Source organism: Phragmites australis, chromosome 8, assembly GCF_958298935.1.
Source record: "Phragmites australis chromosome 8, lpPhrAust1.1, whole genome shotgun sequence".
Lineage (NCBI taxonomy): Eukaryota > Viridiplantae > Streptophyta > Magnoliopsida > Poales > Poaceae > Phragmites > Phragmites australis.
The window spans coordinates 479,554-549,197 of NC_084928.1; the positions used below are offsets into that span (position 1 = coordinate 479,554).

The window sequence follows — 69,644 nt, forward strand, 5'->3', positions numbered from 1 at the left end:
CAAATGAGGAGACACCTGTTGGGGGCTACCGGCCTCCTAACATGTGCTTTTGCCACTCTTTCACCGTGTATTTAATGTAAACATCATCATAAATAAAATAAAAGAATTATTTTCTCTAATCTCTTTATATCTCGACACTTTTCCACTGTAATACTGACTAAACGTGACACATGCAGGTCCATCGTGGGACCCATGCATTCACGCTTGCTGCCGGCCACCAAAAAATTATCTAGTCGGCTGTTGGCCCAACATGCTCGGTGCACCGTAGCCGGCCCATGCTGACATTTCTCTTTCCCTTTATTCATTGCATGCTCCGTAATGCTGTCAACAGGTCGAGCTCGAACAAGCCCGTTTTCTCAAGTTTGAGTTTGATAGGAACTCGACGTGAATTAAAAGTCTGGCCAAACATACAACTAGATTTAAGCTTGACAGATTAAGGTCTCGAACCGATTTCGAATTGAGTTTAGATCAGATCTAGTTTGAGTAGTTTGCGAGCCTCAAGTTTTTTTTTTTTTTTTTATCTATGAGCTACATGTATATATAATCACGTGGTTTTAAAGTTAGACGATTGGACTTTGAGTTAAACGGTGATGTGTTAAAAAATATAAACTTGGCTAAAGTGAATATGGACACCAACTTTGCCTCAACTGACAGCAGTTGGAGTTAGCCGAGCTATTCGAGCTCGAACTCAACATGCTCGCGAGCTTGTGGCTAGGTTTGAGCTTGGCTTGTCAGGGCTTTGAGCTAAGCTCAAATCGAGCCTATAGTGAGTCAAGTTTGAGCAGCTCGTGAGCCTCGAGCTTTTTTTATAGGCTTAATGCTTTATGAGATATACTTCAGATCATATGCCTCATGACACGATCATTCACACCATAGTCCATAGCATATATATCTTCTATGTATGTAGTCAGTTTTACATGCACCGTTCTCTAGTCCGAATGTTTCATGTGACCTCATGACCAGCTCGACCTTGATTCCTCCTTAAACGTGTCACCGACCACATTCATCCTCAGGGCATACCTACACATCACATAAATAAAACAAACAACCAATTCTAAGTACAAGTTTCTTCAATCTTAACTCTCATCAATCCATGCAACATGGTAGCAACTAACACACAAAAACTTAATGTCTAAACCACTTTGTTTTTACCAATTTCATAAACTAAATAATTTTTCATCACTCATAATTTCACATAACTCAATTTTGCAGCAGAAGCAACTGGTCCACTTGTTGCTGTTACTCTTGAAAGTGACGATTGGGCAGGTGCTCACTGCATAATGTGCTACTACGTGCTTCAGAGTTCAATCTGTATATGCTACTTCAAATTGGATATGCAAAAATCAGGCATCATGTTTGTAGACACAAGTGGTCAACTTGCAGTAACCTTACTAATACTACTGAAAATGACCATTGGGCAGGTGCTCACGACACAAGGTGCTACCTACATGTCCGCAATCGCTGAAATGTGAAATAACTTTTGCAGCAGTACTAAATCAGTGTGGATCTACTAGCACTTGTCGGGGATGAACAGCCCCAATTCCATCCTGCCGCTGGCCACTTTCTGCTTCAAGAGCAAATGCAGTTGCAGCCAAGTGCAGTGCATGCATGCCACCAGCGGCGGATCTTCAGGCTGCCATTCCCCTAGAGCAACCCCCGATCAGCCCCCCCTCCATGACTTAGTTGCGTCTGCCACTGCATGCCGCATCAGGACAACCGCCTCCGCAATTCCTCTTTGCAATTGGAAGTTGCTGCTCGTCTCTCGATTTCATCTTTATGTACGACGACTCGACGAGGTGCCGTATCCGATCAAAGTATTTTCAATCATGTTATGAGCCAATCCCATCCCTCACTAGCATTTTGCCAGTAGCCAGTGATGCTGATACTGATGCACCACCAATGCAACAAGAGTGAGGAGTATATACAGATGAGGGTGAGGTGATCATCAAAGGTGGTGGATGAGGCAGAGAGCTTTCATATATACGAGGTGATCACCCCACTAATTCTCCTACTTTCCTTTGGATTGGATAGTAACGGCTTTTCCCGCTACTGAATAGTACCGCATGCTCATCAGTGATTCGTAAGGCGTCAAATTTGTAGGCCAGGCAGGACTTTCCAACACTAACTAAACTGTGCAAACAACTGGGCTAGCTCCTTTTGGTGCTTCCATAAGCTTCATTTCAGTAGTGCTGAGTGCTCCTTACTTTTTCTAAATTTCTTAATCTTTCCCCATTGTCGTTCACCTCCACCCTCAATTTCGCGACAAAGGAGACATTTGTGCCCGTCAAAATATCTAGGCAATGATGTTGTACATGGAATCTCAGTAACTTTCATGGTACCGATCGAAGAGAAAATAATGTCAACATGGACTGTTTAAGGATTCTTTATTTTCACATTTACGCACTAATTTGATTCTGGATGTCTCGTATGTGCCCTTTCCAATTGAATATAAATGTGTTATCAGTATCACCTTTTTTACTTTTTGGGTAAAGATTAATTAGTCGCGCATATTCTGTCACATCACTCTTTTCAGAAGCACTACTAAGTAAAGAGAGGACTATAAATAGTTCATACAAGAGCATTGTTATGGCAAAGGTGAAAGGGGTCAAAGATTTAGCGTCCGAGACAGCAATGTGGGGGATGGCGCGCATCGATGAGTGGAAACCGGTGATCGCAATGCTAGTCTTTGATCTGATCTCTGCTGTGACAACAGCCTTGATCAAGAAAGCGCTCGAGGAGGGTCTCGACCGGCTAGTACTCATCACACTGCGGCAACTGGTGGCCACAGTCTTCCTTGCTCCGATTGCATATTTCAAAGAACGGTACAAAAACGTGACTTTCAGCAAATGACCACAGTTCACCTAGGCCATAATTTGGTGCTACTGCTGAATTTTCCACACTTTTCAGGAGCACAAGGCCTAAGCTCACACTGGAGATCCTCGTGTACCTCTTCTTCAGTGCAGCGTTTGGGTACAGTCACAGATCACATGGCATCACAATCACTTGCTCCTATTAGTATGACTTGGACGACCATTTCCATACGAATTATTCTGCTTGATTCATTTCTTTCTTTTCTCATGTCTAGCGCCGCGCTATCTCAATACACCTTCTTCTACGGTCTGCAGTACACGACCGCAACATTTGCCATAACTTTCACCAACATGACTCCTGTGCTCACTTTCCTCATTGCGGTCTTGCTAAGGTGCTCCAGTATTCTAATCTGCTCCTTTCCTTCACCTGGTTTTCCTGTGTTGTCTGAAACCCTGGAATACCATTACTCCTTCATTCAGGATTGAGTCACTGAACATGAAGAGCAAGGCATGTGCTGCAAAGATCGTCGGAACGCTCATGTCGTTCGCCGGTGTCATGCTTCTTACACTCTACAAGGGTGTGGCCTTGACACACCAAGTTGAGCCTTCAGTGAGCCCGGATCACCATGCTGCAGCAACACCAGAGTCCGGCAAGAAGACCTGGACCCTGGGCACTGTAGCATTGCTGGCAAACTGCCTGTGCTTCTCCTTCTGGCTTCTACTCCAGTCCAAGCTCACCAAGAAGTATCCAGCACTGTACTCTAGTACTTCTTACATGTTCTTGATCAGTTCCCTGCAAGGCGGGGGGCTGACGGCGGCGATACAAAGGCGAGCTTCAGTGTGGGCTCTGACAAGGCCAGTGGAGATCATTACGGTTTTATATACAGTAAGATGGCCTTATTTTTCTTGTCATTTTCTCTTGGTATGTTTACAGTGCTTCTGTTCCTATTCTTAAAAGCTCTTTTAGGATCCTTTCATACTGTTCTCGTTAAAAAGAATAAAAGCTCTTTTGCCCTGATAGAAATGGCAATAACCCTACTCTGATAAATCGCAAACTAGCTTTTCAGATAAAGCTGATCTGGTAAAGATGTGGCCCGAAGTCGTTAAACAATGGAAGTAAGCCACCATTTTTGGTATAAACAGGAAGAATCCTGAAGCCAATCCTGCAAAACACCTGTAGCACTCGACCAACAAAAAGTTAGAACACTCAGGAGACAATTCTTGGAAAGGCAATAGTACAAGTAGTAAGTACACTTGTTCTCTTAAAAAAACTCTATCAACCTGCGAGGAAGTAGGTGATATTATAAATAAGAAAAAATAAATATTTAAATTCACGTTGAAGAGGACTCAAAACTGGATGGTCTAGACGTACATCCACACCTAGCTCAGTTCCTACATGTTTTCTTAAGAAAGCATAACAAACCGAATTCTCATTCTTAAATTTATGTGATCACGTTTCTTAAAAAAAAGAAAAGATTTATGCGATCACAACTTAAAGCAAATCAAGATTTTATCAGGACTTGCCATATCATCGTTTGCAGAGTATTTATAAGAAAATTTTAATACATATTTCTTTTCGTTATTGAATCAAACATTCAAATACATGTTTATATTCCAGGGAATTATGGGGTCTGGAGTGGGCTACGTACTGATGACATGGTGCGTTGAGAAGAGAGGGCCAGTGTTCACTTCAGCCTTCATTCCCATCATTCAGATCATGGTTGCCATGATTGATTTCTTCTTTCTCCATGAGAATATCTACCTTGGAAGGTAACCTTTGCCTTAATCTGCCTTAATAAGCAGATCAAGAACCTGTTGTTTGTCAAAATTGTCATAAAAAAAAAGCGGCATCCATCAAGCTTGCAAAGATACATATATACGTCACGTTCAAGTCATGAATGTGTCTTTGCAGTGCTGGAGTTGCAATGGATGGCCCAAATGGCATCACTTTTGTATTTTGTTTTTATCCTTGCAGTGTGCTGGGATCCATACTGATGATTCTGGGCCTCTATATTCTGCTGTGGGGAAAGAACAGGGATGCTTCGGTAGCATCTGCGAAAGAAGAGGAAGAAGACAAGGAGAAGCAAGTCAAATCATGAGGACCAAAATACACAATGCTTGGATTGTGAAACATGCATATTTTCCTGGTTACTCTCCTAATCCTAGATGGAGATACTAAGAGGGTGGTATAATGCCACTGCTAGTATTTGTTTTTATTTTTTTGTTTTGTTTTCTGAGGCAAACTAGTACAGTATTTATGTTCTAGCATGCCTTTTTGCTTATGAAATATGATAATATTTGGCCCTAACCTAATTTGCATGGTTGTGCCTAACCATGGAAAGTTATATATCTTTATACTCACCAAAGTTTAGTCAGTAGTCTTAAGATGTTGGAGCTGTTACTCGTAGCTCAACACGTCAGAAGTCAGAACATCTTTATCTGCCATATTGAACATGAAATTGGAAATGTTCTTCGCACAACGATTGTACCCCGTGCTCCTGTGAGGGCGGCGAATCAATGCTTTGGGATTTGATTTGGACTTAAAGTAATATTTGACGATCAAAGCAGAGACAGTGGGCATTAGATTTTGGTGCTTAAAGTAATATCATGGAAATATTTTTCTTACATGTTCCTAAATAGGCCTTAAATCGGTCTCATGCTAATATTTCAGTGCTAAAACAGCATCCAATGCTCTACAGTAGAAGTGATTGATGCAAGATCACAAGTCACATCTGCTTGCCAAAACTGATTAAAAAAGAAGACCTTTAAAATGTTCCATTGCACTATCTAAAGAGGAGAGAGCTATTCAGTTCACTTGGTTGCGCAATTTGCTAAAACATGCATACCTTCCAGATTGCAAATATTCTGAAGGCGGAAAATAAGCATCAGCCAATGCTTGTCCTCCCCCCAAACCCTTGTCATAACTCTTCGTCACGTGTTATGAAAACGAAACGAAATCGGAAATATGCTTGCAGATGCCATCAGCACCTCACCACCCCTATAAAACCATGACACAACCAATACAAATTGCTCAAACAAAGCCATCAGATCAGAGTTAGTTCAGGGATAGACAGCCCTCTCTGGCCTGGCTGCTTGAGATGTGGAGTGCAGGATGCACGGAGCAGTGGATGCCGACGGCGGCAATGGTCGCCACCAACGTTGTGATCGCCATCATGACCGCGCTGATCAAGCAGGCACTGAACCAGGGCATGAACAGGCTGGTCCTCATCACTTTCCGGCAAATGGTGGCCACCGTGTTCCTTGGCCCCATTGCCTTCTTCAAGGAAAGGTAGCATCAAAGGCAAAGAAAATTAAACACTTAAGCAACTGCTAGTCGTGGTATTTCACTATTGCTGATCACTGCCTTTTCTGGAGAATAATCACTGATTTTTTTCAGGAAGACAAGACCAAAGTTCACAGCTGAAATCTTTGTTTACATGTTCCTAAGTGGAATTCTTGGGTAAACACACTGTTATTCAGCTTGATTTCATCTGTAGTCCTAGATTAGATTGTTTCTTTAACTTGCATTCTACAGGCCTGTGCTGCTTCAGTACACACTGTTTGTTGGATTGGATTACACAACAGCAACATTTGCTGCAACTTTCTCCAATATGCTTCCAGTGGTTACTTTCCTGATATCACTCGCTTTCAGGTATATAAAAACAACTTCTTTCAGCATCCTTAAACTCTTTTTCTCTGCTGCAAAATCCCTATTGTAAGTTTGTAGTCTCTATCCGGATTATAAAACCGGATGACTGCAAGTTGGCTTGCCAAGTAGGGTGCTATGTATGCTACTATGAACAGTATGTTTGAATTGATTCTGTGAAATAATTTATTCCTTTTCTTATAACTAACAAGCACTTGATATAAACTACTAAACTAGTAGTAGAGCGCGCATGCCACAAAGCAGTCACACGGTCACAGCGCGAAAAGACAAGAAAACAAAGGGATCTAGTGCGATAGCATCTTAAAATGAACTAGATCCTAAAGCACCTAAGAGAAAACTTCAACTTTGTTCCACTAAAATGGGTCCCAAAGCACATGCTAGAGCTGATGGTCTCCTGCAGATTAGCTCAACTCATCACTTGCTTTAGGATCTTGTGTGTTTTTTTATTACAAATGATTTAAGCGCTTTCCATAAATTAGTCCCACTTATAGGATCAAAACAACAAAACCTTCAGGTTTGAAGCACTTGAAGTGAGGAGCAAGTCAGGGAGTGCCAAGATCTCAGGGACACTCATCTCTCTCGGTGGTGCAATGATGCTCACCTTCTACAAGGGCTCAGTACTGACTCACAACCCATCATCCGGCAGTCCTGCTTCCAGCAGTGGCCACGGGCAAGCCGGAGAGCACGGCACGGTCCGGTGGGTGCTCGGCTCCGTCTCGATGCTCGCAAATGTTGTCGGCTTCGCGTTGTGGCTGCTGCTGCAGAGGAAGTTCACCAGGAAGTATCCGGCTGTGTACTCGGCGACAGCGTTCATGTCACTGTTCAGCTTCATCCAGGCAGGGGCCCTCGCCTTGTCGATACAAAGGAGCAGCATTTCAGTGTGGGCTCTCAAGGGGACAATAGAGATCGTCACAGTCGTGTATTGTGTAAGATCTCATGCATATTTTAACACATTAATTTATACTGCTGTTGTTAGTATATATGATTAATATCCTTCGGGCCATTTTCAGGGTGTTGTGGCATCCGGTATTGGGTACCTGCTGCTCACATACTGTGTGGAGAAGAGAGGCCCTGTGTTCACTGCCGCCTTCAGCCCTCTCTCTCAAATCTTCGTCGCCGGCATCGATCTGTTCATCCTCCATGAGCCGCTCTACCTTGGAAGGTAGCATTGCTGCTCTGCTCCCTAAATGCAGCACTTTTACTGCTGTCAGCTGAAGGCAATGCTTAATTCCACTGTTGCATGTTGACGATGTTGCAGCGTGCTAGGGTCAGTGCTGGTGATTCTGGGACTCTACCTTGTGCTATGGGGCAAGAAAGAGGAATCCGCCAGCGCTGTCGCTTCGGCGAAGCCGGCTCTGGCAGAGGTAGAACAGCAAGAGAGAGTGTGATTTCGTTCGCTGCACCTGGAGCTATCATCAGTATACCCGAGACCATAACTAGAAGCGATTGCCTGTGATATAGCTAAGGCATATGATTGATCTCCATGCTCTCATGGTTGTATATTAGTTTTTATATATACCGAGAAATCAAATTGAAATAGGTCTTGGTTTATATGTGATGAGTGATTAACAAGATTATCGATTTGTTTTGAGTTTGATTTGAACATTTTGATTATGAACTAACTAGAGTTGGAGTTAGAGAAATGTGTTTGCTTGTCTCATGATGTGCAGATAACGAATGCAACTTGACGATCGATGACGGGTGATCGAGGCTAAGCGGGTGTTTGGTGCTGGACGATCAAGGAGGTCGGACGGAGTCAAAGGTGATCCTAATTGTATACATAGAGGTCAAGCAAAGTATGAAATAGAGGATGAAAATGATGTGTTGATAAAGTCAAGTAAAAGGGATACCGGTGTAAGTTACAAGGTGCCCCGATGGATCGGGAGCAGGAGAGATTTGCTGGTGGTCAGGATCGTAAGACGAAGTACACGTGTCAATATCATAGTGCTTGCTTAAGGTATAAGCAAATGATGACGTGCTTTGAGAAGTGTGCAGATGGTTTCACTGTTGAGCCTCAAAACCGTGGGAGGATTGGACGAGTATGTGGCATCATCGCGAAGCTTGCGTCGAGACGAAGTTAAGTCGTGAAGGTGTCACAGCTGTTCGATGGACGGAGCAAAAAATGAACCAAAATACCATCGATGGTAGATATAAGTGTACTACAAGATATTGGTATTTCGCAAGAAATTTGTAAGACATCTATTCATCCCCCTCTAGTCGTCTATCTCGATCCTAAATTAGTATCAGAGCCAGTTCGATCACTTGTTGACTCTAACTGGCTTTGTGATTTATAGGTGTAGGAACGAGATTGACGACTAGAGTGGGGTGAATAGGTGCCTCAACAAATTTCTTACAAAATAGATGACCTTCTCCTATTTGGATCACCCAACGTACCTCAAAACTCAAGCGGAAGCAAAAATAGAGATAAGTTTTAACAAAAGAAAATCGAGACAACATGACTCCACGGATGATATATAAACCATATGTTCCATTTAATATCAATCCATGTGTCTTAGCACTCGAAAGATCACAACTTGCAAAGAAATAAGAAATGATGAGCACCGAGCAACGAAACTCTCCAAGTTGATTGTTTAGAGGCAAGGGAATTCAAGATCCTATCACACAAAGCGTGTGTATGTGAATTTTATGTCTCTAGCAATAAAAAGAATTACCTCACAAGGTGTTAAAATTTCAGCCCAAAAACCAAAACAAAAATCAAAACTGGAAACCGAAAAACTTACAAACTTGCAAGCGAACCAATAAAGGGAAACTAGAAGGAGGGGAATTCGAGCATATACAAAAACATAACCTTCATTACTCAAAGAGGTCATTACTATTTTAGATGGATTACAAGGATTTATCTCTCAAAACTCTCACCTTCTCTCAAAACTCTCACCTATTATATAGGCTAAGCACTCATTCTTCTCTTCTCTAAAACTCTAACTCTAAACTCTCAAATGGGAGATACAAGGGGGCTCAAGTGGCTGGTTCAAACTCTCTTATAGCCCTACCCCTCTATTTATAGGCTAGAAAACTTGACCCCTAAGTTTCCTAACTTTTTTCAAAATACCTCTCTCTTGTAGTACACTCCTACCTACCATCGAGGGTATTTTGGTCTATTTTCTTCTCCATTTATCGGACGGTCGCAATACTTTCATGACTTAGCTTCACCTTGACGCAAGCTTCGTGATAGTGATACGTACTCCTGTAATCCTCCAACGGTTTTGAGGTCAAACCGTGAAACCGTCTGCACGCTTCTCAAAGTGTGACTCGCCGCCTTGCTTACACCTTAAGCAAGCACTTCGATGTCGACACGTGTATTCCATCATGCGATTTTGACCACCGGTAAGTCTCTCCCGCTCCTGTTCCCTTGGGTCGCTTTGTCACTTTCACCGGCATCCCATTCGCTTGACTTTGTCAACACACCGTCCCCATCCGTCTTCCATGCTCTGCATGACCTCCACGTGTTCATCTAGAATCACCCTTGACTCCACATGATCTCCTTGATCATCCGACACCAAGCACTCCGCTTGGCCCCGATCATCCCGCAATCAACCGTCAAGTTGTATCCATCACCTGCACACCATAAGACAAACAAACACATATCTCCAACTGTAATTCCAGTTAGTCCATAATCAACGTGCTCAAATAAAATCCCAAATCAATTTAAATCACATCAACGCTCATGCAAAACTGAATATTATCAAACCAAATAAATACAAATGTCAATCACTCATCACAAGTAAACCAAGGCACATTTTAACTTGGTTTCTCAATCTACCACTTGATGAATGCAATGACAACCCTCAAAGCAAAAAGATTTTGATTTGAAGAAATTAAAATAAGATAAGCTCATATAAGTGAACAAAAACTCGAGAAAGAACAAAATATGTCACTTGGCATAAGAAATGTTGCAAAAGCCCTAAGACGGGCAAAGACGAGCCAAAAACCTCAAAAGAGCAAGAAAAACTCAAAACCCCAAAACACATGCTCCTCCTTGATGATTGCACATATTCTATTTTTTTTCTTTCATTTCTAGATAAATACAATTTTCTCCCCCTTTGTTGAATATCTGTGCATAATATCTTTAGGCATATTTTCTCCCCCTTTGGCAATGCAAACATCAAGGATACAAGACTATATAAAAGATGTGAAAATAAAATGCAAGTCTACAAAGCTTTACATATAGATCACAAGCACTTGCAAGGACTAGAGGGGGGGGGGTGAATAGGTGCCTCAATAAATTTCTTGTGAAATCGATGGTCTTCTTCAAGAAGAACCGCGATAAAATGGCCAAGAAGACAGCCAAGGCGGCTTCTAGGGCATTCGTGGCAGCTCTTAGTGATATCGACACCTCTTCAAGCGAGGAGGAGAGCTCAGAGGAAGAGGAACCGCAAGTGAAGAATAAGAAAAAAAGATAAGACTTCACCGGCCTCTACTTCATGGCGAATGACAACAACAACAGTGACCCCGAGCTTGATCCCTCCGAAATACTACCTTCTTACGACCAACTTTTCATCCATGTCGATAAGGTGGCCAAGAGGGCGCCTATAAGAGAGCCTAGAGTGATTAGTAGTCGAGTTCCTAAGAGACGCTACCGCTGCACCTACTATCAGAGCAAATATCACATTGTTGGGTTTTGCTTTCGCCGTAGGAGAGATGAGAGGTGTGAGTGGGAGTGGAGCATCCGGGATATGTACTACCCCTCTATTGGTATACATGAGTCTCTTCTCGCCCTCTCCCATGAGGACTAGATGCTCTTTAGTCTATTTCTAGGGGTGTTGCCTGGTGTGGATTTTACCTTAACTCATAAGGTTTTGGTCAACGTGTAAGAGGTTTTGAGTTCTAGCACTTATGTGAACCACGTTTTCCTTATCATGGTACTCACCCCTAGTGTGTTGGTGTTAAGTTGAATGCACCTACTGTTTCTACTTCAGGACAGATGACCCAGTACTGGATTCCTAGGAAATTTTTGACTAACCCTAGTATTGAGCCATCCACATTCTATTATTCTCATATGTAGGTGGCAGGTGGAGGCCTGGAGAATAAGTGGCTCGTCGACTTCGGTTGTTTACGCCACATGACCGTAGATTCATCATGGTTCTACAGTCTCACCCTAATGAAGCATCACGAGTACATCACATTCGGGGATGATCGGAAAGGTAGAGTGAAGGTCAAAGGGATTGTAAGGGTAAATTAGAGTTTCACTCTTAAAGATATGACTTTGGTTGAGTATCTGGGATACAACCTACTTTTTATATCTCAGTTGTTAGATAAGGACTTGGAAGTGCGCTTTAAGCGTGATACTTCTCGAATTATTGATTCTTCTGGCGCTTTGATTTGCAAGATTTATTGAGTTAGGAGAGTTTTTAGAGCAATTTTTTCTGAGTTTTCTTGTTCTTCTCGGTGTTTACTTGCTCAACCTTCTTCTGAGCTTTGGATGTGGCATAGGAGACTAGGCACATAATCTTTGATTTGCTTACTCGTTTGAGTGCCCTAGGCTTGATCTGAGGATTGCCCAAGCTAAAGTTTGAGAAGAACTTTGTTTGTGTTCCTTGTTGGCATGGCAAGATGGTTGCCACTCCTCACCCACCAGTTAATCTGGTGATGACTGAATGACCGGAAGAACTTCTCCATATGGATACAGTTGGTCCTTCCCGAGTTCGCTCGGTGGGTGGAAAGTTGTATGTACTTGTTATTGTTAATGATTACTTTTGCTACTCTTAGATCTTATCTCTTGTAACTAAAGATGAAGTGTTCTCACATTTTTAGACCTAGTGATAATGGTACCGAGTTCAAAAACTATCTCTTTGATGCTTTCTGCCTTCAATATAATATTGACCATCAATTTTTTGCCCCACGCGTTCCTCAGCAGAATAGCGTGGTTGAAAGAAAGAATAGGATTTTGGTGGAGATGGCTAAGACGATGCTCGAATATGACTCTAGGAAGTTTTGGGTTGAGGCTATTAGCACAACATGCTACATTTCAAATTGGATTTTCTTGCGTCGGTTTTGGATTTAACTTCTTATGAGTTACGCTTTGGGAGGAAGTCAAATATTTCGCATTTGAGAGTTTTCGATTATCGGTGCTTCATCCTAAAGCGTCGCAACCTTGACAAGCTCGAGTTGCACTTTCCTGATAGCATTTTCTTGAGGTATTCTCTTCAAAGTCATACTTACAGGGTTTACAATCTTGATACTAACGCTATTACAGAATCATATGATGTGACTTTTGATGAATCAACTTTCTATGCTAGTTCTATCTTTGAGTGTACAGGTGATCAGGAGATAAGCGAGATCATCTTTGTAGATAGCGACCTTTCAGCTTTTGGTGATGACAAGGATGATCCGCTACTTTCCTCGACCACACCTGCTCCAGAGCTAGCTCCTGCTTCTTCTACTCCAACAGAGAGTCTTGCAGCCTCTACTTCCACTTCAGCTGCTCTCGAGTCTGCACCAACTGTGTTTGAGGGGGAGGTTCTCTCAAGGCGTGATGCTCCTCAACACATCTAGCAATGACACCCTCCACACATGACAATCGGCGATCTCGATGAGAGGGTAACTAGGTCCAAGTTCATTCACCATGCTCATTTTACTGACTCTACATTCGTTGCTTCTATTTAGCCTCATGATATTGGACATGCTTTATCTGATTCAAGTTAGGTCAATACCATGTATGAAGAGCTTGAAAAATTTGAGAGACCTTATAGAGCCACCCCTAATGTTCACACCATATGCACAAAATGGGTTTTCAAAAATAAACAGAGGGAGGATGAGTTTGTAGTGAGAAACAAGGCTAGACTAGTAGCTCAGGGTTTCACTCAAATAGAGGAGATAGACTTTGGAGAGACCTTTGCACCGGTAGTTAGGCCAGAAGCCATTAGAATCCTTCTTACTTTTGCGACATCTTATGGTTTCAAGCTGTATCAAATAGATGTCAATAGCGCGTTCCTAAATGGTTTCATATAGGAAGAGGTCTATGTCAATCAATCCCTAAGCTTTGAACACACCAAATACCCACATAAAGTATACAAGCTTCAAAAAGTTTTGTATGGGCTTACGCAAGCACCTAGCGCTTGGTATGGTAGGCTCATGTATTTCTTGTTAGAACATGAGTATGTCATGGGGTCGGTTGATAAAACTTTATTAACTATCAGGTATGGTAAATATTTTCTACCTGTTCAGATTTACGTGGATGATATCATTTTTTTTTGCCTCTTCTCATGCACTTGTGACCAAGTTTGCAGAAACTATGAGCAGGGAGTTTGAGATGTCGATGATGGGCGAGCTCAACTTCTTCCTTAGACTTCAAATCATGCAATGAAAGCAGGATACATTCGTTCACCAGACGAAGTACACCAAGGAGTTGCTAAAGAAGTTCGACATGAGCGACGCGAAGCCCTTGGCGACACCGATGGCTACCTCTGTTGTGCTTGATTCGGATGAAGATGGCGAAGCAGTGGACTAGCGGGAGTTTAGGAGCATGATTGGCTCCCTCCTGTACCTAATGGTGACAAGACTAGACATCCACTTCATCGTCTGCCTCTGCGCGCGCTTCCAAACTTCACCGAGAACGTCTCACTGCCAAGCGGTGAAATGCATTATGATGTACCTCAAGCACACTCTCAAGTGTGGACTTTAATTTTCTGCTTCTTTTTCGCTTTCTCTTAGAGGTTTTTCGGATGCAGATTTTGCTAGTTGTAGAATTGATAGAAAGAGTACCTCTGGTGTTTATTATTTCTTGGGTATTTCTCTTGTCTGTTGGTCTTCTCGTAAATAGTTGCACAGTCTACTACTGAAGCTGAATATGTAGCTGTTGCTCACAGATTTTGTTGCAGATTTTGTTGATGGTTGCTACCTTGAGGAACTTTAGGTTAGATTTCAGCAATGTGCCACTTTGTGTTACAACACCAGTGCCATAAGCTTAGCCAATAATCCAGTCCAACACTTCATAACTAAATACATATATGTGATATTCTACTTTCTGAGAGACCATAATGAGAAGAGAGATATATACTTGAAATACATTGATACCCACCACTAGGTAGCCTACATCTTCACCAAGCCTCTAGATGGTACTAGATTTGCCTATTTAAGGTGAGAGCTTGATGTGTGTTATCCCTATAGCATTGTGTGAGGGAGAGTTACCTTTGTGTATACTCTATCTTATTTTTATTGTATTTCATTGCATCATATCATGTAAGATAATTATAGTAGTTGAGCTTTGACTTGTTTATTTTAGCATTTTCGATTGCTAGACTTGAATTTGGATTAAGTTGAGTAGTTGTGCGGATCAAACTTTTAATCTTAGGCTCCTTTTGATGCTTTGACATAAAATATTACAAGCAAACTAGTTTTTCTAAAGATGAAATTTGGCAATTTTATGAATCATGTAGTCTATGAAAATGCTATATTCTTGATCACCATATTTATAATTGCTTTAGCTTAGCCATTGTTTGTATTAAGACTAGTTTGATAAATATCTTGCTCTAGGCTTCTTGATTCAAGTCAACGGATTGGAGAATATTACACTATATTTTTTATCTTTGTCAAATATTTATTTCATGATAGAACCTTGAGGGAACATATATTCCTTGTGTCGTAAAGATACTACTTGACTTGATCATGTGAAAACTCGATTCTTTGTGAAAATGTGAATAATCTTGTGAAATCAAGTATCTTGTGCTAAAATATGATCCAATACAGTTGTCTTGATCCCTCGAGATGTTTGTTGTACTCAGTCGCACGACACTTTGCTTAGATAAGAGGCAACTTGAGGATAAAAATGAAAGAAATGTGCCTAATTGCTCAATTTTGTTTTAAATCACTTGATCTAAGTAAGTCTTGGTTTTATATATGAGCATTTGCAAGCCTATTACCATGAGTGCTTGTTTGCCTAGTTTGATATTGAAATTGGCTAGTTCTTAATGCTTGTATTGCCTCGACATGAGTGGATGCTTATGTGGTGGTCGTTTTGAACATGATTCGGCTATGTGAAATTAAATGCGCCAACTAATTCTTCAGGTTTAGCTTGTACAACTTCATATTCTTATGTCACTATTTCTTTTTGAGCCTTTGTGCATTTGTAAGCTTCATCTTCTACTTTCCATAGCCCTTTGACGTTTCTAGCTTTTACAAATGCTTTATAGTATATTTGTGAAAGCTCATTATGATTGTATATTCATGCATTGCATAATATTTTGTCCTTAATGTTTACATTGCCAAAGAGGAGAGATGAATGAAAAAAGGGAGAAATGAAAATTTTGCACCAAATCAAAGAAAAATCTTGCATAAATGAAAAATATTCATTCATCAAGGGGAGCATTTGATTTTGTGGTTGTGAGTTGTTATTGCTCTTTTGAGGTTTTTGGATTGTCTTTGCTTCTCTTATGTCTTATGCAACTTTCTTATGCCAAGTGACAAGTTTTTGCTCTTTCTTAAGTTTTTGTCACTTGGATGAACATATCTTCTTCATACCAAATTTTTTGAAATATTGTCAATGCACCCATTAAGGGGGAGATTGAGAAACCAGTTGAAATGTGCCTTAGTTTATATGTGATGAGTGATTAACAAGGTTGCTAATTTAGTTTGTTGAGTTTTGGATTGCTTGAGCTTGTTTTGAGCATTTTTATTATGGGCTAACTAGAGTTAGAGTTGGAGAAATGTGTTTTTTTGTCGTATAGTATATAGATGACAAATGCAACTTGATGGTTGACGACGGGTGATCAGAGCTAAGCAGGTGCTTGGTGCTAGACGATCATGTAGGCAAGGCAGAGTCAAGGGTGATCCTAGCTGTATACGTGGAGGTCAAGCAAAGCATGAAACGGAGGATAGAGATGACGCATTGACAAAGTCAAGCGAAAGGGATACCAATATAAGTGACAATGTGGCCCGAGGGATCGGGAGCGGGAGAGACTTGCCGGCTGTCAGGATTGCAAGACAGAGTACATGTGTCGACATCAGAGCGATTGCTTAAAGTGTAAGCAAGTGATTTGCAGAGGATTTTCACGGTTGGGCCCCAAAACCGTAAGGGGGGGGGGGATTGGAGGAGTATATGGCACCATCGCAAAGCTTGCATAGTGGCAAAGCTAAGTCGTGAAGGCGGCGCGGCCGTTCGATGGACAGAGTAAGAAATAGATAAATACCTTCGATGTTAGGTAGGAGTGTACTACAAGATATGAGTATTTTGGTAACAAACTAGAGAACTTAGAGGTCAAATTTCTTATACCTATAAATAGAGGGGTAGAGCTATGGGAAAGTGAGAATCAGCTACTTAAGCCCCTTGTGCCACCTATTTGAGAGCCTAGTGCTAAAGTTTTAGATGAGAGGAAGATAAGTGCTTAGCCTATATAATAAGTGAGAGTTTATTAGAGAAAAATCCCTGTAATATGCCTAAAATATAGCTGACCTCTTTAAATAATAAAGTTTATATTTTTACATATATTTAAATTCCGCTCCTTCTAGTCTCTCTCTATTGGTTTCTTTGCAAGTTTGCAAATTTTCTTTTTTCGGTTGTGATTTTCTTATTAGTTTTTATTTTTGCTTTTGAGCTGCGATTTTTCAATATCAGGAAGTTGTTTTTCTTATTGCTAGAGGTATAAACTTTTATATACTCATGTATTTGAGAGGATCTTGAATCCACATGCTTCTAAGCTATTAATTTGGAGAGTTGTTTCTTTCGGTGACTATTTTTTGCTTTGTTATTCATTTAAGTTTCAAGCTTTTGTGTATAAAGACACATGAAATAATTTTGAATAGAGTATATTGTTCATATTCTATTTGTAGAGTTATGTTACTTTGAAATATTCTTTCTCATTTTGTCTCTCTAAAATTATGCTTTCGTTTGTGTGTTTTTTTATTAGTCTTAGATGAATAAGACGTAGATTATTTATTTCGCAAAAAATTTATAAGACGTCTATTTATCTTCTCTAATTATCTATCTCACCTACATATACTGATGAGGAAGCATAAATGGAGGAAAAGATATGCTGAAATGCTGTAAAATTATGTTCAACTGTTGAAAAACAATACGTTTCATCTTGTTCTTCCTTGCCAAAGTTCAGACTTCAGAGGGTCACTGTAGAGTGACCACCGGTGGCTGAGACCCTCCACGTGTCACTGACAAGTGGGACCAGAGGAAGAGAGACATGTTCATGTCCAAAAATAGCAACCAACTCCTGAATCATTCGACTCAATTAACCTCTCTGCATCGGACACTTGTATCGCCTCCTCCGACAAGAGCTCCTCACCTCACATCTCCTGGCACACATCTGGGCGATAAAGAGACAAGCAAGATCGAGCAAGAAGAAGCCAGTCGCAATGCAAGAACGCCGCAGCACTGCCATGGCGCGCGCGCCGCTCGTGCCACTCTGCCTCGCCGCTGCCGCGCTCCTCCTCGCCAACGCCGCCGCGCCGTGCAGCGCAAAGACCACGGTCACCATCGAGGAGGCGTGCCGGAGGGCGGCGAGCAGCCACCCGGGCGTCAGCTACGAGCACTGCGTGTCGTCGCTGGCGTCGGACGCCCGGAGCCGCGAGGCCGTCGACCTCCACAACCTGGCCGTGCTGGCGGCCAGGATGGCCGTGGAGCACGCGGCTGCCACGGAGGCCAAGATCGAGGACCTCAACGAGGTGGAGGACTCGCCGCAAGCAAGCGCGCGCCTGCACCACTGCCTCGAGCTCTACAACGCCGCCGCCGCCGTCCTGCGCGACGCGCTCGACAACCTCCACGCGCACATCTACGGCAAGGCATCCGAGCAGCTCGCCGCCGCGCTCGGCGCCTCCGAGAGCTGCGAGGACGTCTGGAAGGGCGAGGAACGCGTCCCCGTCGCCGGGCACGACAGGGAGTACGGACGCATGGCCTTGGTCGCCCTCGGCCTCACCAGCGGCATCGTGTGATATCACATCAATCAATTAACACAACACGTACGCCATTGTTGCCGCCATGGTCGTCATAACCTCAAATCTCATCTCATCGATCGGAGTCCTCTTCTACATTATATATGTGATTGATCTTGTATGCATCGTGCCCCAATCCTAATGGTTTTGCCATGCAGCATATGGGTGCTGTTATTTGTTTAGTTGTTGATTTTCTTCTTGCTACTTTCCTTTTGGTTTTGATGCCTTGAGGTGTTAGGAAGAGAGGGCAAAGGAAAAAGGGAAGAGAGAGACAGAGGTCATGACCCTGTCATTGTTATATATTGTTGTGTATGTTGAGTTTATATGTTTCTAGGGTAGGACTCATACATGTTGCATGGTTTTACATTCATAAAGTCCCTACAATTTGGTGCCTCACAGAAGCTTGTGGTTGCTAGTGCTCTTGCCTGCCCCAAGTCTCGCTATCATTGTTGCCAACCACTGTTGTAGCTCCACTCTGTTGCCCCTTCTTTCATTTTTTTAGAAAATAGAGTTTTATTAACTTTTATTATTATATCAAGCTAATACAGTCGTACAAAAATTGATCCTGATATCTGTATAACTAAGATGCATACATTCACTAGCTATGAAGCAAGAATCTGGTACATAAGACAAAAAATGGAAAGATCTAATAAGATGAAAACACATATCCTCTACTAAGTTTATCCTATTTATGCTTGGATACGAAGTCTAGATACAATACAAATCTAGTTGAATCTGGATCGCACATAGGAAAATTTGAATCTTCAAGTAAATATGAAAGGTTAAAAAAGTTTGACTGAGTACTCTGAGTAAATTTTTAGGCATGTTTGCTTCGCATCTAAATTTGCGACGATTAAGGTTATCTAAGTGTGGCTAACAAATTCTTAACTATAAGTGTGATAAAGCTAATCAAAAATTAAATATATGATATGTACTAAAAGACTAATAAAATATGGTTTATCACATATATGACAGTCAAACAAACAGCTATATAAAAATATATTACGTGCCTGACATTAAACGTGACAAACTTACATGTAAACCAGATATGCTTATGTCATCACTGTTGACGCAAACCGTCAGGGAAGGCGTAAAGCAGGTTGTTCCGACAACGAACATAAAAAAAAAAACCCCGCCTTCTAAATAAAACCGGCACCAATTCCTCGGCCCCAAACCCTAGCCGCCGCCGCCGCCGCCGCCGCCCGCCGATGGGGAAGCGCCCGCGTCATGGGGGCGCCGGCCGGTCCCAATTGGCGTCCTTCGAGTGGAAACTCCGCCGCCTCATTCTGAATGGCGGTCTCGCCGTCTCCGGCTCCTCCGCCGAGGACGTCGCCAACACCCTCCGCATCCACCACCCCGAGCTCCGCCGCCAGAAGCTCGACCCCTTCACCGCCGCCGTCCGCCGCGCCCTATCCTCACTCCCTTCCCCCTCCCCCTCCGGATCCGACGACGACGACTCCTCCACCTCTCGCCGCCGCCGCCACGACGCCCACGCCAGCACCTCCTCCTCCACCTCCGTCTCCGAAGAGGCCGCCCACCCGCCGCCTTCCCCTGCCTTCGACGTCACCAAGTCCATGCTTCGCTCCCAGTACGCCTCCCAGACGCCCAAACGGAACCCCGGTACTAACCAACAGCTGGAGATTGAGGTGACCGCAGAGAAGGCACGCCGACTCATCACATCCGATGGTGGAGACGGCGGCGATGCCAAGCCAGAGGCCCCAGCTACTGCAGGAGTTGTCAGAGGGGAGAAGGGGCCACGGTTTGCTGATCTCGGAGGGATGGAAGCGGTGATAGAGGAGCTGATGATGGAAGTGGTGGTGCCCCTGTGCCATCCAGAGCTGCCACAGCGCCTTGGGGTTAGGCCTGTTGCTGGGCTGCTGCTGCACGGGCCGCCTGGTTGCGGGAAGACCACCCTCGCACATGCCATTGCCAATGAGACTGGTGTGCCGTTCTACAAGATCTCGGCACCTGAGGTTGTATCTGGGGTATCTGGTATGTTTTCTGATACTTTACATCCAGAGTCGAGAAAAAGTCTGATGCTTTGTGTGTATATTTGGACAAAAAAGTTTTGACTGCTGATCATGTTGATGCTAGAAACAGTTAAAACGTGGTGAATGATGATTGTTAGTCCTTGCTTGACCAACGGATTTCCATGTCGTAGCTGCTGAAATCTGTTGCTATTCGTAGGTGCAAAAGGATAAGCTTCTTCATTTCTTGTTGTTGCTTCATTATAAGCTGTAAACTGTATTTCATTCGGAACCCAAAATTGCTGCAACATGAAAAGCTGACATGTCCAATAGTTAAGTGTAGCAGAGATGCGTTTGTTGCGATGGATTTATGTCATACAAGAAAGGATCGGATCCGAAATAATGATGTTCGTGATAGGGTAGGGGTAGCGCCAATTGAAAAAAAGCTTGTCCAATATCAGTTGAGATGGTTTGGACATATCCAACGGAGACCTTCAGAGTCACTTGTGCATAGCGGGATACTGAGACACGCTGATAATGTGAAGAGAGGCAGGGGTCGACTAAACCTAACATAGGAGAGGTCTGTAAAGAGAGACTTGAAAGAATGAAATATCCCAAAAAAACTAGGAATATCCCTAAAGAACTATTCATAGATAGAAGCGCGTGGAAGTTAGCAATCTACGTACCAGAACCATAACTTATGCATCAGTCTCTTTGTATTGTTATTACTTTTATTTTTTACCATTACTAGTATATTTATTATCATTATTGTTTTTTCATCATCTTTTTAGTTGGATCTTGTGGGTTTTATCTCTAGCCTACCCCAACTTGCTTGGGACAAAGGTTTTGTTGTTGTTGTTGTTGTATGAATAGGCGGTGCCTGATGTCTATATCCTTTGTTATATTAGACATCATCGGCTAGAATGTAAAATGAATAATAGTTGCTGCCTTATAAGATGTGTATTCAACATACCAAACATAGTTGTGGAAGGTTGGTAGTGCTAACAGTGTGTACAATCACACAATTAATAAAATGGATGAGCTCCATTTATGCATTGTCAGTATCTGGACCAACCTTTTTTTGATATCATATGTCAGTGTAGTGCTCAATAAGTCAATAGTGCATTGTTACTAACAAGGTGCTACCACATGCCAAGCCTGGCTAGCGATCATAAAATCATAATCATATTAAATAGGTGCTGAAAGGTTTAGATATAATCAACAAGTGATATTGATCCAGCTTTGCACCCACCCTTATGGCTTAAGCAACAGATGAAAGGATATATAGTTTTTTGGCTCACTTTCTTTATGTGGTTTCATATTCATTCCCGCTCATAGATAAATTCTCTGTCAGGACTCATGAGGAAGCACACCTCATAATGCTTATGTTCTTGCAGGAGCTTCTGAGGAAAATATCAGGGGCTTATTTCAGAAGGCCTATAGGACTGCTCCCTCAATTGTATTCATTGATGAGATAGATGCAATTGCATCCAAGAGGGAGAGTCTGCAACGAGAGATGGAGCGACGGATAGTTACTCAATTAATGACATGCATGGATGAATTCCATCAGAATATTGGATCGGGTGGCGCTGATTTGGATGGAGAATCATCTGAAAAGAAACCTGGTTATGTTATTGTCATTGGAGCTACGAATAGGCCTGATGCTGTGGACCAAGCTCTGCGAAGGCCAGGAAGGTTTGATCGAGAAATATCTCTTGGTGTTCCAGATGAGAATGCACGAAAACAGATACTGAAGATGCTTACTCAGAACCTTCGACTTGAAGGCGAATTTGACTTGTTCAAGATAGCAAGGGCCACACCAGGTTTTGTTGGTGCTGACTTGAAGGCATTAGTGGACAAAGCAGGGAATCTAGCAATGAAGAGAATAATTGATAAAAGAAGAGTTCAATATTGTCGTGAGCATGACGGAAATAGCAAGCATGACTGGTGGAGAAAACCTTGGGAGGCAGATGAGGTGGAGAGCCTACATATTATCATGGATGACTTTGAGGTAAGCTTTGCACCTTTTGCATGTGCCGCACGTCCGAGATCTTCTGCGTTAATTTCTTCTAGCATACCCCCTGCCGTGTCCTCATGTTATAATTATATATTCGTGGGACATATCTTTCCTTCCAACTTTCTAGCAGGGTCCCATGGATTTGCATTTTTAACATACATTGTGACTTCATTTGCTGAAGGAAGCAACAAAAATGGTTCAACCATCTTTGAGAAGAGAAGGATTTTCTTCTGTCCCTGATGTCACATGGGATGATGTTGGAGGTCTCGATTCATTACGGAAAGAGTTTGACCGCTGCATTGTTCGATGTATCAAGCACCCTGAAGATTATGAGGTGAATTGCCCTTAGTATCCCAACGTTTTTGCACTTCTTATTTCTGTCTGTTATCTGGTATGCTGTAGTGGTTGGCACCTTAAAAGCTAAGAGCATTTCAGAATTTGTACCAAAGTTTATAGACATCCCTGGTGTTTATTTGTGATACTTTTTAATGTCTATAAATATTTGGAAAGTATTTAATACAATGTTTTTCATGTAATCTTTGTTTTCTGTCTTATTAGGTATTTGGAGTGAATATGCAAGCTGGCTTCATGCTGTTTGGACCTCCGGGTTGTGGGAAAACACTAATAGCAAAAGCAGTGGCGAATGAGGCAGGGGCTAATTTTATTCATATTAAGGTAATTGGTCTTTGGATTTCCATATTTTTACTTCACTCTTTCAAATGCGTACAAAATAGTGCTAAGATATATCTTCTTCTGGTTCTTTAGGGGCCTGAGCTATTGAACAAGTACGTTGGGGAGAGTGAATCAGAAGTTAGGAAAATATTTACTCGTGCACGTACTAACTCCCCATGCATCCTGTTTTTTGATGAGGTAAGAGATTGTGTGTAACCTGCCATACCCGGATCAATCGCTTAAAGCAAGTTTTGATATTACATTTATACTAAGTACTCAAGCAACTTCAATGTTTCAGTTGTGAAACTGTTTCTTTTGGTATATGGTGTTCAAGTTTTTATTCCATGTGAATTTGCCAGATAGATGCTTTGACAACAAAAAGAGGGAAAGAGGGAGGATGGGTGGTTGAGCGTCTATTAAATCAGGTTTGAATATTTTACTACTTCGTACACCTGTCTATTTGGAAAACGGTATTCTTTAAACTGTTTTTTCCTTTCTGTTGCTTTCCTGTTCTGTGCTATTCTGATTCTTCTGTTCACAGTTACTTATTGAACTCGATGGCGCTGATCAACGCCAAGGTGTGTATGTGATAGGAGCTACAAACAGGTAACTGTCAGCAGCTGGCACGTCTACGTTTATATATATATCCCTGAATAGATGGTTGATATCTGCATCCCCTTTCTGGTGCAGAATTGATGTGATAGATGATGCTGTTCTACGGCCTGGTAGATTCGGGAAAAAACATTATGTGCCTTTACCTTGTGCTGATGAGCGAGTTTCCATACTAAAAGCACATGCTAGAAACAAACCCATCTCATCTGGTGTTGATTTGGATGCACTGGCACGTCGAAAAGAGTGCAACGATCTCACTGGTGCCGACCTAGCATCACTGGTAATTTATATGATGTTTCATTGAACAGTTCTCGGTTTGAATTTGTTTGAAGTGAGCATTAGTACTTCTTTTTGTACATTGTATAACTTTTTTAGCTTTGGGGATGGTTAGCTGATGAATTCAATCTGATTTAACCAATCAGATTTCTGTAGCAGCATTCTTCTGTGTGAATGCCAAATTGTTGAACCGAGAACGCGCAAAGAACCGAACTAACGAGCTTCTTTTGTCAGGTGAATGAAGCAGCCATGGCAGCGTTGGAAGAGAGATTGGAATTCATTGAGAATGGGACATCGTCAATGAGTTCCTCTTGTTTGATTGAGCTCTCACACTTTGTAAGGGCTCTATCGAAGGTGAAGCCATCAGTATCCGAACAGGTAAGAGGAAGGGTCAACTATGCGTATATCTGCATCAGAATGACATCCTGATGTTGTCCACCATAGTGATGCTGTCACCTATTTCACCCTTTGATCTGTTCTTCTTGGTTGCAGCAAAGGAAATATTACGAGGTGTTGTCCAAGAGATACTCCTCAAACTGATCTATCACCATGTCTCCATCTTGGTGTGTGTGTATGAGAACCCTTTGCAAATGTATGTCCGCGTACCATGTTTTCCGCGGTTCCTTGCCAGTGTCGCTATGCACAAAGATGGTTCTTCAGGGAGTGCACCACCACCAGCATACATTTCTGAAGTGCGTAATCTGGTGTTAACATAGGGAATGAGGGCTAGCTGCTGCGGGAGGCAGATTGAATTCTGCTTCCCTTGCAATCAATTTTGGTTTTGCTTATTTGTACCGACTTTGGCCTACTGGCAGTTCTGTATGACCTGAACATACATGAATGAGTGTACTACAATCATGCTTGAAGTATAGCAAATTAATTTTTTGTCACTCTTGGTCTTCCTCAGCGACCGTTTTGTATTACTCATCGACCTCGGCAGCTTGAGCTTTGGTATCCAGTTTGTCCAATGCCGCCCAGAGCTTGGGATCTTGGTAGTCCCTGATGACGAGGGTTGCGCCGGTGGCCAGGAGCTTGCCTTCCCGCCTCTCATCGGCGATAGCAATCACCGGCATCCCGGCAGCAACACCGGCCTGCACCCCGATCGTGGAATCCTCAAAGATGACGGTGTGGTCAGGCGAGGCGCCGAGCAGGGTGAGAGCCCTGAGGTAGGGGTCCGGGAACGGCTTGGAGCGGTCACAGTCCTCGCCGGTGACGATGAGCTTGAAGAAGTCCGACAAGCCGAGGATGGAGATCATGAGCTCGGCGTTGGCCCTCGGCGCGTTGGTCACGGCCGCGCGCTTGAGCCCGCGCTCGCCGGCCCACCGGCAGAGCCGCGTGAGTCCGGCGATCTCCTTGAGCCCCTCTGTGGCATACCTGGCGAAGAGCGCCTCCTTTTCCCTGAAGAAGTCGTCGATCTTGTCCTTGTCCCAGTCGGGGAAGAGGAAGCTGCCGATCTGCTCGTTGCTCCGGCCGGCCATGTGCGTCATGCCGAACTCCGGCGTGATCGGGACGCCGTCGTTGTAGCCAATCTGAAAAGACATGCGCACAGATGGGTCGAGCTGATTGCTTGCAAAATCTTAGCTCTGCGCAGATGGTTATGTTCACCTTGAGCAGCAGTTCGGAGAATGCTCGGTGATGGAACGGGTCGGAGATGCCCATTGTCCCATCGATGTCGAACAGGACGGCTTCCAGAGGAGCGACTCTGCCATACAGAGAACGCACGTCACTTGGATTGTTGCAGAGAAACATAAAAGGGAAATATTCTGAAGAATTGATTCAACTTGTGATGAAATCGAACTCTTGAAATTCTCGAGGGAAAAAGAAAAGGAAATCTTGCAGAAAATGAATCGAGCATGCTGTACTCACGAGGGAGAAGAATCAGGATTACCTTTCCATGGCTTGCTCTTCCGATTGCTCAACAGTGGCAAGCTTCAATTTTGATCTTTGTGTTCGCTGATGCTGCCTAGACGACTTTTATAAGAAGAAGAGGGTTGGTTGGTGGCGCCGGCAGTCCTCATCTCACACGGTTCGCGTCCTTTCTCCTGTCATCTCATTATCTCACCAGTCAACTTTTTTTAGCTGCCTTTTGAAACGACAAACAAATTATTGTATTGACCCTTCGGAGTTTGGCCTCAATTTATGAATCCACATCAAAATGTTTACTCCCCTGATTTTGTCTCGTCTCTCTCATGCCTACCTTTTGGGCCCCACGGGCAGTGACACCTGTCAATCTGTCTGTTGCTGACAATCAGCTGCTTCTCTTATTTTTTCTTTCTCGGAGCTCATATATATATACACACGTATATATATTACCGGAGTGCTATTCTACACCAAGATTATTCTACACGAGGGCCTGGCCAAACCTCCCATCGACCCAACCAGCAGCTCGATGCACTCCACCCAATCCCGCACCCCTCTCTCCCATAATCTAATCTGGATCGAGCACGACCCCGACCGCACCCAGCATCTCGCGCAGGATCGAGCGCCCCTAACCTCTGCCCACCACCCTATGCCAGAACCAGCTCCATGTTCCTCTAGCACGCCGTCCGTCGAACCGAGATCCAGCCCAAGCGCCTCCCGCGTGCGAGAGAGAGCGCGCAACCGCACTTCCCCATCTCCGTCTATGCTCAATCGTGCCGCCAAGCACGCAGTTACTGCTCCTGTCGCCGTCCTTGTGTGCAAATCGAGTTGCAACTCCACTTCCACTCCGTCCATGACTTCGTTTTGCAACTCTGCTGCCATGGTGAGGGGAGGAATTGGAAGTCCGGGTGAAAGGAAACCCGTTTTTGTGTTGGTTGGCCAAGATTTGGACTGAGATAGGGCTAGTGCAAGGGAGTATTGCTTAGAGATGATGCATCGTGCAGGAAGAAGACATGGCAGCTTGCATACTGCAGAATCCTTACCTGGGATTTACTTAAACAAATTTGTTATGACTAGGAAAACAGAAAGAGAGTACTACTAACATAAACTACTGAATGCTAAATAGACTACTGGCACAATTTACTATAACTTGAAAGCTGAGACAATTTTACCATGAATTGGAAACAACTAACGAAATTACACTAAGTGCTGAAATTTGCTACGATTCAGAACTACTAACAAAATACTAATGTCTTGGAAGTAAGGGTGGAAATTTGCTATGACTTGGAAGTGACTATTGATTTACTAAACCGCTACAAGGAGTACTACTGACACAATTTGCTATGATTTGGAATTATTAACAATTACTGAAACATACTACCGAACTCTGCGAGAATGAATTACTTAAGTATACTATTGACACAATTTTGATATGACTCGAAACTATTGACTATTAATGAAGCCTAGAAGAATGAACTACTGACATAGTTTGCTTATGAGTTGGAAGATTTACTGAAGATACTATTGATTCCAACTCATAGAAAGTACTAAATTTTGCTATTGCTTAGAACTAGTGAAGCATGAAATGAACTATTGAACCATGAAGAAAAGAAAGAACTACTGAAGGAAAGGAGAACTATGACAAACTACTAAACTCTAAAACAATGAACTACTGAATCGTGAGGCAATGAACTACTGAATCATGAAACAATGAACTACCAAACCATGAAGGCATGGTGAAAAACTATTGAAGTTAGTGGAATTTGCTATGACATGGAAGTACTTAAGGAAATGAATACTATATGGAAAGGATGAACTGCTGAACAAAAGGAAAAACTACTGGAGGAAAAACTACTAGAGTTTGTTATAACTTGGAACTATTGAAGAAAAAAGAAAAACTACTGAAGAAAAAAAGAAGACTACCCAAGGTCAACTGAAGATTACTGAAGAACTACTAAATCCAAGTTATATATTTCTTCAGTAATTAGGTAGATGTTCCATGTTTCGTTGGTTTCTTTTCAGAGTTGTGAGTAGTTCTTTATCAATAGTTCTTGTTGGCTAAAAATTAGCCAGGAGCCCATTTCGAGGACTACTAAAGCAAGAATGAGAGTACTACCAAACCATTAAAATCCAAATCATAGCAAATTAGATGTGGAGCATTGAAGAAGCGGGTCAATAACAACATGCCATATTGTAAAAAAAACCCTACAACAGATGTCTTCCAATGACGCCGCGAGTATCCTTCAGTGCTAACCCTCTATGGCCTGGATCTTCCTCAACCACCATGCAACTAGATCATGTTCCACACGCCAGCAGCTACCTAGATACATCCAAGCGGATAGCCTACCAACAGGGCACCAGATGCATCATCGCCTACGCGGAGGCGGCCTGCTCTGATTCTGGTGCGACGGGGTCCAATAGGCTACATCAGTCAAATTCCTACATGGATCAAGCTTGTGGAGGCCATCCCCCACTGATTTTTAGCGCGCAGAGCTTGTAGAAGGCCGAAATCACCGCCACTGCGCCACCAAGCTCCAACAGAGAGAAGGGGTAGGGATAAGACCGCTGATGGGGAGGAGAACTGCAGTTGACGACCATCGATCCTGCATTGTTATTAGGGATTGATCCTAGAAATCCACCACAAGTGAGGGGATCACGCTGACACATGCAGGAGACGGGGGAATCATCACGCTCTCATCGGTGGTGCGGTCAAAATCGAGGAGAAGTGGAACTGTCTGGTCAGTGTGGGTTGTGAGATGCAGCTGGGTTGACTGGCCTAACATGGATGGGTTGGGTTGGGCGTGAGGGGAGATGAGCGAGTTTGGGATGGTGAGTTGGTTAGCTAGTTGATTGGTTCGGCTCGATGGTGTAGAATATTATTCTACACCCTATGTGTAGTACAACACTTATACACACACATATACATATACATATACATATACATACATATATATACATATACATATATACATAAGTTCATACACATATACATAGACACATATACATACATAAATGAAACTAGTTTATACATACACAAATATCGCTATTTGTATATTTGCGAATACTTTTGACTCACAATAAGTTGAGTCAGTCAAGACAGGCACGTTGTGTGGAGCTTTCTGTTGATGGTTTCACAAAATTCGTCTATTTCAAATAATGCAAATAAGTAATGTGAACAAAGACGAGATGCAAAGAATCTTGGAGTCAATATGCAAGTTGTTGCCTGCTTGGAGAGTTGTCCTTGTCTACAAAATCGCTACTGGAACTACCGGCCAATAGTGGCAAAAATTCGATTTTGTATAACATACGTGACCGTATTTACTTAAATGGATAACTATTTTTCGTATTTACAATTTTAGCACATGTATTCGGCACACGGTGTGCCGAAAACGATTTTTCGGTACACGGTGTACCGAAAAAGGCATTTTCGGCACACCGTGTGCCGAAATACGCTTTTGTCACGTCAAGTCATGTCGTGCTTTTTACTTTTCTTTTTTCTTTTCTTTTTTACTTTTGTCCTTTTGTCCCCCACATTTTTTGGCCGGCTGCATGGCGCATGGTGCTCTCCCACGTGCCGTTGTCTGCTCGGTGAGGCTTTAAATGGCAGCGCAGCGAGCAACGAAGAGGCATCAGCGAGCAGAGGAGAGCAAGGAGGAGAGCAAGGAGGAGAGCAGAGAGGAGAGGAGAGCAGAGAGGAGAGAAGAGCAGAGCAACAAATTAGTGTGAGCAGTCGAGCCCGAAAAGCTACGGTGCAGCAGGACAGCCTTCCTTAGTAGTAAGTACTTATATTTATTTGAATCATAGATTATGTATGTACTTATATTTAGATTAGAAAATATAGTTATAGCATGTAGATATTAAGTTGCTAAAATAGAGTAGGTGTAAGATTTGCATATTCTATGATTTTGTAATAGTTGGTACTATAGTGTAATAGTAATCGTAATATTTAGATTAGAAAATGTAATTAGAGCAAGTGGACAGTTCGAATAAATTGGATAAACGATATTAAGTTGGTAAAGTAGAGTAGGTATACTATTTGTATATTCTATTATCTCGCAACAGAAGCAACTATAGTGTAACATTAACTGTAATACTTAGAATAAAAAATGTAAGTAGAGCAAATATAGTATTTATTCTGTTCGAATACATTGGATAAGTAATATTAAGTTGGAAAATAGAGTAGTTACAATATTTGCATATTTTATGATCGCACAACAAAAGCAACTATAGTGTAATATTAATCGTAATATTTAGATTACAAAATGTAATTAGAGCAAGTAGATCGTTCAAATCATTTAGATAAATGATATTAAGTTGGTAAAATAGAGTAGGTATACTATTTGTATATTCTATTATCTCGCAACAGAAGCAACTATAGTGTAACATTAACTGTAATACTTAGAATAAAAAAAGGAATTATAGCAAGTATAGTATTTATTCCGTGCTAATGCATTAGCTAAAATAGAGTACGTATGTAACATACATCTAATTAGTTATTTGGTCATTTATGTTTGTTTAGTAGAGACGCTATGACTATCCATATTTATTATGGAGAACGTCCCGCTGTTTTGCATGGGAGACTCGTGTCCATTCAGAACTGCCAGCACGTAGAGAGTACGGTTGAGCTACCAATTGATCTAAAAGGCTTACAAACACATGTTATGAGCCTTTTGCGTCTAAACCAGCAGTCCTACAATGTTATCCTAGAGGGTGTTAGGCCACGGTCTGTACCAAACAGCTCGCTCATTGTCCATACGTTGTTCGATTTGAGAACGAACAACGCTTGGGCCTTGTACTCACGTAAGGCATTAGAGGAGAACTTTGAAATGGGAGTGTACGTAACCATAGTATCACGACCGGTGCATGGTTAAGAGGTGGCTACTGTGGAAGGATTAGACCATAATGTGATGCATGATGAGGCGGGAGGGAATGTCGGGGAGGGCACTTCGGGTACGGATGGACCCGAAGTGGACCATGGTGAGGTAGATGCACAATGCATGGATGATGAAGCTGGTGGTAGTGGCGACGAAGAAGGTGCTGACAATGATGACCCGGTGCCGGCGATCCAGTACTTTCATGGTGCTGGGCTGCTAAATTGTACCATCAGTGAGTATAACACCCTATCTAATTGGGGATATCAGAATAGCGACATCCAGGTGGGGCAACGGTTTCGGAACAGGGAAGAGGTCATCCACTTTATCAGCAACTATGCTGTAATCACAAGAAGGGACCACAAGTGTACCCGATCTAACCATACAGAGTATGAGGTTAGGTGTACGAAGCATCCGACTTGTCCTTACTTCGTACGAGCCCATAAGCCAAAGCACGAGAACTATTTTGTGCTGAGTAGACACACCCCACATACATGCAGCGAAGAGGCTATTAGGAATGTGAGCCACGCGGTTGATGCGAGGTTCATAGCCCAACTACTCATCACCCTTGTTGTCACAAACATATGTTTGTCGCCAAAATCCATTATGGAGGAGGTGCAGACTAAGACGGGTATGCTGATCAATTACCACACCGCGTGGCGAGCAAAGCAGAAGGCATTGAAGATGTTGTTTGGAAGTTTCGAAGATTCGTACCACTACGCACCGAGGCTGATGCAGAAGATTGCTATGACCAACCCCGGGACCCAGTGGGCCATGGCGGATGAGCCGATCAGGCTGGATGATGGGTCATACAGCAACACTGATCGATACCTCATTAGGTTTTTCTGGTCCTTTGGCCAATGCATCGAAGCTTTCAGGCATTGCAAACCGGTGGTATGTGTGGATGCCACATTTCTTAGTGGCAAGTACCATGGTAACCTAATGACAGCGATGGCGGCGGATGCAAACAATCAGATAATTCCTCTCGCTTCTGCATTGGTTGAGAGTGAGAACAATGATAGTTGGTTGTGGTTCCTTACCTTGGTGAGGACACGTGTCGTCGGTAATAGGGAACGAGTCTGCATCATATCAGACCGCAATAAGGGCCTCTTGCATTGGATGTGCTGCATGCCAGCACAAACCCCTCCATTGCGTGGCCTGATGTGGAGAGAAGGTGGTGCATGCGACACTTAGGTGCGAACCTTTACTCAAGGTATCACAACAAGGGTCTTGTGAAGAGGTTCAAAGGGTTATGTCTTCAGAACTAGCAGGCGAAGTTCAACGAGATATGGCGAGAGTTAAATGAGACTACTCGTAAGATGATGGCACAGCAAGAAGCACAGGAGGACCATCTACGGACGCAAATGGTGGGGGGCCAAACCATCATTAGTCGTTCGCGTGGTACGTTTAGCCAGTGGATAGCAGGAAAGCCGGCGGAGCGTTGGGTCCTATTCCATGATACTCACAGTTCCAGGTGAGAACATAGCGTTTTAAAGATCGTAATTTCCTTTTGGTTACGCAAAAAATTGTATCTAAGATTGTTGTATCTTATAATAGGTATACGATTATGACAACGAACATAGCTAAGGCATTCAACAATGTCCTAAAGGGTGTACGCGGCCTCCCATTGTGTGCCATAATTGAGCTCACATTCTATAGGACGGCTGACTACTTTCGAGACCGTGGTATAGCTGCAATGGAGTGCAGCACGCGGTTCGCACCTAAGGTGGAGGAAATCCTATCCAGATGGAGGAGTAAGGCACACTTTCATCGGACTAGGATCTACGACCGGACCAATAATGAATTTGAGGTCATGTGTCGTCGTCGGTACACTTCTGGATACAGTGTGGGGGACACCGTGCAACAATGTCAAATTGGTCCTCACGAGGTGAAGTGCACATGCAATAAGCCAAAGCTACATCATATCCCGTGCTCCCATATCTTGGCCGCTTGCAGGGACATGGGCGGGAACGACGGATCACAATACGTATCACCCTATTTCACGATCGATGCACTGAGGAGCACATGGCTTCCAAAGATGCGTTCATTTAACATCGGATCCAGCTACAAAGCAATCGAGGGGCCTAAGTGGGTACCTTATCCCAGGGCCAGACGCACGGATCCTGGAAGGCCTAGAGCCACGAGGCTTAAAGGTGACATGGATGCAGCAGATGCTGTTGATGGACTACGTAGGTGCAAAATATGCAAGCAATCCGGCCATGACAGGAGGACTTGTCCGACCCGACGGTAAACTATTAGGCTACGATCGAACTGGATTGTATTAGCTTTGCTGCTAGTGAGTTTGTTATATGAAGTATGTTGGAAACATGGATTGTATTGTAATTTGTTATGAACGTATTAGGTGTTGTACCCATTTTGTAATAGCTATTATCTTACTTTATTTTATAATGGAACCATGAGGCTTGAAATCATTGGCATGGCTCACATTCACCTTCCTGAGCTTCTTCAACTACGGTATGATGAGAACCACAGGGGAAGGATGATTTTCGCAGGGCAACAGGTACATCGATATTACGTGAATTTCATTTTCTCTAATACCTTGGTACTTACTCTAAAAATGTATTGCATACATTTGCAGTTGCTCCCATTGCGTTCCAGGAGGTGCGCAAGCTTAAGGAGTTAGACCCTCGATTCCACGAGCCCCTCGCACAGGCCGGACTCCTACCGTTTGCACTTATGATGGCAGGAGCTCCCATGGAGGGTGGTGGCAGGACTCCACTGCCGCCGATCGAGGTCTCACTGCTCACAGGCCGACCGCTGGCGTCCTGAGACGCACACGTTCCACTTTCCTTGCGGAGAGATGACCATTACTTTACGGGACGTTGCCATGCTGACCGGGCTCCCGATAAGGGGCACCCCGTTAGTACTTCCACGACCAGGAAAGGAGCAGTGGAAGAGTTATATTCACGGCATGTAATTATTTGTTACATAAAGCATTTTATACGTTGGAGTGTTGTTCGTGGTTCATTGATTCTCTGTATCTTGTAGGTTTAACATGCATTATGACATGAAGGATGTATGGCTCTCCATATCATGGATTCATGGCCTACCACAGTTCAGCCCTTGCCCACCGGATGCGGACGAGGCAACAGTTATGCAGCATTATGAGGTGTACTTGTATATCTTGCTTGGAGGCATAATGTTTTGCAACACGGCAGGTGATTATGTACTTCCGCATATTTTATGGTTAGCGCGTGAGCTCACATCACGTCCGTACGAGCCGACACATTACAGTTGGGGATCTGCTGTGTTGGCTGCTACATACAAAGGATTGTGTGCCGCAACCCAACAGTCAACAAAGATGGGATCTATTTCTGGTTGCCTACACCTTCTACAGCTCTGGAGCTGGGATTATCTCCCGGTGTGTCGACCGTGGGTGAGCAAGACCTACTATCCAGTTCCCATCTCTGACGGCGTCGCCGACGACATGAGGCCAACGATGGGTTAAAGGTGGCTTCATGCCAGGCTGCGATGGAGTCACCACCAAGACCATGGAAACTACTCCCGGGTGATCAGTGACCTTGATGTCCTCAGCGCCGATCTTGTGGAGTGGGATCCATGGCGTAGTGAACGAGTGGCCGAAATTGCGACTAGTGGCCTCATCGCACCATCTTGTTTCCGTGACTCCGACCTATGGATGACTAGATGTTTTCTGCTTTATATGAACAATGTAGAAGTGTATTCTCCTGACCGTGTGCAGAGGCAGTTTGGTCATCGTCAGTTGGTGCCAGTACCTCCCCCACGAGACGCTAGTCAGGCGCACGAGTAAGTGTGTTACTGTAGATACCATTTTTATGTTACAAAATTTTAACTATTTATGTCACATACAGGAGGAGTGCCCAAGGAAACGCAAGCATCCACGACTGGGCGGAGATTAATGCAGAACACATAACCCGGTGGATGGAGTCTGGCCCAGTGGATGTCATCATTCCTGCGGGACAGTACGACGATAGCTCGTACTGGGAGTACCTTGCGTGGTATCAATCACGAACGCGTCCCACCTTACTCAGCGGCAGCGTACCGCCAGCCCCTAGACCCTTCCCCGAAGATCGTGCCCGGCTTCTACATGTGGTGGTAAGTGATGTTGTACTTATAACGATTTTCATTAGTTTGTCATCCGTATTACTGACATAACCCTCAACAACAACAGACCGAAGCGGGGATCAAAATGCATAGGCATGCGGAGCATGACTGTTGGGAAGCGAGTGGGTCAGCCACGCGAAGGGATAGGCACCCTCTCCGAGACTACATGAGGACGAGAGGGTCTCACCTTTGGTCCGCGATACGTGGACTAGGTGGTTGCGCCCTGCGTTATAGGGCATACGACGTACCCGCCATGGACCCGTCCCGTGCCTCCCACAGCAGGCGCTCATCCAGTGCTCATGAGGCACATTCACGGGAGGCCCCTTCGTCTGCGGCACATCATGGAACACGTTCTTCTGCTGGAGCCGAGGAGGTGATACCTGAAGCTCCCGCTCCTGAGGAGTGCATACTGGGTTCCCAGCCCCCTCCGTTCACACAACCTACTCAAGCTACGCAGACAACTCCACCAGGATTATCAACTCACAATGAGGATATCATTGACTACACACAGCAGACGCCCACCTGGAGTGGCACTCAAGATTTTGACTGGGCTGGTGCATTGCAATCGAGCAGCTTCACCGAGCTACTGAGCGGCCAATACCCCCAATATCCCGATGCACCAGGGGGTTCACACTGGTACCAGGAAGCTGGGACTTCATCATTTCGGACTCCCACCGAGCACGTACTACCGGCGGTCACACTCCCGCATGACGATCCTACAGCGTGGTATATGCAGGGCCGAGTTAGCGGTTCTGGATACACATTCGGCGGAGTTGGAACACATCATGAAGACGAAGATGAGGACCAAGGGCACACATGGCAGGGGCCAGCTCAGGCGGCTGGGATGAGGGCCACACACCAGCTAGACGCTTACACTCCTGAGGATTTCTTGCGGCGTAGGCATCGTTAAAGAGCCATTTGTACTATGCCATACACTATATTATGTACTCATTTGTACTATGCCATACACTTCAGTATTCAAGTAATTATATTTAGTTTACATAATCTTTTTTAACTAATTATGACACATAACTTATTTATCAGTAACTTATTAAGTATTTGTATATATCATTTTCGACATTTCATACATGTTTATTGTTTATTAAATAACCAGCGAATCGTGCTTTGGTGCAGACCAAAAAAGTTGCAGGGAAATCTCAATATGGCGAGAAATTCTACTACTGCCTTCTCATGGACATATACAACGATCGATATAGCATTAAATGCCTGCTTGCAGGTTGTGCGTGGAGGGAAGGATGATCCCTTCAAAGAGAGCAACCTAATCCAAGCTGTGTCTAAATTAAATACAAGACCGCCATGTTCTGCGTTCACCGTTCCACTTCTACATGTAACAACCGACGACCTTAGGGCCCTATTACATGAGCGCCGCCGAATATACCTCAGGGTTTGCGAACTAGCCGACCATCCTTCTTTACTGGGTTTCTGTATGAGGCAACGAAGGATGGCGATGTTGCCCGACCAGTATGCATCCCACATACAGGTTCGTCATTTTCTATTTCATCACCATAGTTGTCTTATTGTTTTTGATTCGAATACCTCTCTTTTGCTTTAGGCATTCCCAGAAGACGCGGAGTTAATCAACAAACAAATACCACACCTCTTGGCAATGCAAATGCTCTTCGGCGGGGGTGTGCTGCCTGGTTCGCGTTGAAGATGACGAAGATCAACGAACCCAAGGGGTACAAGAGCTGATGAAAATTTGATGCCACTAATACCTCGGCGTTCCACCAGCCACACAGGAGAAGGTTCAACTATTACTACAAGAGCACATCCTACTACTGCGATACCTGAAGACGACGACGACGACGATTTCATGCCACCAATGCCTCGACATTCCATCAGCCACACAGGAGAAGGTTCAACGAACAATACAAGAGCACGTGCTCGAACCGTGATACCTCCAGACGACGACGATGACGACGATTTCATGCCATCAATGCCTCGACGTTCCACCAGCCACAGCCACACGGTACAAGGTTCAACGAACCATACAAGACCACGTGCTCCAATCGTGATACCTCCAGACGATGACGACGACGATTTCATGCCACCAATGCCTCGGCGTTCCACCAGCCACACAGGAGAAGGTTCAACGCACAATACAAGAGCACGTGCTCGAACCGTGATACCTCCGGACGACGACGATGACGACGATTTCATGCCATCTATGCCTCGACGTTCCACCAGCCACAGCCACACGGTACAAGGTTCAACGAACCATACAAGAGCACGTGCTCCAATCGTGATACCTCCAGATGATGACGACGACGATTTCATACCACCAATGCCTCGACGATTTCGTTAATCTACATCATCACTTTCTATTGCCATTTTAAGATGATCACTGATACCTTATTAATCTTGCGCATGTTCGAATATACCCTGTTAAGACTATTGGTCGCCTTAAAGACTGTTTTTTTACTCATGCATTTTAAAATATTTTAGATTAGCAAATTTTTAATTTTGTTACATAAATTACACAGTCAAATCACATAAATGAGAGGAGTACAAAAAAAAACGTATTTCGGCACACGGTGTGCCGAAAATGCCTTTTTCGGTACACCGTGTACCGAAAAATCGTATTCGGCACACCGTGTGCCGAATACATGTGCTAAAATTGTAAATACGAAAAATAGTTATCCATTTAAGTAAATACGGTCACGTATGTTGTACAAAATCGAATTTTTGCCGCCAATAGTGACACTATTGGATAGAACAAATAGTCTGTACATCATATAAGTGATGAGATTCCGTCTCAGAGAAGGAACCGATGCCGCTTCTGCTGCACCTGTGCCGTGCCCGACACAAAGTAGCCAGCAACAGTCAACCGAACCGATGCATGTACAGTACTTTCCACCAGCAACAGTCCCATGCATACATTTGTGCTCCCTTATCGACACGACACTCGAGCCTTGCAGTAACCCAAGTTTGAGAAGAAATGGTGCGGATCAAATTGTAAGTTCACAAACTCGACTGGATCAAGAAAGAATCATAAAGCAATTCAAACTTTGGTACATTTTATGTAGCACATTCCTAAATAGAAACACACCCATTCCGCCAAACATGATAATATATATAGCACATTCAGTTGTGACCGAGAGTGACATAGATGCCCCTTTGGTACGCTTGCGCCGCCTTGCTCAGTTGCTCCATGCCAAAGTGTCCCGAATACATCCACATTGGATGGACTTGAGACTTCAACGGACTAATTCGATGCTAGATGAAATCTAACGTCACGTCTCAGGCCGTCAAACTGTGGGCCTTGAGGCCCTTGATTTGGTCGACGAGTACGGGCTCATCTTAAGATGTTCTTGCCAACTTATACTTGGTTTCGCCCAACACTCTTGTACTTGAGCACGTCCAGGTAGGGCACTTACGGTAGAACCACTGCTTATGCCATCCCAACCACAATGACTTCATCGTGATATCAATGTACTCGCCAGTGAAGCCCCCACGGAGGTGGAAGCCAGACAAACCCGTTGCTCCTACAGTTGAAACCTGCTTCAACTAGTAGAAGTAGCAGAAAAAAGCATGAGTGGCTTCACCCCCACAATGGATTTGTAGAGGTGAGCGAAGATGCTCGTAATTGTAATGGATTGGGGTTGAGGTTGATGAGCTCGAGACTATAGAATTTGATAATTTCATTGAAGAAATCTGAGGCAGGGAGATAAAAGCCACCGTGAAAAAAGGCCTCGAACACCTCGATCTTTCTGGTGTTTAGGGTAAAAGATTATTCTCCCTTTGATTGCCTCTAATTAAGGAATCAGACTCTTTGGGTGATTAGTCTTTCCTTCTCCAGCTTTTACATGTGAGCATCCAAGGTTTCCGAGGTGGTCCACGTGTTGCTGAAAGATACCATTGGAGGTTTAGGGGCTAGAGGTTGAAGAAAAGGGAAAGATTTGCTCGAAGATGAAAAGCATGAATGCAGATAATGCTGTGGTTTTCTCCTATTTGTAAGCGAAAAGGGTATAGCTATTGTTCAATAACAAATGCTGCTAACGTGACTCAATTAACGACGTTCGTGGCATTTCAAATTTTAAAGTTATCTTTATAGACAATATGATTGCTTCAACTGCCCTAAGAAGTCATTGCACATTTAATGTGATATTCTCTAAGAACAGACAAAAAAAGGGTAACATTTAGGCTTCTATGGTCTTATGCGGTCAGAGATGGTTCGTAACTAGAATGTCTCTATTAATAGAATTCTATTCTATTGGAGGAAGTTTTCGACCATAAAAAATTCGGTCAAATCCCCGACTATGTATAATCCAGATATCCTCTTCTGAGCAAAGTTAAGGGGCAAACTAATAAAGATTTATAATAACTAATAATTAAGTATGTACTAGAAATATTGTATTGTGAAGATATACCACCATCATACATGTGTACTTCATCCGATACGGTAGGTTTCATAACCGTCATGAGGTAAATAAGATAATGTTGATATTCCAAGCAGTTCGTCGTATTTCACATAAAAACCATTCCCATATTAGAAAGGAGTCCTCCAAATATTTAGAAAAATTACACTCAGAAACTCTAAATATGGTACATGTCTCCAACCTGACTCTGAAAGAAGTGATGGTGTACGTCCAAGAGGGGATCAGAGGGAGCAAGATTAGAAGCCAGAAACCCAAAAAACAATTTGAAGCAAACCTAATAGGATAGAATTGAGATCCACGTAAGAATCGATCCATGAATAGATTCTTCTGACATTAGCTTCAGGATTTTGTGACTTGAGTGAGCATGTGAGGGCACCCGTCTCAGTGCGTGCATGCAGCCACACATTAATTGCTTCGTTAATTAGAGAAAATCCGAAGTGTTCGTCGACATATCCTGGCCTAGGTCACACGTACTAATGCATGTCAATCCTCCATTTGGATATCGCGATCCGTGGCCTCTCACATTAACTGCTACAGCTCTCAACGATGGGATGGATGAATGGATCCATCCATGGAGCACTACAAATGTGCACGCACAGCACAGCATAGCAATAGCTAGCGTACATTGGCGCATGATGGCGGCGGCAACGATGACCTCCACCGCCCTCGCCGCCCTACTCCTCTGCGCGGCGGCCTTCCTCGCTGCCCACGCCACCGACGGCCATCATCAGACGCCCGAAGGCGACGACCTGGTGGCGAAGGTGTGCGCGAACGTGACAAGCCGCGACCTCATGTGCAAGCCGCAGGTCACCAGGGAGTTCTGCGACTCGGCGCTCCGGTCGGACAAGCGGAGCGCGGCGGCGAAGCACCCGCGCGACCTGGCGCTCGTCGCCATCGACCTCTTCCAACGCGGCGCAGCGGACGCGGACGCCAAGGTCGACGGCGCGATCCGCTCCGGCTCCGGTCGCCGCAATTGGATGGCGTTCGCCCTCCGCTACTGCCGGGTTGACTACGCCGACGTGGCCGGCACAGTCCCCGTGTGCCGCGCCATAATTCAGGAGTACAAGGACGGAGACGAGTCAGACGACCAGCTGCCCTCGCGGCGCCAGTTGGATTGCGCGGACAGGATGTCTGGCATGGCCTTTGATTGCGCGGCCAGGATGCATGACGGTGACGGTGACGGTGAGTTGTCAAAGGAGGTTAACGAGGCCTTCGGTCGGAGCTGCCTGGTCTCAGCCATGGTAGAGAAGATGCTCGGCGTCGGGGGCGACGATGACCAGTAGGGCTAGCTAGCTTCTACTGTAATTTGATTAGGGTCCAGGGAGATATATCGATCGATCGCTAGCATGCACCAAGTAACTAATTATATAACCATGTATGAATAATGATCGCTAGTTTGTCAACCAGATATGATGCTGCTATATATCCTGTAGCTAGTACCATGCATGCATGTTCTTCTATGTATATATAGGGTGTGTTTGTGTTGGCGCACACAGAATACGAGCGCCTCTTCCTGACGAGGAGGCTCAAGCTTGGAGATGAGCAGAGTGTCCAGAGTAGAGGAAGAAAGAGGAAGTGTGTTGTGTGTCTCAGTCCTGAGAGAGTCAGGACCGTGTGTGGAGAGGAAAATCAAGGGTCCTTATCTCCTGGCCTTTAAGGGCTTATTTTACTGAGACAAGGGGCAGAGAAAATTAACATCCTGCCTCTAAGATATTATGTTACATTAATATATATATATATATATATATATATATAAAAGATTATTTAAGATCTTTCACCTCTTTATATGTGATGTGGTAATTGGGATACTAGATCACTACAAACGATGCCACAGGGCATCGTCTAAATATCTTAGGCTGTGACGTTTCCCCCAACACGCCTGGTGGTGATGAGGGGCTAGGATGCCGAAGCTCCCACCAGCCCCTAGAGCCCCGGCCAGCATATATAACGCTGGTCGTTACGGGAGCAGCCACGGTCAAGCCCATGGGTTGATGTGCAGCCTGCAGGGCTGCCTGCAGCTCATCCAACTGAGCCTGAAGGGCCACCACGTGCGACTGCTGGTCGGCCATGGTGGCGTTCGTGGCGACGGCTCTAGTTGCGGCCTCTAGGGACACATCGAGGGTCTGGTTATGCTGCTACCGAAGGGCCAGCTGCAGCCAAAGTCGTGGTGGCTCTTGCAACGATGATTTCAGCTGCAACCCCTAGGGATGCAATGGGGGGTGTCGGTGAATCAGGAACCCGGGGTCCCCGAATCCCGAGGCCAGGCCAGCAATCCGCCACGTGGCGCCATCCCGCGGAGTCTCCTCCGCAAGGTAAAAAAGATTAAGCCCCGGGAGAGGGCGCTTGGGGCCACAGTCAGTGGTCGAGTACCCAAGTTCCCCGATGATCTGTGAAGTCTAAGTACCGGGAAGAAAGTGCTCGGGGAGGTATACGGTGACCCCCAAGCGCCCGAGTTCCCTGAAGATCAGGAAAGCTAAGTACCGGGAGAAATGTGCCCGGGGCCGCGAGCGGTGGCCCCCTGGGCACCCAAATATCCCGATGACCCACTGAAAGAAGCTCTGGGAGAGAGTGCTCGGGGCTGCGTGCAGCAGCCCCCGAGCACTCGGTCCCCCGAGGATCCGTACAAGCGTGCCCTGGAGAGAGTGCTCGGGGAGGTGAACGGTACCCTCGAGCACTCGGTTCCCCGAGGATCAAGAAAGGGCTTTCTTGGGGAGGTGAACAGTGACCCCCGAGCACTCGGTTCCCCGACGACTCAGAGAGCCCCCCGACAGTGGCCCCCGAGGGGCCCACTAATGAGGTGTCAGCCAGTCAAATGCCCAAAGCCGCATTTAAAGAGCGCGCGTGTCCTGTCACCCCCACCTGCTCCCGCCACGCTCGGTGTCAGTTCCTGCCACTTTCTGGCAGAAGGGTGTGGGGTCATTAAAAGCATGGGTCCCATCCTGTGCCATCCGGCCCATCTCGGGATAACGTCGTAAGGGCTGAGACGTTCCGTCTGCCGCGCTGCTGTGGCAGGAGAACAAGACAGGGCGGGCACGTCGGGCCTCTCTGCGGCTGCCCGGTGGGCTCTCTCCACGGCGCCCGTTGCCAGTGCATTTATGGCGACGGATGACTGGGCATGGGACGCATTTTCCACCCCCCCCCCCCGTCACTTCGCACAGAGGTTATGATGACGCCCTTTCCATTTATGGTGTCTCGGAACTCGTGCCCCCCCCTCTCGTTCGGGGCACGCTACTGCCGGCGGGTATTTAAAGCCGCCGGCAGCACGGACAGAAGAGAGGATTTTGAAAAGTTTTTCGAAGCAGTGAAGAGAAGAGGAGATCGAGAGTACCCAAAGCCAGCAGATACACGCAGACCGAAGAACAAGGAGCCTCAGACTCTAAGATAGACAAACATTCTTGTAACCAGCAACATCATTGAGGGACATTCTCAAGGCATTTATAGTATCCATACAGGAGTAGGGTGTTACTCCTCCGTGCGGCCCGAACATGTCTAAACACCAGCGCATTTACTCCGTTCTGCACTAGAACATTCCACCCCACCGGCCATCGCATTCATACCCATTTATTTCTCCGGCGAACATATTCAGGATCATCCCCCTGGCCGAATCTCTAAAAAGGGGTCCCTCAGGATCCTTACGACAGGAGTTAACCCTCCGACAGGGGGGCTTGTTGTGCTGCTGCTGAAGGGCCTCTAAGACAGTAGGCCTGCTAACATCAGGCACGGCCAAGGTCGTGGCTGTGCCGGTGGTGGTCCTAGGGCCCCATTCCCCCAATTGGGGGGCTGTCGCTGGCGTATCGCAAGCTCGGTTGCAGTGGTCATGTGAACCTTCGCACAGGTGTGGCTAGGGAGTCGGTCGCCTGTGATGTGGCCTTGGTGGTCTTCCTTTTGGGTGGTATCCTATCTCTACTTGTACTTCTATATTCGAGTCTCCACGAATGACGTGTTGTTAGTGCAAGAAAATGTCTTCCACGAACAAGTGCGGTGAGAGCCTCTTCTAGAGAGGAGATTCAAGCTTGGAAAAAAAGTAGAGAGGAAGAAAAACCAAATGTGTTGTTGATATTGATAAGAAAAATATTTCTCTTTGGTCTGATGTCTAAGGGTCTGTATTTATAGTGTCATCAAGGTGCAAGTATACAAGTTTGCCCTTACAGAGATAGCGATATCGGCCATCGCCATAGCACGTGGACTTAGGGCCGGTTGGATCACACAACCTAGATCTAGGTAGAATACTTTTGCCCATACATAGAAGATATTATCTACTATAGCAAATACAATGGTGCAAGTGATCCTAAGAGCGATGTACTGGGCCGGCTACCTATTACCGCGTTGCACTGTCCAGGGTGTCAGGCCAGCCACCACTTGCACTAGGATATCAGGATGATCTCCACTTGTATAGGTATTAAATACCGATCACTTTCTTGCAGGCGAAGGATGCCTGGTAAGCCCCCCCTAGCTAATATTTTACTAAGATCTGATGGCTCACCCTCTGAGCTCTAGAGAGGCTATCCTATCCTTCAGAGAACAGGGATTTTGGAGAGCCCGCTTAGGCTTTAGAGGACTGAGACTTTAGAGAGCCTCGAAGCCTAGAGACCTGAAGGACCTCCGAAGATTCATAATTCTCAGGCGTAAACTGACAAAACCAGGGACGTCGGAGAACCTTAAAGACGACCTCCAACACCAAGGTCGACGACGAGATCTGTTTCGACTCCGACGTGGCCAGCACAGTCCCCGTGTGTCGCGCCATGATCCAGGAGTACAAGGACGGAGACGAGTCAGACGACCAGCTACCCCCGCGGCGCCAGTTGGATTGCGCGGATAGGATGTCTGGCATGGCCTTTGATTGCGCGGCCAGGATGCATGATGGTGACGGTGAGTTGTCAAAGGAGGTTAACGAGGCCTTCGGTCGGAGCTGCCTCGTCTCAGCCATGATAGAGAAGATGCCCGACGTCGGGGCGACGATGACCAGTAGGGCTAACTAGCTTCTACTGTAATTTCATTAGGGTCCAGGGAGCTAGATCGATCGATCGCTAGTATGCACCAAGTAACTAATTATATAACCATGTATGAATAATGATGTAATAACTTTGCTACCTAGCTAGCTTGTCAACCAGATACGATGCTGCTATATATATTGTAGCTAGTACCAGCATGCATGTTCTTCTATGTATATATTCAGAACGATCCATCTCTCCGGCCGCGCGCACCGATATGATCACGTCGACGTCGCTCGATCTGTCTCAATCAGAACAGTCCAGGACGCAGATCGACGTAGTTATTAACCAATCAAGTCTTGGGCGTCGCATACCGGCGACGCGACTTGTCTTATTCTTCACATTGTGTTTGCATGCATGTTTATTGGGCTCTGGTTCAATGTCGCTCTTGGACAACGCAATTCCCAGTTCGGGGCGCCACTCTAAAGTTAGTGGGCTAAGGCCACGGTAATGTATTGGAGTGAGATTCATTGCCTTATCGACATGGGCACAAACTGAATCTTTCAGAAGAATAGTTTTACTTATATAATTTTGCAAGTTGTGCTATTCAATCGTCGCAACCAAGTGCAGCAAAGTAGCAAACAAACTCACCAAGGCCAAAACCAACCTTGCCCAGGCGTACATGTTCCCCTGCTCGCTCAATGCTCAAGGCCTCGGCTGCTCCCGTTCCCGTCTCTTTGGTCTTCACTATCTATTGTGCCTTGCCTATATTGCTCTCCCTCTGTGCTCCTCGGCTCTGTGGTCTTCACTATCTATGATAAATACATAATTAATAAGTATATATTTAATATAAATATGATATATTCTTATCGCGGTATCCATCGTACACGTGTCCTTAACTCTATACAGTAGATTTTACTATCATTATGGAATAAATAAGACATGTGCCGATACATATGTCCTTAGTGCATGCATGCAGCCACACATTAACTGCTTCGTTAATTAGAAGAAATCAAAGTGTTCATCAGCATATCCTGGCCTAGGTGACAATAACTGCTACAGCTCTCCACATTAACTGCCTCCATTTGGATATCGTGATCCGTGTCCTTTGCCTGCATGCCTCACATTAACTGCTACAGCTCTCCACATGAGGCAGGATGGATCCATCCATGGAGCACTACAAATGTGCACGCACAGCACAGTTCCATCGAGCCTCTGCAGAGCAGTAGCTAGTGTACATTGGTGCATGATGGCGGCAGGAACGACGACCTCCTCCGCCCTCGCCGCCCTACTCATTTGCGCGGCGGCCTTCCTCGCCGCCCACGCCACCGACGACCATCATCAGAAGCCCGAGGGCGACGACCTGGTGGTGAAGGTGTGCGCCAACTTGACGAGCCACAAGTGCTGGCCGCGGCTCACCAGGGAGTTCTGCGAGCCGGTGCTCCGGTCGGACAATCGGAGCGCGGCGGCCAAGCACCCGCGCGACCTGGCGCTCGTCTCCATCGACCTCCTCCAACGCGGGGCAGCGGACGCGGACGCCAAGGTCGACGGCGCGATCCGCTCCGGCTCTGGTCGCCACAGCAACGAGACGGCGCTAGCCCTCCAGTTCTGCCGGCTGGACTACTCCTACGTGGCCCGCACAGTTCCCGTGTGCCGCGACATGGTCCAGGAGTACAAGGACGGACACGAGTCCGACGATGAGGAGCTGTTCCCCGTGGACTACTTCAATTGCGCGGACGTCCTGAGGCAGGAGGCCGCGTGCTGCTGGCGCAAAATCTTGGGCGACAGTGAGTTGATGAAGGTGGTGTCAAAGGAGGTTAAGGAGGCCTTCGACCGGGGCTGCCTCGTCAAATCCATGATAGAGAACATGGTCGGCGTCGGGGACGACGATGACGACATGTGCTAGCTAGCTTCTACTGTAATTTGATTAGGATCCAGGGAGCTAGATCGATAGATCATCGCTACCATGTACCAAGTAACTAATTACTATATAACCATGCATGAGTAATGATCCAATTATACTACCTTGCTAGCTACGTACCTTGTCAACCAGTAGATGCTGCTATCTTCTAGCTACTACCATGCATGTTCTATATTCAGAACACACCGATATCCCGTCGTCGCTCGATCTGTCTCTCAGAATCCAGGTCGCCGATCGATGTAGTTATTAATCTGTTAGATCTATCGTGGTTGCCCTGTGAACTGTGATGCCCTGATTTCCGTTCGAATCCGTAGGATTATACTGGCTTCATTTCGTGCGTCGCGTTGCATCAGTGAACAAGCTTCACACAAGAGCATGCATGCACCAGCATGATGCCGTGGACTTGTGGTCGGGGTTTAATCTGTTCACAGACCAGGACCAGGAGGTGACAGAGAAGGGAAAATTCCACGATCTGGTACAAATCGTATAAATATACTCTGTGTCAACCGTATATTTACATTGAGATTCGTGAGTATATTTACATTGAGATTCGTGTTAGAGTGTTAGACGAAAAAAATATAAAATATATAAGAGAATTAATAGATAATTGGTGCCCAAAGGATGAAGCTTCATTTGAGCTCCGTGGCAGCCATGAACGCCGGCAACCCCGACAGCGGTGGTCGGTGTTTCATTTAACTACCAGGGTCGGATCCGAAGGTCGCGACTGGGATGAACACGACCTGGGGTGTCGGATGCTGAGCCCACTTGTTGGTGAGGCCTCGGAACGAACGAGAAGCCGGTTGTTGTAATTGTAAAGGCCCAACACGATGGAAGAAAGAGGTGGTACTGCATCGTAGGTTCTTAATGGTAAACCACGTACACTTCGCGAAAAGAGTAAGATCTCTTATCATGCTTGTCTCCTGGAGATTTGGAATGAACGGAATTGACACATTTTTTACCATTAAGAGTAGGCCACGGCCTAGATCATCCATTCTACCGAGGATGAAGCCACTCTCTGGACTTTTGCAGGCGTGTACCATCTAGAATGCCTTTTAGCATTAGAGTAGGCTCTTTTTATGGTTTATTAGGGATGCACCCGGAGATTTTAAACTTTGTTTTGTATCTGTTGGTTTAAACTTTTGTATGAGTTATCGGGCTTTTTTTCTTATTAATATAACGGACAGTCCTTCTCTCGGTTTAATTCAAAAAATTAATTGAAGTCATTCAAATTAATCAAGATACAGATTATTCTTCCTTTTCAAAGAAAAAAAACAAACTAAGAGACGGACAAGACATATATACTGGCTAGAGAAACTAGACTTTATATTAGAGAGCTTTGTGACTTTTCAATATGTTTTAGCGAGTACAAGATAAGACGCACAGAATCAACGCAACACACAACGGGTAACATTTCCGTTAGTTCTCCATCTCCATTGTCCTTCCGAGAACTTTCCATGTCGGCAAGTTGTCGGCGAATGGCGACGGATGGCTCCTCCTCTGTTCCTGCCGGCCGCTCATACATGCATATCGCCCTTGTAATGAAAAGCTGATGAACGTGCATATATAGCTAGCCTCTCGATCATCGCAAGAAAAGATAACATGGAGATGCAGTGTGTGGTCTGGAGCTCAGCTCGATCCATCGTCTTTGCTTGATCGCGACATGCACGTCCATGATCAGTCCCTTGGTTCGATGGACCCAGCCGGGCGGCGTCACAAACAGATCGATCAATGCAACCTTATTATTCTTTCTTGATTGGAGCATTAGTTAGGTCCCATGCTATCTTGTTATCCAAAAAACGTGCATGGCTAGCTTTGCTTGCTTAGCTTGGTCCCTGGGCCCGTATATATAGTAGCTCGATACGCTTGGATTCGACCGGTTAATTTCTAGCAACCATGCAGTTTCCAGTTCCGATCCATTCGTCGTTGGCAAGTCAAGAGAGTTGATCTCGACATGCATGGTTGAGCAATAATTAATATCAAGTGCTCGGCATGCATTCGGGAACTGTGGCCTAGCTTGTATACATGGAATAATACCCGATCGAGTTTTCCTTCGGGGATATAATTGAGCTATATATTTCATGTGAAATTATGCATATTCCAACCGCGCCAACATTATTATTCTCTAGTGGTGGTGGTGGTGGCCAAGTCGGTGGTCAGTTTGCTGGGTAGGGCTGTGTTGCCCATGGGGGACCAAGAGCATCGATGATGCCCATGCATCACACCTACAATGGTGCACCATTTGGGTCGGACGCGGTCTGGATCCGCATCAGTAAAATCAGAGACGCTACAGTAATCCGTGAGTGTATGAATTGTAGAAAAAATATTGTTGAAAAGGGTAATATAGCAATACTGTATCGCTGAAATCGTCACCGTCCATTCGTGATCTGACGGACGGGAGGACGCTAACTACGAATTACTGTAGCCGCCTCTGACTTTGCCAGGATGCGGATCCATGGGGTCGAGGGGACAATAAACATGATCAAACGGCCCATCTACAGTACAGACCGTGCCGTGCCGGCTCACGTGCCTTCCCCTCGGCCCACAGCACGGCCCGTCGGTGACCGTGCCGTGCCGGGCTGGCCCGGGCACGATTTCAGCCCGACGGCCCGGTTGACCCGACGGGCCGAAATAGATAAAAATATATATAAAAAAATATATAGAAAATAGATAAAAATATAAAAAATAGATAAAAAAATATTTAAAAATAGCTAAAAAATTAAAAATATATATATAAAAATAGAAAATACATGCCGTGCCGGGCCGTGCCGGCCCGTCGTGCCGCGCGATCGGCCCAGGCACGGCCCATGGCGTCGTGCCGTGCCGGCCCGGCCCGTCGGTGATCGGATCGTGCCGTGCCTAGGCCGTACCTACAGTGCCGTGCCTCGGACCGACCTAGTAGACACGGCACATTTGGACGTCTTTAGGGACAACATAGAGGCCCAGCCCCATCCCTCCAAAGAAGAAGCGAAAGATACATCTACTCCCTGACGTACCCAATATAATTCGATCGCATCCCTGTTACTCCTAATCTCCTATAGGAGTAGTAGTGTACATGCATGCATGTTATGACCACGTACTATAGATATGATCATCGTGCACATTGTGTTGTCTGGCGCACATATATGCACGTACGTGTGTTCCCCCGGCCGGGTTGCGCCACACACAAACTCAGGGGCTGTTTGCTCAGAACCCTGGACAAAGCTGCCTGGTCCAGGCAGCAATATCTAATCTCAGGCCTTTGAAATCGGATGTCTGTAGTTGCTGCCTGTGCTAGGCAGATCCGAAACTAAATAGCCCCTTAGGCCAGCTCCAGCAGGATCGGTAAAAGGGTGACCGCATCATTGTGCCGTGTGTTTGCTTTTTTCTCTTGTCCGTATCCGGCTCCAACAGGATCAGTTTCAGCCTCTACAGTGATACAGATGAGAGCCGGTGAGGAGAGGGCGGTGGCATTTTTACGGCCAGAAAATGTGGCCTCTATCATTGTTCAAGAGTATGTTTGTGAGTCTGAGGGAACGAGAAGAGTAATAGAATGTAGAAAATATGGTAGCTGTTGGAGATGAAAAAATAAAAGATACTGTAATAGTATTAGAGAATGCTGTAATAGTATTATAGAGGATGAAATTTTAGAATATCTGCCGGAGATGGCCTTAGGGTCTATTTGTTTACTACTTTTGCTTTTGCTTTTTCTAAAAAGCTGTACTTTTGGTTTTTTAAAAAGTTGTTTTTGAATTTTAACTATTATTTTTACGATAAATTTTTAACTTCTTAGCACATAACTTCTCAGAAAAGCTATTCTTATCTAACTTTTAGTTTATTTTCCTTAAAAACAGGCTTCTACCTTCTCCAGAATTCATTTTTTAGTAATTCCGTTTGTTTGAGCTTCTAGCTTCTGGAATCAGAGAAGCCAGAAGTAGAAGCAGCAAACAAATAGGGTCTCAATGTACAAAATAGGAATATAGTGTGATAATTATGAATATGTTGTATCGATCATTTGAGCCTCTTGGAATGTTTCTATAGGGTACATGGTGGAGATCTCAAGCAATCCTAAAGATAAGATAAAATAATGTAGTAGAGACTAATCCTATCCTACTATCACAGATGGATCTTTATCATATACTCTAACATTCCCACGGTCGTAGCGTGAGCAGCAAGGACACACAGATTGGAGTGGAACCCAACGAGTTTTCTCAAATTGGATGATAGCTCTTTGTTGTCGAGGTAGCCAAAGGTCAGGTGACCGTGGTCGTAGCTGTAGAGGAGGGTGCAGGCCAAAAGCACCAATCACGAGCACACATGTGCACAAAATTAGCTTGATCCACCCAAGCACCTCGATTGGAAGTGGCAGCAACCTCGATTGGACGACAATGTCGGCTTGGAGGTGGAGGTGGAAATCGCTAACTAGAGAGCGCTAGCTAGCACTAGTGACCACGATGATGGCGTGACCACGAGCGCTGATGCTATAACCTGGGAGAGTATGCAACGACAACCTCGTCTTCGGTGGTGCGAGGCTCGTGTTCGCGGACGACGTGCCAACGATGATGATGCGGCGTGATGACAACGTGTGCACATGGCGCTCAAAAGTTTGTTGTCAGTGATTAGTAAAGTCAATTATACAAATATTTATTTAATAGTAGGGATACCTGGTCATAAATTGTGTGTATAGAAGAGAACTTGAGATTTTATACAAGTTCATACCTCACTTAGGATAAAAGCCCTATGTCATATTTCTTCTTGATTATTTTCAACAAAATATAAGTACAATAGGAATATGTCTAGATCTAATTCTAAGAATCTTAGCGAGTTCTCTCATGTTCTAAATTTTGAAGCTCTTGTTAGATGAATCTAATCATGGCACGACTTTGCTATGGATTTCAATGAATTGTTTCTTTTCCTATCCAACTAGGATTATTTTGTATTGCTTGTCCGCGCTCTAATGTTGATTTGATGGCTCTTTCCTCCTTATATAGTCAGGACGAGGAGATGTACCGTACTCGAAATCTCTGAGTGTAACCTTCCGAATTATATTACTTCCAAATATCATAAAGACTCCTTGATCCGGGGATCATTTTCATGTAGAACATGATGAACTGACTAAAGCATCGGTGTATTCCTTATTTACTTCATGGTTGTTACAAAACCTATTGTATTAGATAAAAGATGTGTACGATGTTGATCTATCTTCGAGATATACCATATTTCTAATAAACCTTTAATTATTTAATTATCAATTTTTTATCATCTAACCTCTCAACTCTACTCAAAAGAGGTACACATAGTCTGGTATCTGAGTGTATTAGAGCTCACCTAGTTGGAAATAATCATTGGCAATAAAATATTCTTCCTAGTCATGAATAATCTCCAAACTGAATAGAACCTTTTTCTAGTAGAAAAAACTTCCCAAACTAAATAGCATACTACTCTTAGAAGCTTACCTAATCATGAATTACTTATGATTGTAGAAGTCTAAAGGTGGCCTTCTCTTTTTCTGTGTCCACGGGTAATGTTGCATTAAATGTGCAGGACTACTGAGGGGAGTAAAAACAATAACACTAAAAAAAATGCTTCAAAATTTGAAATGTCAAGGACGTTGTTAACTTAGGAGAGATAACATTGGCTTTCATCACAGAACTTGTAGGACCGATATAGTTGATTAGAGGAGGATGAATAGGTGTTTTATAAATTTTTTGTAAAATAGATGACATACTTTTTTTCATCCAACGCACCTAAAAAATACACAAACGGCAGTATAAATTTTAGAGAGACAAAGCGAAAAAGAAAGTTCTAAGGCAACATGACTTCACGAATAGAATATTAACCATAGACTCTATTCAAAACCATTCCATATATCTTTGTACACAAAAATTAAAATTTGAATGAATAACAAAGCAAAAGGACAATCACCGAAAGAAGCAACTCTCCAAGTTGATAGTCTAGAGATAAGGGGATTCAAGACTCACTCAAATACATAAGTATATGAACGTTTATGTCTCTAAAAACAAGAAGAATTACTTCACAAAGATGAAAAAAACTGTAACTCAAAAAGAAGAAGAAAATCACAACCGAAAAAGAAAAACTAGCAAACTTGCAAGGGAACCAATAGAGAGAGACTAGAAGGAGGGGAATTCAATCATATGCAAAAACATAAACTTCATTACTCAAAGAGGTCAGCCATATTTTAGACGGATTATAAGGATTTTTCTCTAAAAAACTCTCACCTATTACATAGGCTAAATACTCATCTTCTTCCTCTCTAAAACCCTAGCACTAGGCTATCAAATAGATGGCACAAGAAACTTAAGTGGCTGGTTTAAATTCTTTTATAGCCCTACCCCTATATTTATAGGCCTAAAAAATTGAACCCCTAAGTTTTCTAGTTTATTATCAAAATATTCATCTCTTGTAATGCACTACTACCTGCCATCGAGGGCATTTTGATCCGTTTCTTGCTCCGTCATCGAACGACCATGGCACCTTCACGACTTAGCTTCGCCTCGATGCAAGCTTTGCGATGGTGTCACATACTCCTTCAATCCTCCCACAGTTTTAAAAACCCTCTGCACGCTTTATCAAAACGTGACTCACCACTTGCTTACACCTTAAGCAAGCGCTCTGATGTCGACACGTGTACTCCGTCTTACGATCCTGACCACGGCAAGTCTCTCTCACTTCTGATCACTCGAACCGCCTTATCGCTTACACCGATACCCCTTTCACTTAACTTTATTAAACACACCGTATTCATCTTTCTCCGTCCATGCCTATTGGGAAAAAAAAATAGCCCCTACCTTCTCGAGGCCGCTGGTTCTCAGGCCAACAAGAAAAAAACTAGCTTATGCACAGTAGGATGTGACTGAAAGCACCCAACAGCAGCTGCACCTTGCAGCCATACGAGTACTTAAAAAGACTTAAAAAACCAACAGCATTACCTAGCTAATTAGGGAAAGTTTCTGTCGAGATTTCGCAGGCACTTAAAAAACTTTATACAGTCAATAAACCTAAGGATCGAGGTAGCACATCATGTCTGAGAATCTACTCTTTTTGCCGGCCGGCTAGCTGCAACCAGCACCACAGATGGAAGACATGCAGACTTTATCAGCGGGAACTTTTGACCACCACACGTCGAAAAAGGGTACGTCGTCTCGTTACTTGAACAGCTGAATTCTTTGCTCAGGAATACTATATATAATGAGGAAGATATATATTCTCTTTCCCTCATTCGGCAGAGTGAGAAGACGACATGCTGTGCATCTTTCTTTCGTACATGTACTCTGAGTGATGCCTCGATCATTGATTGCAGCAAGAGTCTGTCTCATCAGTACGTAATTTCGGTACAATCTCCGCCACTCAATTCGTAGACTGATCGATATTGCACCTTTATGTTTCTCAAAAAGCTGCATAAATAAAAGAAAACAACCAACCTTTTCAGACTAGATCAGATAGCTATCTCCTCATGATGCAGAAATACCACCGGCTTGAAGGAGAGGGCTGGGATTTTCCAATAATTTGCCAGGGAATTCGAGGAAGTCCTGTCAACATGCACGTATACATAGCGCAACATTAATTAGTTCCAGCAGTCACTGCTATAGAAAACCTCAGAATTGGTAGCCATCACAGACACTGTGACAACGTTCTACTATGGGGACTGTGTTTATTTGATTTTTAGGTAACAATTAATCACGACATGTATGGAATTGAGGTAGCACTTTAACTTGAGCACTCACATATTAAGTTTATCATATTAAATCATTACAACTTAATATTTAGTTGAGAACTTATCGTGGCCGGGACGTCTTTATTGTTGGATGGGTCGGGATAATTTGGTTATTTTGTTGGATTGTGATGATGTATTACTAGTTATAAACTCTCTCTACCTCGGATGTCTATATTTACCAGGAAGACTTTGCTAAAACTTTAATAAATTCCAGACTTAGTTGTTTTTTTAATGATGTTTGGTAGCCTCTGGGTGTGTGGAAACTTAAGGTGTTTTAGTTATCTACTACTCCCTCCATTTAGAAATAGTAGATATATTTTTTTGACTCGGTCTTCGAAGTTAGATTTTGACTAAGATTTTTTTTAAAATATATTATTTATAGCTACAAAACATATATAGTATAAAATATTTTGAATTGTGAATCTAGTTGTATAATTTTTGTACACTATATATTTTTATAATTTAATTAAATATTACTTAAAGTACATAAAATTTGATTTTTTAAAAAAAATATGTTTATTATTTCTAAACGGATGAAGTATAACTTATTAGACTGTCCTGCATCTTTTTTTAAATTTCTTTGAGCTTCATGTACACCTTACCTTTTGTCTTCTTGACATCTCACATGTAAAACAATGCATACTGAACAAGATATTTTATTTTGCCAGCTGCCTCCTTCCACGAGTGAATGTCAGGCCCTCTTCAGGAGTCGCCATCTGTTGAGGAGTAAGCATTTTATATAACCAAAACCAGCCGGCTGTACGCAGTGCATAACGAATACAGTGAGGGCACACACATATATTACCAAAACCGACCGGCTGTACGCAGTGCATGATACAATGCACCAGAGAAAATAATATATCTATCGGACAATAGAATGCGAAACACCCACCAACAAGAAATGGCTTCATGCCACGTACGTAGGTGATAATTAAATGACAAGGAGACAATACAGAATGCATGCATGATCAGTAGAGGCTCCTAAACCATTTGAACTTGGCTCGTGAAAAGTTTGATTCAATCATATTGTCTAAGATTCGAGCTTGACTCGAAGCTTGCAAGCCTCGTATCATATTTAATAATTTATACATTTGATTAGGAATAAAAAAATTAATTAATAATTTATACGTTTAATTACGAATAGAGAAGAAAAATTATAAAATTTATCTATTAACAAGTCTACTTGATTCGAGCTCATACCGAGCCAAGCTCGAACTTATCTCTAGATTCGGTGGGCAACTTAGGCTTACTCGAGATCGGCTCAAATTTTTGTGAAGCTCGAGCTTGTTATGTTAGAGCTCGCTATATATAGATGCGCCGCGTCACCCTGCCAAATACGAGCTTCAAAGCAGCTACGCGTTCATCCTCTTGCCCATCTCCTTGCCAGGCCTCCATCGATCGGACAGAGCATCAGCGCGGATGATGGGTGACGGCGTGTCGTCGGGGTCGGGGTCGGGCCCGGCGCTGTGGGCCGCTGCGGCCGTGGTGCTCGGCGCCGTGGTCCTCGACGGCGTCGTGCGGAGGCTCCACGGGTGGTACAGGGAGGCGCCGCTGGGCCCCCGCATGCGGGCGCGGCTGCCGCCGGGAGAGATGGGATGGCCCGTCGTCGGCGCCATGTGGGCCTTCCTCCGCGCCTTCAAGTCCGGCAAACCCGACGCCTTCATCGGCTCCTACCTCCGACGGTAACCGCCCCCTCCCTCCTCCTCCTCTCTCGCCATCCTCCCTCCGCACGTTCGACGGTGCATGCAAGCGCGCGCGGCCCACGTGCCACTGTCTGGGCCAGGGCCAGAGCCGGACCGGGTCTTGCAGGGCCTGCCGCCGGTTTTTGGCTCACCTGCAGCGCGCACAAGAAAGAGACGACGGGGGGGGGGGGGGGGGGGGTTTGACGTCATGCACTGCGCTGTGCTTCGCTTTTACTCATAGCCTAGCATAGACCTCTTCCACCACGCACCAAAGCCGACCTGTGGATGCTTTTAGGTATGCATTGCATCCCTAAATTTCAGCCTGATTGTCTGCAGTCGCTTTGCGATTTCTGTCTGTCATTCTATACAATGATGTATATATATGCTCGCATACTCAGTCAGTCAGTCAGTGAGTCTGGTAAAGGGGCCTGATCTGATTGATGTCTCTGAATAAAATGCATGCTAGCTTGGCCCTGCAAAGATCTCTTTCCAGGGCCTAAAAAAAAAAGGATCTCTTTCCAGCACCTCCATCCACTCTCGCCAACAGCAGAGATTCCATCTTTGTCATGACAGTCTCTGGACAAATCTCAGTGCTGCTCTTTGCTAACAAATGCATACCCTGCTTGGCAGCTCTTGCTGATTCTTCATCCATACATGCTGTCAAAAGAGCAGCCAAGTAGCCTGCAAGGTTCTTTTAATCTTTTAATCTTTTAGTCTTCTAAACTTGTCGGAGTGTAGGCCGGTCCAAAGCAATCTGAACACTCTGGTGCATCATCTGTTAATTCTTTACCTAATGCCAACCACTAGCGTAATATGTCCCGCAACTCTCTTTTAGTTAAAAAGTGCTCATATTCTTCAGACAAATCTGTCTGTATGTATGTTGCCTTTTGCTCTGGAACCGAAGGAGAGCACATAGTTACTGCAGTCTGCAGAGCAGAAATGTAAGTTGTTTTGCTGCTGTTGTCTGCATCACAGCAAAGTAGCTTCTTCTGCCTCTTCATGCTTCAGAACATTTTCATGCTCACAAGCTACGAATGAGATGATTAGTAACGAATTGGGCGTCACAAGCTCAGAAGAACATCTTCATGATTCAGAACATTTTCATTCTCACAAGTTACTGATGGAAGAAAAGAAACAGAAATGGGGGGAATCGAATAGGGTTCTTTCTGATTTCTGACGGCAGGTGTTGATGAGTCAGGCTCTGACGGGAGATTAATTTTGGCGGCGTGCGTTGGCATGCAGGTTCGGCCGGACGGGCGTGTACCGGGCGTTCATGTTCAGCAGCCCGACGATCCTGATGTCCACCCCGGAGGCGTGCAAGCAGGTGCTCATGGACGACGACGCTTTCATCACCGGCTGGCCCAAGGCCACCGTCGCGCTCATCGGCCCCAAATCCTTCGTCGCCATGCCCTACGACGAGCACCGCCGCCTGCGCAAGCTCACCGCCGCGCCCATCAACGGCTTCGACGCGCTCACCAGCTACCTGCCCTTCATCGACCGCACCGTCACCTCGTCGCTGCGCGCCTGGTCCGACGAGTCCGCCGCCGCCGGGGGCGAGGTCGAGTTCCTGACGGAGCTCCGGCGGATGACGTTCAAGATCATCGTGCAGATCTTCCTCGGCGGCGCGGACGACTACACCATGCGCGCGCTGGAGCGGAGCTACACCGAGCTCAACTACGGGATGCGGGCCATGGCCATCAACCTCCCCGGCTTCGCCTACCGCAGGGCCCTCATGGCGCGCAAGAAGCTGGTGTCGGTGCTGCAGGGCGTGCTGGACGAGAGGAGGGCGGCGACGGCGAAGGGGTTCACGAGGTCCAGCAGCGTGGACATGATGGACCGGCTGATCGAGGCGGAGGACGAGCACGGCCGGAGGCTGGACGACGACGAGATCATCGACATCCTCATCATGTACCTCAACGCGGGCCACGAATCCTCCGGCCACATCACCATGTGGGCCACCGTCTTCCTCCAGGAAAACCCAGACATCTTTGCAAGGGCTAAGGTAATTAATTTTGCAGGAGCTATTTCTAATCCTTTGAAAAGGTTGATTTTTTTTGCAGATCATGCACTGATCTTGTAGCCAGCTGATCAACACTCAACATACAGTTGGTTGATGCCATTTTCAGGCCGAGCAGGAGGAGATCATGAGGAGCATTCCACCGACGCAGCAGGGGCTGACGCTGAGGGACTTCAGGAAGATGGAGTACCTCTCACAGGTAAAATTAAAACGCTCGCTTAGCACACTCCACACCAGGCTCTTTCAACAATGCACCAAAAAATTCTGAGACGATTCTCTCTTGACACGGCGAACTGAAATCTGAAGGTGATCGACGAGACGCTGCGCTCCGTCAACATCTCGTTCGTGTCGTTCCGTCAGGCGACCAAAGACGTCTTTGTGAACGGTGCGCTTCAGAAACCTCTTCTGCAGTTCCATCTGCCAGAATCATGTATGTAATCAGCATTCTCAACAATCTACAAATTTCGACAGGGTACCTGATCCCAAAGGGTTGGAAGGTTCAGCTGTGGTACAGAAGCGTTCACATGGACCCTGAAGTTTACCCTGACCCCAAGAAGTTCAACCCATCAAGATGGGAGGTACGAACAAGCTGCAAACCTTAGAGTTCTGAACAATGCTAGAAGCATCAGGTCATGGCATGCTGAAGCTGCTGTCACTGAACTAAGCTCAAATCCATAGCTGTTTTTACTGCTATTTTCAGGGCCAGACGCCGAGAGCCGGCACATTCCTTCCATTTGGACTCGGGGCGAGGCTGTGCCCCGGCAACGATCTCGCAAAGCTGGAGATCTCCGTCTTCCTCCACCATTTCCTTCTTGGTTACAAGTAGGTTTTCGCAGGGTTGTGGTTGTACAACATGTCAGAATTCATTTTTTTTTTCAGATATTAGTATGTCTGAAAGCCTAAACGAAGCTATGTATTTTTTGTTGCGCCTAGGCTGACGAGGACGAACCCAAAGTGCCGGGTCAGATACCTGCCTCACCCTAGGCCGGTGGACAACTGCTTGGCGAAGATCACCAAAGTGTCAGAGGAATAATAAGTTAGCAAACCTAGCTGGGGCCGAAAAGGGCCGGACCATTGTCCTCAGTGCAAAAATAAAACAAACGGGTAAAGTATTGCATGACATGTTCTAGGCATCAACAATGTGGCTGTCTGTATTGATATGTTGGGCTGTTTCCTTCTTGTTGTCGATCTCTTGTCTGAGGAGAAATCATATACCAGTTGCTGGAGCATTTCCCTGAACTTGTCAAGTGCGATTAACCAATGTCACGGTGATACTTATAGAGAAATTTTGCTACAGGACACTATATAACATGGCTTTTGTTATAAGACATAATTTTTTAATGTACGCTGAATGACACTCTAGAAATGTGGATATTTGTCGGAAGACAATAATACTTTCTGGCTGAATAGGAGAGAGAAATAGAGTGAAATGTCATAAATGTCCTCAGGCCCACTAGTCTGATGATAAAAAAAATTCAGAAAAAATCAAGAAAATCAAACAAAAAATCAGATTTTTTTTAGAAAAAATCAGAAAAATGGAAAAAAAATCAGGAAATATAAGAAAATAGAAAAATAAACAAAAAATTAGAAAAAATCTGGCATCTTTGCACCAAGATTTTAAACTTTCTACTAAAATCCCAAGGTTTCAAATCCGGCATTTACGGAAAACGCTGAGCAAGATGCTGTGCGAAGTGCATAGACAGAAGCAGCATCCCACGTCGATTTGAAACCATGAGATTGTATTAGAAACTTTAAAATCTCGGTGCACAGATGCCAGAATTTTTTCTATTTTTCCTGATTTTTTTATTTTTCCAGTTTTTTTTTAAAAATTCTGATTTTTCTATTTTTCCTTATTTTTTTATAATTGTTTCTAATCTTTTCTAAAATTTTCTGATTTTTTTCTCACCGAACAAGTGGGCTAGAGGGCATTTCTGACATTTCACCCTATTTATCTCTTTTATTCAGCTAGATAGTATTATTTTTCCTATTCAGCTAGATAGGATTATTTTAATGCCCGTGATGTCTTTTGACAAATATTCACATTTCTAGAGTGTCCATCAACATACCTAAAAAATCATATTTTACAGCAAAAGCCACACTTACATAGTGTCAGTAGCAAATTTTTCCTTACATGTATTCTATTCTAGTTAGTAGCAAAACGAAGGGATGCAATGTGAAACCTGGTGACCTGTTTTCATCATCTTAAACATTTTTTCGAAAGCAGAAAAAATCCTACAATTTACTGAAGAAGAATGGAGTTGACTCTGTTTATGAGGTAAATCGGGTCTGAAAACCTTATGACTGTATAGTTTATTAGAAGTAAAAACCGGCAAAAATTCTGCAAACGACAAAAAAAAAGGCCAGGACAACTACCTATGGTGACTCACCACCACATACCTACAACATACAAACGACGGAGGCCGACATGAGACATCATTGCCAGGCTTGTCGCTATAGTGACAAAGCAGCTCCGACTTTCCTTAGCAGACCTCAGCTTCTATCTCCTCACTGTCACACCCATACACACAGCAACCACCAAGACACTTGCAAGAAAAGAGCATGCCGCATGCCATTGTTGCCAACCTTCGTCGCACCCATGATGTAGCAGCTCGAGCTTCACACAGCAAACTCCTCTCACCCATGCCAATCGTCAACTGTGAAGCATGAGAAAGTTCCAAGAGGGTAGAGACCAAGTGAAGATAATGCCATAGACGAACCTTACTAAGCAGCCACAAAGCCGACGGCTACCATGACGTGAAAAAAGGGCCTCCAGAGCGACGCCTCCAAGGAGGACACGACGTCGATACACCGTCGTCATCCGTTCGGTTGCCCGAATTAGGTTTTCACCCAGAGACTCTAGGAAAGAACGGCACGACAATGCCTCCAACGGGGAGAACGGCACGACAAACCTTTTGCTAGCGGCTCCCACATCCGGCCCCTTGCACACGGCTAGCCCGCACATGGGCTATGACTAAATAGCAGCATCGCCGCCTCCTCGCAACCGCGCCATCCCATAGCCAACCTAGCATCACGAAACCCCCCACGGGGCCAACCTGCAGAAGAGAAAGAGACAGGGCAAGGGGAGGAGCAACCCAAACACTAGGAGCCGGGACCGCCACATGCAGAGGGGGCGCACGAGCAGCAACTGTTTGACTCCGCACCACGGCATCGCCAGCATCCACCGTTACAGCGTGCCACCATCAAGACCAACTTGCCCAACTTCACCTATCACGGGCACCAGGAGAATGCTGCCCCGTTCGTGCTGAACTGGCCACCGCAAAGTGGGACCAACCGTCGACGCCACCGAGTGAATACGACACGACCAAGACGACTTGACAACCACCGCACCGGCTTGACCGCCACTGCAGCGCAGGTCAGACCTCAAGCTCGGATCCGGCAGCCCATCACGCAGTGCAACGCTTCGTTGCACCACCATGACCACTGCCTCGCACCACCGCACCACCACCACCACCGTCCCATGTCGCCGCCGCACAACCACTACGAAGTGCGCCTCCTCGTGTCGAATCCATCTGCCTTCAACACAGCCCGACCGTCACAACGCCGAACCTAGTTATCTCCAACCCGGGTGCTCCACCCAGGATTGCCGCGTGCATGGGCTAACTGCCATTATGTGCACGACACTGCACTGAGCCCTGGTCCTCCGCCAAGCCAACCAAGTCGTTGTCGCGACACCCTTCCACCTTGAGCCACCACGGCACTGCTCCCGGGGCACCATCGTGCTCGCCGCATGTGGATCCGGCAGCCACCACTCCGTTGTGTGCAGATCTGGTCATGGCTGCTCCTCTTTCTCCAAGTCGATGAGCCCTCAATAAGCCGAGCAGATAGAGACCTCTCTTGCCTCGATCTGCCACCGCATCGGCATTGCTTCGCAGTGTTGCATCATTTTTTGCCCCCGGATCTGGACAGCTAAGGGGGGATGTAGCCTAGTCGCCATTGTCCTTGCAACCGCCCAGATGGGAGGTGGGAGAGGGGTGACGGTGCGGGTGATTAGGGAGGCCACTCAAGCTGTCCTTAGGAGCGACGCGGGGGAAGCAGGAGCAAATACAAGGCTCTCCCACCTAGTTTCTCATCTTAAACAATCTATCTCTTATGTCATCAAACGTATACTATACTAATATAAATATGAGATGGGAGAAATAAACAACCGAGATAAACTATAGACACGCGAGATTGCATTTTCCTGCTAGGTTAGTATCAAGCCATGAATAACACCGTAAAAACGCCAAGCAGATTATGTCATGTTGTCACTACATATGTTCAGAGATATGCTTATAGAGATTAAACATTTTTCTTTACCACATAAGATAAATATTAGCCGAATAAATATTTTTCTTTGCAGAGAATAAACGTTGGGTGTGATGATGTGGCGTAGTAATCACCAACTTTAAAACACCTTTCTTTTCATTTCATTTCATTTCCGTACGGGCTAAGTGAATGGAAACAAAAGAAAAAGATTTTTTTTTTTAACTCGCTGGGTTTTTGGATTCTCCCAAAAAAGCATATGGTTGAGTATAAACTGAAGTGAATCAGTGAATGTATCCCCGCCAGCACTGTTCATCTTCTACCTCTCCTTTCTCGCCCTTCTCTGATTTCCCCCCAATTATTCCCTTCCCAGCTTCAAGACGCGGCAAGCCCGGCCTCCTTCTATCCAAGTCTTCTCTGGTCTACAGGCGTCGCCACCCTCTCCTCCTCTCCACCGCCGTCGACAGGGTACTGAACTGGTTAGGAGGGGAGATCCATCATCCGGATTTGGATTCATTTCTGCTTTTGTTGGTAAGGAACCCTAATCTAACTTGCTTGCTGTGCCTGTGAGCCATCAAATCCGAAGCTTTATTAACCCTCAATCAGTCAGTTAGTTGCAAGCTTCTTCTTTTTTGGTTGAGTGGTACCCTTCTAATCTAACCAAACCTAATCTAATCAATCCATCCATCCATGGTTTTCTTCTCTTCTTCGGCGTGCAAGACCAGTCTCACTTAACACCTTAGACCTTCGCTCAACGTTCGTTTTGGGTGGCTTTAGTTCAACCCCTATGCTGTAGGTGCAGGAACCGATGGATGATCTCGATAGCATAGTTCTGAGCCATGGCTTGTGTGGCATTGTAAGCTGCGTAGCGTCAGAACGAGCTAGGATAATTTGCTCTGTGCTGCTGCTGCTTGAATTGCGTACCCTTGCTGCCTGACGTGGTTCTTTCAACTTGTTTGCGGGCGCACCATGCAGGGTAGAGCGGACAATTGGGTGTCTAGAGCGAAGAGAGCAGTCCGCACGCGGTCGCCACCTATTGGATGGTGGGATTTAGTATTGTGGATCAGTTAGTATTCGTCGATGAAACCAACTTTTCATATTGTTGTACTAGGCCGATCACCTTGTGTTTACTCTCAAACGCATTATCCAAGTGCTAGACGCAAAATGAAGGCCCCTTCTTGATTTAGTGAAGGCAGCATGATCAGACAAGGGAAGGGGAGCCAATATGGAACATGGGGAGTTGATCCGTGTATCATTTTTCTTTGGAGTTTCAGGATCAGATATTGTGCCTCATATCATGTTTAGCAATAATATATTGGCCACAAATAGTAAGTTTTGTAACTGTCAGGCACCTTTTCATGGTATACCGAATTGAAATTACCTGAATTTAGATACTCGCCTGCAGTTATGGATTCTAGTGTCCGGTATTTGAACAGGTGTGAAATGGATGAGGCTGTCCCAGCTTTGGCTACTGGTCAAGCATCAACCGATGTTGTGACGGACAAGCCAATAAATGTGTACATATGGGACATGGATGAGACACTTATTTTGCTTAAGTCACTGTTGGATGGGTCGTATGCTGGGTCTTTTGATGGCCTGAAGGACCGTGATAAAAGTACTGAAATAGGGAAGCGGTGGGAGAACCTCATTCTTGAACTATGTGATGAACACTTCTTTTATGAGGAGGTAAATCTGCACCTAAACTCATACATGCTAACTACCTACTAGATCACTATGTTTATGAACAGATTGTATGTAGCTCATTGTTTCTCTTTTTCAGAACCATGCAGCTTCAAAAAGTACAAAAAATCGTTAGTATGCCTAATATGTTGATTCTAGAAATCAACTGTCCATGCTGTATACTGTTTCCCCACTAGGATTGCAATGTAGCTATCTCTTTGAAAGCCACTTTTACTTGTTCCAAAGATGAAATTTTCCTCATATTGTATTTGACATCATTCATCTTGCTTGCCTGCTCAGTTAGTACTTGTTGTTTTCTTCACTGTTCTGGCTAAGTCATTTTAACAGAACATTTTTGGAAATGTTGTTTCCCTTTTTCTCAACTGATCTGGTTGTTTTTACACCACTTCAGATTGAGAATTACAATGAACCCTGTCTCGATGCTTTGAGTGAATATGATGATGGGAAAGACTTGACCTCATATGAATTTGAGGCTGACTGTTTTAGTTCACCTTATGATGATGTGAACAAAAAGAAGCTTGCTTACAGGCATCGTGCTATTGGAGAGAAATATGGAAAGGTGTCACAATAATTACCTTATCTTGCGCTATTTCCCTTTAAGGTTTTGCTTCATAAGATGATTCAGTTTTGTATCCTTTATTTTTGCTTGATGGTCTCCATGTTGTTGCATTCCTGTTTGATATGGAAAGGTACATGACAACCTTGCAATAGGAACTTTATGAATGTATTGAAGAGTGAACCTATTAAAATATGGAAGGTGCAGTGCCCAGATCACTCTTGTAGTGAACTACTGAACTCTCGTTTCATTTCACAAGACTGAAATTTACAACCTGTGTAACTAGATGAGAATGCCTATGGTAACAGTCTGTTTTCTGGGCAATATTTATGCACTTGTCTTGTATCAAGGTGACAGCAGGGAGATTGTCAAAAAAAAAAAAGCCTGTCAATCTTGTAGATTATAGTATTAGGCAACTGAACTTTATAGCTGGATCCCAAAACACATGCAGGCTCCCTTCACTATATTCACTGGGACGTTGTGCATTGTTGAAGGCTCATTTGTAAAGAGGTTTGATCTTAGCAGAAATTTAGTTTAGTAACGGTAAATAATTGGGTTCTAAAATTTCTGTACTGGAATTTTTTTCAAAGCAACATTATTATCAAATAAACACCTTTCGGTTGTCTTTGTATTGCTCTTACCTAGACCTATTGTTTTTTCCACCATTAATTTCTAATGCTTCCATTAACGAAATGTTTGTGATCACTAAACTGGGATATTTTGGTGTTTATAGGGTTTGGAAAAGATTCTGGACCAACACATGGTCAAAGTCTGGGATGATCTGTATAGTTTGACTGACAAATATACTGATGGTTGGCTTTCTTCAGGTATTCAGTTTTCTGTTGATTATGTTTAGTACTGAGACAATGGCTATAGGCATACATCATCTCCAAAATGATGTGCTTCTTATTTTCTACTTACAATTGGGGGAGAGAAGTATTAGGGTTTTTCAGTTTTGTTGATGAAACCAAACATGGGCTATCATCTAAGCTATAAGAGCTTTCAACCTAGAACAATCTGCCAGAGCCTAATATTACATAATAATGTAATATAAATATAGCCCCCATATGTTTCACAATATGCATCCTGTTTATTGGAGATTGTTTCTTCCATTAGTGAACTAAAGAATTTATTGTGTGTTTTTACATCAGTCTGTACACATAAAGTAGTTGGACTGCTATGGAGGGAGCATTGTATTTGTATAAGAGTTGAATAAATGTTGCACCTCCAATTCAACATATCTATTGCTTTTATAAATAATAGTCTAGTTCTTGCACTGGGGCATGTTATCTTCTATTACCTTGGTCACAGCTTGCTCCCCGTTTGATACTTACCCTCTGCAGACACTCTTGTTAGCCCAATAATTATTTCCCACTAATCAGAAGGGTGGTCTAAACATTGAACTATAAACTCAGCCTCGGTTTGTGGTCAGTTTGGGTTCGTAAGCTTACTGAAATTCATGGACTAGTATCTGCACCTCAATATATTGGAACATTGGAGGTCTAACTTCTAGTTTAGTTCAATCTATCATTTTTACCGTTACATACTTGAACACTGTTATCCTATTATGCAGCTCATAAACTGTTGGGAGAAGCAATTGGCAAATCAGCAGCGGCGCCTTCTGCCAACTCGTCAAGCATTAATTGCATAGTTACATCAGGGTCGTTGATTCCTAGTCTTGCCAAATGTTTGCTGTATCGCCTGGATGATGTGGTCTCGTCTGAGAATGGTATGCCTCCAATTCTGGAACATCCCTTGGAGTACTTGTTTTCTATTGTTGCATATGGCACTTTGCAAGCCATGAATCTGTCAGATTAGTGGCTATAAAACACTTATATTCTCCGATGAATTAGTGATCTTGACCCTCTGCGGTTTATACAATGTTGTACATAGCAGCTGTCGACTAATCTATCTGCTACTTTAAGTACTTGTATCAGACAGACCATACATCAAATCCATGAGGTTAGGTGTAAACAAATACATGAAGTTGGTAATAATTTGCTTTTGTTCTGCAGTTTACAGTTCATGGGAAGCGGGGAAGCTGCAGTGCTTCAAATGGATCAAGGAGCGGTTTGATGGTCCAAATATCCGCTTCTGCGCGATCGGAGATGGGCCTGAGGAATGCAGCGCGGCACAGGTCATGAAATGGCCATTCATCAAGGTTGAGTTCCACCCCGAGGGCCCTCACAGGTTCCCTGGCTTAGACATGGCGACAATCCAGAACTACATGGATGTCATATACGAGTCGTCAAGCAAAGATGGCTGACCATCTCCGACCTCAGATGTTGCTGCCTTTATCTTGGAGAATTAGGAGGCTGGTGCGCGATAAATAAGATCAGTCTGACCAGTTCGTCCATTCCTCAAATGTTGTCATACATTCTGTTCTGTCTGTGCTGCCATTTTACTCTGGTTCAGGCAATAATCTGTTGTTGGTATCGCCGGTGGTGTGCTTTGGCATTTCAAATGTGTACATATGCGTCTTCGATTGTTGAATGTTCTTGTTGAAACGGAAACGCCATGACATTAGCTGATGCATTGCAATCCGGTGGTTCAAGGACGCGTTTTGCCTTTTAGATGGTTCTCGTTATGGCCTCGTCTCGAAGCACGTGGTATTTTATCTCCCTACGTGTCACCCAGACGTCCTGCATGCATTCGACCTCGCCTTGGCGCGATGCAGGTCGTGACGGAGAAAGGTGAAGGACACGGTGAGCGCGGCGAGGTCCAAGGCGAAGGAGAAGCGGACGACGGTGGAGGAGAAGGCCCAGAAGGCGACGAGGCGGAGAAGGAGCTGGCGCACGAGCGCGGCAAGGCCAAGGTGGAGAAGGCCCGGCTGCCTTTGGCGGTAAACAAAATAACTACCGTCCGGGACGGTAAACGAAATAACGACCACCCTTGGTCTCCCGTAGCCATTGAATCGGGCCAAGATTGGCGCCGAGGAATTGCTGAAGGAGACACTTTTCTTCTTCCTCGCTCAGAGGCCACGACGGATGCACCGGCGGGAAACGAGTCTCCTCTGATGATAGAAGTTGATAGGCAGCACCGTGGGCCGTGGGGAAGAGGGCACAAAGGTTGGCATCAGAGGCGGTGGTGAGGATCCAATTCATACAGCTTTTGAAGGAAATGCCTGACCTGACTGCCGTCAGTTGGGTGGGATTTGAACGGACTTGAACCTATGATTGCTACGTGTCAGTTGGGCGGCGAAGAAGAAGAAGAAGCAGAGGCGGAGGACGGTGGTCGTCGGCCCCCACCACGGCACCATATTTGGCGAACCTCGTGGCGAGAGGGCAGGAATGAGAGCTGGGCTAGGGAGCTCGTGGTCGTTGTAGCCTCTCCAGTTGGCGTCGGGCTCGGGAGAGTGGAGGGGAGGGAGGCCATTCTGGTCTTTTCACGTGCCTCCAAAGGGAAAAAGTACATGAAAAGTAATGGCATGGTAAACTGTCATCTTGAGGGAATATTTTTTATTTTAACCATTTTTAAATTAATATTTTAAAAACAACACATGAGAAATTAAATTTTTAGGAATTAATCTTTTTTGTCACGCTAAAGTACATAGCATGACTCACCAACGTGGTCACGACACATGAATTGGTGTGACCAAGGTGATCATGCTGGCGTTAGCCCCGGGGCCTTTACCCGCGGGGTCGACGTGGCACCCCTAAGGTGTTGGCACGACCGCTATCACACCAATACCTTTGGTGTGACTCAGGCCAATACAGAGCCCCACGTCGGCTGTCCTCCTTTCCCTCTTCCTCCTCCTTCCAGACTGAGACTGAGGACCTTGCTTTCACCTCTCTTCTCTCTCCTCTAAATCCTTCATCAAATCTATTGATTTCGGACCCAAATCAAAAGGATTTCACCAGAGATTGCTCATAAAGGTAAATACTCTATTGCATCCATTCAACTTCGATGTTCTCCGTAGTTTTAGATGGTTTTAGGCTAGTTGGGGTTTGGAGATTAGATGATAAAAATATTGAAAATTGGTCAAATTCGCTAATGGTTGTTTGTTGTTATTCAATGCTTGATGTAGCATGTTTATTATGCTAGTACGTATACCATTTTACTATTGTAGTTTGTGTTGTGAAATTGACTGTTCTAAGATGGTAACCAAGTTTAGTGCATATGATTTGGTAGTGTTGAATATAAAAGTGTTTGGTGCATGTTAAATTCGTAATGGATTTGTATTTATGCAGTTCTATGGTATGACGGATAATTTGTGGCATAAGTAAAAGTGGGCACACATTGCAATCCTGATATTAGTTGCAAGGATGCCCTCGTTCCTCCCGCTCTCCCTATCTTGACTTATGACTATGGTAAACTTGTCGTGGTCCTTCAGTCGCTACATGAAGATACTACTGGCCACACTTACTACCTGTGCAAGAATTATCGTGTGAGTGTATATTTATTATGGGTTAGGGTAGAAGCATATGGCATTACTTTTGCTAACATGATGTTTTAATAATTTGCAGAAGTGGAAGATGTGCTAGTTCTTCCAATGGGTTGATGGGCTAAACTGTTTTAATAATTTGCAGAAGTGGAAGATGTGCTAGTTCTTCCAATGGGTTGATGGGCCTGAGATGTATGACCATATGATTATGAAAGTGAAACAGTTTAGTTAGTATCCAAAGCCATATAACAAGTTTGTTCATTGGGTTCCTCCTCCACCAAATCCACCAAAACTGAGGATAAAGAGAAGTGAGAAGTGAGCAGAAAACATGTAGCGGATCATCTGTTGTGCAAGTGTGGGAAGCGAAGCGTGCTTTGTGAATCTTTTGGGGGACCACCTTTCTTCCACTGTGAAGGTATGACAAAAGTAAAAACTGATTAGGGTTGCTTGTTTACAATTTGAATGAGGTAGAATTAGATGTCATGTAACTTGTCATAAATTTGAATGCAGCGCCATGCTGTTACTTGTAACTTTCGAGATTTATTGTACAGTACTGATGGTGAATGGATAAAGGCGGAAGAGGATCAAGTAAAGAGGAATAGGGTGATAGAACCACATCGTCCAAGGAGTTGCACTTATGGTGTGAAAGCTTGATACATAATGGTGCCCTCTAAACTTGGTGTGGGATACTGCCGCGGGTATGTGGTTGGCAAGGATATGGTTAGTTTTATGCATGTTATCTATATTTTCTGTTTCAATATCGTCTATGATGGGTCGGACGATTAGCATGAGGGGTCAGTTCGATGGGTATATAGTTAGTGTATTTTTTTTAAAGGACGATAAAAGTATTACCGATTTTTTTATAGAAGAAGAGAATTGGCCCAATTTACAAGGTAAACTAGGCCTGAATACCTCATAACTGCACGGTTTGAAAAGAAATCGGCAGACAACCCCAATACGACAATACAACCTCAACTCGAAACAGACGCCCATACCAGAAGGCACAACCAGACAAACCGACAAGTTCAACCCAACTCAACTCGCACGCTAACCAACCAAACGAATGCCTCCCTCACAACTCGGTCAGCGGAGCCTTGCTCTCACGCCACCACAACTCAGCTGGAGAAGCCCCGCTCCCACGTCGCTACAACACAACTTGGTCAGCGGAGCCTTTCTCCCACGTCGCACCTCTCTGTCACACAAGTCGGCAGCACGTCGCTTCGGAGGAGCGCGCATTGGGATAAATCACTGTCGAGAAGTGCCCAAACCAGTGAAGAGCCACTGCGAATCAAGGATGTAGGGGTAAACCTACAGAAGAAGCCAGCGG

General features: G+C 44.7%; 8 protein-coding genes across 11 annotated transcripts; 7 read left to right on the forward strand and 1 right to left on the reverse strand.

Moving 5' to 3' along the window:
* The first annotated feature begins 2,640 nt into the window (after positions 1–2,640).
* On the forward strand, positions 2,641–3,296 carry LOC133927489 (WAT1-related protein At4g01440-like). The gene is made up of 3 exons (XM_062373980.1): positions 2,641–2,822; positions 2,908–2,970; positions 3,086–3,296. The coding sequence occupies exons 1-3, from the start codon at positions 2,641–2,643 to the stop codon at positions 3,294–3,296; spliced, it is 456 nt and encodes a 151-aa protein (XP_062229964.1).
* Positions 3,297–3,333: 37 nt separating this feature from the next.
* Positions 3,334–8,086, forward strand: LOC133927490 (WAT1-related protein At3g30340-like). The gene is made up of 9 exons (XM_062373981.1): positions 3,334–3,696; positions 4,429–4,580; positions 4,786–4,906; positions 5,870–6,099; positions 6,208–6,270; positions 6,346–6,462; positions 6,992–7,403; positions 7,488–7,639; positions 7,736–8,086. Exons 1-9 carry the CDS (start codon positions 3,349–3,351, stop codon positions 7,863–7,865), a joined length of 1,725 nt encoding a protein of 574 aa, XP_062229965.1. The 5' UTR covers positions 3,334–3,348; the 3' UTR covers positions 7,866–8,086.
* Positions 8,087–17,796: 9,710 nt separating this feature from the next.
* Positions 17,797–18,372, forward strand: LOC133927491 (putative invertase inhibitor). Its single transcript, XM_062373982.1, has one exon. The coding sequence runs from the start codon at positions 17,797–17,799 to the stop codon at positions 18,370–18,372; it is 576 nt and encodes a 191-aa protein (XP_062229966.1).
* Positions 18,373–19,503: 1,131 nt separating this feature from the next.
* LOC133926100 (cell division control protein 48 homolog C) lies at positions 19,504–24,806 on the forward strand. Its single transcript, XM_062371860.1, has 10 exons — positions 19,504–20,364; positions 21,737–22,350; positions 22,538–22,690; positions 22,915–23,031; positions 23,122–23,226; positions 23,388–23,453; positions 23,570–23,634; positions 23,719–23,920; positions 24,151–24,294; positions 24,409–24,806. The coding sequence occupies exons 1-10, from the start codon at positions 19,581–19,583 to the stop codon at positions 24,454–24,456; spliced, it is 2,298 nt and encodes a 765-aa protein (XP_062227844.1). The 5' UTR covers positions 19,504–19,580; the 3' UTR covers positions 24,457–24,806.
* LOC133926101 (haloacid dehalogenase-like hydrolase domain-containing protein Sgpp) lies at positions 24,637–25,960 on the reverse strand. The gene is made up of 3 exons (XM_062371861.1): positions 25,805–25,960; positions 25,522–25,618; positions 24,637–25,445 (listed from the first exon to the last, which is right to left on the reverse strand). The coding sequence occupies exons 1-3, from the start codon at positions 25,810–25,812 to the stop codon at positions 24,837–24,839; spliced, it is 714 nt and encodes a 237-aa protein (XP_062227845.1). The 5' UTR covers positions 25,813–25,960; the 3' UTR covers positions 24,637–24,836.
* A 13,800-nt stretch (positions 25,961–39,760) lies between these two features.
* LOC133925830 (uncharacterized) lies at positions 39,761–40,482 on the forward strand. Its single transcript, XM_062371580.1, has one exon. It carries the CDS (start codon positions 39,784–39,786, stop codon positions 40,432–40,434), a length of 651 nt encoding a protein of 216 aa, XP_062227564.1. The 5' UTR covers positions 39,761–39,783; the 3' UTR covers positions 40,435–40,482.
* A 14,557-nt stretch (positions 40,483–55,039) lies between these two features.
* On the forward strand, positions 55,040–58,599 carry LOC133926102 (cytochrome P450 88A1-like). Of its 2 annotated transcripts, none has more exons than XM_062371863.1 (7): positions 55,040–55,396; positions 56,639–57,398; positions 57,523–57,612; positions 57,720–57,798; positions 57,885–57,991; positions 58,114–58,235; positions 58,347–58,599. In XM_062371863.1, the coding sequence occupies exons 1-7, from the start codon at positions 55,134–55,136 to the stop codon at positions 58,444–58,446; spliced, it is 1,521 nt and encodes a 506-aa protein (XP_062227847.1). In that variant the 5' UTR covers positions 55,040–55,133; the 3' UTR covers positions 58,447–58,599. The 2 variants fall into 2 exon arrangements, with proteins under 2 accessions (XP_062227847.1, XP_062227848.1); XM_062371864.1 differs by lacking the exon at positions 55,040–55,396 and adding an exon at positions 55,809–56,337.
* Positions 58,600–61,936: 3,337 nt separating this feature from the next.
* LOC133926103 (eyes absent homolog) lies at positions 61,937–66,370 on the forward strand. Of its 3 annotated transcripts, XM_062371865.1 has the most exons (6): positions 61,939–62,207; positions 63,113–63,362; positions 63,769–63,936; positions 64,667–64,760; positions 65,507–65,662; positions 65,949–66,370. In XM_062371865.1, exons 2-6 carry the CDS (start codon positions 63,120–63,122, stop codon positions 66,197–66,199), a joined length of 912 nt encoding a protein of 303 aa, XP_062227849.1. In that variant the 5' UTR covers positions 61,939–62,207; positions 63,113–63,119; the 3' UTR covers positions 66,200–66,370. The 3 variants fall into 3 exon arrangements, with proteins under 3 accessions (XP_062227850.1, XP_062227851.1, XP_062227849.1); XM_062371866.1 differs by lacking the exon at positions 63,769–63,936 and having other exon boundaries at positions 61,937–62,207; XM_062371867.1 differs by lacking the exons at positions 63,113–63,362; positions 63,769–63,936 and having other exon boundaries at positions 61,937–62,207.
* Positions 66,371–69,644: the final 3,274 nt, after the last annotated feature.

Bases quoted from the DNA above. Each gene is read 5' to 3' on its own strand.
- LOC133927489 (XM_062373980.1), top strand. From the start codon at position 2,641: ATGGCGCGCATCGATGAGTGGAAACCGGTGATCGCAATGCTAGTCTTT. The intron at 2,823-2,907 runs GTACAAAAACGT...CACACTTTTCAG, and splicing joins ATTGCATATTTCAAAGAACG to GAGCACAAGGCCTAAGCTCA. The intron at 2,971-3,085 runs GTACAGTCACAG...TCTCATGTCTAG, and splicing joins TTCTTCAGTGCAGCGTTTGG to CGCCGCGCTATCTCAATACA.
- LOC133927490 (XM_062373981.1), top strand. From the start codon at position 3,349: ATGTCGTTCGCCGGTGTCATGCTTCTTACACTCTACAAGGGTGTGGCC. The intron at 4,581-4,785 runs GTAACCTTTGCC...TTATCCTTGCAG, and splicing joins GAGAATATCTACCTTGGAAG to TGTGCTGGGATCCATACTGA. The intron at 7,404-7,487 runs GTAAGATCTCAT...GGCCATTTTCAG, and splicing joins TCGTCACAGTCGTGTATTGT to GGTGTTGTGGCATCCGGTAT.
- LOC133927491 (XM_062373982.1), top strand. From the start codon at position 17,797: ATGCAAGAACGCCGCAGCACTGCCATGGCGCGCGCGCCGCTCGTGCCA.
- LOC133926100 (XM_062371860.1), top strand. From the start codon at position 19,581: ATGGGGAAGCGCCCGCGTCATGGGGGCGCCGGCCGGTCCCAATTGGCG. The intron at 23,454-23,569 runs GTTTGAATATTT...TTCTGTTCACAG, and splicing joins TTGAGCGTCTATTAAATCAG to TTACTTATTGAACTCGATGG. The intron at 23,921-24,150 runs GTAATTTATATG...TTCTTTTGTCAG, and splicing joins GTGCCGACCTAGCATCACTG to GTGAATGAAGCAGCCATGGC.
- LOC133926101 (XM_062371861.1), bottom strand. The intron at 25,446-25,521 runs GTGAACATAACC...ATGTCTTTTCAG, and splicing joins TCTCCGAACTGCTGCTCAAG to ATTGGCTACAACGACGGCGT.
- LOC133925830 (XM_062371580.1), top strand. From the start codon at position 39,784: ATGATGGCGGCGGCAACGATGACCTCCACCGCCCTCGCCGCCCTACTC.
- LOC133926102 (XM_062371863.1), top strand. From the start codon at position 55,134: ATGATGGGTGACGGCGTGTCGTCGGGGTCGGGGTCGGGCCCGGCGCTG. The intron at 55,397-56,638 runs GTAACCGCCCCC...GTTGGCATGCAG, and splicing joins ATCGGCTCCTACCTCCGACG to GTTCGGCCGGACGGGCGTGT. The intron at 57,799-57,884 runs GTGCGCTTCAGA...AAATTTCGACAG, and splicing joins CAAAGACGTCTTTGTGAACG to GGTACCTGATCCCAAAGGGT.
- LOC133926103 (XM_062371865.1), top strand. From the start codon at position 63,120: ATGGATGAGGCTGTCCCAGCTTTGGCTACTGGTCAAGCATCAACCGAT. The intron at 63,363-63,768 runs GTAAATCTGCAC...ACACCACTTCAG, and splicing joins AACACTTCTTTTATGAGGAG to ATTGAGAATTACAATGAACC. The intron at 64,761-65,506 runs GTATTCAGTTTT...CCTATTATGCAG, and splicing joins TGATGGTTGGCTTTCTTCAG to CTCATAAACTGTTGGGAGAA.